The sequence below is a fragment of the Oncorhynchus clarkii genome, chromosome 4 (genome assembly GCF_045791955.1).
Source record: "Oncorhynchus clarkii lewisi isolate Uvic-CL-2024 chromosome 4, UVic_Ocla_1.0, whole genome shotgun sequence".
In the NCBI taxonomy this organism is placed as follows: Eukaryota; Metazoa; Chordata; class Actinopteri; order Salmoniformes; family Salmonidae; genus Oncorhynchus; species Oncorhynchus clarkii.
This window is the reverse complement of record NC_092150.1, coordinates 46,089,320-46,161,408: the sequence shown is the minus strand read 5'-3', so window position 1 is coordinate 46,161,408 and position 72,089 is coordinate 46,089,320. Positions and strand designations below refer to the sequence as shown.

At 42.8% G+C, this 72,089-nt stretch overlaps 1 protein-coding gene across 4 annotated transcripts; it reads right to left on the bottom strand.

Moving 5' to 3' along the window:
• Positions 1 to 35,482: 35,482 nt before the first annotated feature.
• On the bottom strand, positions 35,483 to 41,545 carry LOC139406887 (transmembrane protein 11, mitochondrial-like). Of its 4 annotated transcripts, none has more exons than XM_071150015.1 (4): positions 41,378 to 41,545; positions 40,634 to 40,738; positions 39,812 to 39,863; positions 35,483 to 36,449 (listed from the first exon to the last, which is right to left on the bottom strand). In XM_071150015.1, exons 1-4 carry the CDS (start codon positions 41,412 to 41,414, stop codon positions 35,933 to 35,935), a joined length of 711 nt encoding a protein of 236 aa, XP_071006116.1. In that variant the 5' UTR covers positions 41,415 to 41,545; the 3' UTR covers positions 35,483 to 35,932. The 4 variants fall into 4 exon arrangements, with proteins under 4 accessions (XP_071006116.1, XP_071006117.1, XP_071006118.1 ...); XM_071150016.1 differs by having other exon boundaries at positions 37,862 to 39,863; positions 41,378 to 41,536; XM_071150017.1 differs by lacking the exon at positions 41,378 to 41,545 and having other exon boundaries at positions 37,862 to 40,399; positions 40,634 to 40,737.
• Between the last annotated feature and the right edge of the window lie 30,544 nt (positions 41,546 to 72,089).

Below are 72,089 nucleotides of genomic sequence, written 5' to 3'. Positions count from 1 at the left end.
TTCCAGTGTTTTACTTGCTATATTGTATTTACTTTGCCGCCATGGCCTTTTTTTTGCCATTACCTCATCTCACCTCACTTACTCACATTGTGTATATAGACTTATTTTTCTACTGTATTATTGGCTGTATATTTATTTTACTCCATGTGTAACTGTTGTTGTATGTGTCGAACTGCTTTGCTTTATCTTGGCCAGGTCACAATTGTAAATGAGAACTTGTTCTCAACTTGCCTAACTGGTTAAATAAAGGTGAAATAAAAATAAAATGGATGAGACATTCTGCATGTACAGTATATAAGGAAAGTATTGAACCTTTTTTCCACTTTTTGTTACGTTAGTCTTATTCTGAAATTGATTCATTTTTTATTTATTTTTTATCTTTATCAATCTACACACAATACCCCGTAATGACAAAGCAAAATCATGTTTTTTTTTAAACATTTTTGCTTATGTATTACAAATAAATAATTCTGTTTCAATTGATCATCCTTGATGGTTCTACAACTTGATTTGGAGTCCAGCTGTGATAAATTAAATTGATTAGACATGATTTGGAAAGGCACACACCTGTCTATATAAGGTACCATAGCTGACAGTGAATGTCAGAGCAAAATCCAAGACTCGAGGCTGCCAAAAGGGAATGAACAAAGTACTGAGTGAAAGGTCTGAACTTATGTAAATGTGATATTTCATGTTTTTATTTGTAATAAATGCAAATATTTATAAAAAACTGTTTTTACCTTGTCATTATGGGGTATTGTGTGTAGATTGAGAGAGAAAAAACAATTCAATCCATTTTAGTTTAAGGCCGTCACCTAACAAAATGTGGGGAAAAATCAAGGGGTCTGAATACTTTCCGAATGCACTGTAGCACCTTTAACTTAATATAAGATGGTGGTATCTAAAAAACACATCCTGCTGTATTGAGATTTTTCAGTTTGTAAGATGCATTTTTACTCATCTGTATAAACATACATAGTTTTAAAAAATATATATACTGGCATATGTGTGTGAACATGAAAGGGGGAATCCCAAATTCCACATACCGTAAGTCAAATTTTAACTTCGTCATGCATTGATGTCAATTGAAGACAGTCAATTCCCCATCTTTAGGACGTTCCAAGTTATGAAATGTCCAGTAAGAGGTCACCTTGGCTGATGACGCCAGCGGATCAGCAATCAAGTACTAACTGTCAGTTACTGTTACAAACTAGGCAACCAGTGACTCCCAGGAAAGACTGAGCGACAACCAAGAGGAGAATGGTGACACTGGAGAAACCGATGACTACTTGGAAAGTCTAGTGCTGGGGCTAGCACCCCCAACTCACCGTCCTCTGCAAGGGGGCGACCCGAAGCAACTACAGAGAACCGGAAGTAACCATACCCCCAGAGCCTTCCGAGAGGGGGGAAGAATTAAAAGTTTCCATGGATGGATAACACTAACGACAAGGTTGTATGAAGGATTCTGGCTGGAGGAGTAGAAAGTGGAACAAGATGCCACTGCGTAAAACTGTACATATGAAGACTATGAATCCACCAAACAAAGGCAAAGTGCCTAACTGAGCCAACAAAGCAGCAGTGCACAGACTTGCTATCTGGTGAGACTTAGGAGGTTTCTAGCCAGCACCATAGTGTTGAAGACCTCTCCGCATCTGAAAGACTTGAGGCTGCCACGCCTTCAAAGGAGGTGAAAGTCAGAGACTCCAGAGGATGTGGAACCCAGAGCAAGGAATGTCAAGTGGCCACAACAACAACGCAGCCTGCCAACAGCTGGATGACGACCTGGACAACAACCTAGAAACAACACTGGTGGGGAAAAGACACTCACTTCCCTGTCCAAGCTTGTGCCCGTGGTGAACAATGAAAGATTTGACAATGAAGAGAGCAACAATCAACCCAACAGACAGAAAATGTAGGCTTTTAGGCTTCGCAAAGAACTGCAGTCACTCATCAAGCGCTTCAGGGAGGCAGGTGCCACACAACGCAAAGCGCTACAAGAACTGCAGGACACAGAGTAACCTGATGTCACTCCAGAATGCGGAAAGGGTAAGAACAAGGAGACAGACAGCAAAGCAGAGAGCCAACCCCTTCCACTTCATTTCATTTACACTGGAAGCGGAGAGATCTGGCAACCTTCAGGCAACTAAGGTGGAAAGGTACTCCGACCAGGGAAGGAATGAGCCATTTGGGCAGTGCCTGAGAATTTCACCAATCGACCAACCTGAATGCGAACATGGAGGGAAGTCGTAGAGCTGGTGAAAAAGGCCAGAGCAAGATCGGCACCTGGTCCAAATGGATTTCCATACAAGTTCTACAAAATGTGCCCTAAACTCCTATGCAGGCTATGGAAGCTGATCAGAACGGTTTGGAGGAAGGGAGAGATACCAACATACTGGCAGAGGGCAGAAGGAAATAACTCTTCCAACATCAACCAGTTCCACACCATACTCAGCGTGGGAGGATAATCTTCTCCATCCCTGCAAGAAGACTCACCACCTAAATGAGAAACAACTACACTGACTCATCTGTCCAGAAGGGAGACATACCAGAATTCCATGGATGTATTGATCACACTAGCGCCATCAGCCATTTCAAAGGGGAGGCCAAGATCAACGGCAGTGACCCCTCTCCCTCATCTTCGAAGACCTGAAGCTTTACCACATTCACGATAACACCCAAAAGCAGCTACTACAGCAACATCAAGCTCAGGTTCTCAGCCAACAACATCACCACATCATGGCAAGCCCTGGAAAGGGGAATAGTCACAGGATGTACCATCTCAGTGATATTTTTTTTTGATCGGAATTAACCTGATCATCAAATCTACTGACAAAGTCATGAGGCCCGGGAAGAATCCAACAACCACAGAAAATAGTTTATTGATGACCACACCATCACTACCACCACCCACATGCAGGCACGATGGGTCCTGTCAGCTCTGGAGGAAACTGCAGGGATGGGCCAGGATGACATACAAACCTCGCAAAACAAGAAGCCTGGTAATAAGAAAAGGCATGGTGACCGACAGGTTCACCATGACAATTCAGAAAAATGTAATTCCATCATACATCAATAACCCTATCAAGTTCCTGGAAAAGTGGTACGCTGAGACCCCAAAGGACAGCCATAACATCAAGTGCCTACAGAGCCAGCTGAAAGATAGCCTCCACAAGACAGGACTCGCTCCCTGGTAAATTCAAAGCCTGGATGTACCAGCACTCTGTTCTCCCCCGAATAACCTGTCCGTTAACCCTGTACGAGTTCACCTTATCAACAGCACTAGAGAGAGCTGCAAACGACACCCAGGCAGGGCTCCCCAGTGGTGCAGCGCTAAAGCACTACTTCTCAGTGTAAGAGGCTTCACTGCAGTCCCTGGTTCGAATCCTGGCTGCATCACATCCGGCCGTGATTGGGAGTCCCGTAGTGCGGCACACAATTGGCCCAGCGTCATCGGGGTTTGGCTGGGGTAGGCCATCATTGTAAATAAGAATTTGTTCTTCTTATGGATCAAATCCCGTTAGCGGGATCGATTTGACAACATCTGGTGAAATGGCAGAGCGGCAAATTCAAATTAAATTATTAGAAATATTTAACTTTCATAAAATCACAAGTGCAATACACCAAAATACAGTTTAGCTTCTTGTTAATCCAGCCACTGTGTCAGATTTTAAAAAGGCTTTACGGCGAAAACAAAACATGTGATTATCTGAGGACAGCACTCCATCATACAAACACATGACAAAACTCAGAAATAACGATATAATTCATGCCTTAACTTTGAAGATCTTCTTCTGTTGGCACTCCAAAATGTCCCATAAACATCACAAATGGTCCTTTTGTTAGATAAATTCTGTCGTTATTTCCCCAAAATGTCAATTTATTTGGCGCGTTTGATTCAGAAAAACACCGGTTCCAAATCGCCCAAAATGCCTACAAATTATCTAATAAGTTACCTGTAAACTTGGTCCAAACATTGCAAACAACTTTCCTAATCCAACTTTAGGTATTTTAAAACGTAAATAATCGATCAAATTTAAGACTGGATATACTGCGTTCAATAGCGGATAAAATGAATGTGGAGAGAGCTTCAGGTCGCGCTCCCCAAACGAAACAGTACACTAGACTCGACACTCCGAAAGGAAGAGGCTACTTCTTCATTACTCAAAAGAAAAACATAAACCAATTTCTAAAGACTGTTGACATCTAGTGGAAGCCATAGGAACTGCAACCAGATGCCTCAGAAATCTAGATTCCCATAGAACAGTGAACTCAAAATAAATTCCTGGATGGTTTGTCCTCGGGGTTTTGCCTGTCAAATAAGTTCTGTTATACTCACAGACATTATTTTAACGGTTTTTAGAAACTTTAGAGTGTTTTCTATCCAAAACTACCAATTATTTGCATATCCTAGCTTCTGAGCCTGAGTAGCAGGCAGTTGACTTTGGGCAGGCTTTTCATCTGGACGTCAAAATACCGCCCCATATCCCAAAGAAGTTAACTGACTTGGCTAGTTAAATAAAGGTTCAATTAAATAAATTAAATAGCTTGGCATGCTCCCAACTTCTCAAGCAAAGCTACAACTACCAATCTCATCACTGGCATAAAACTTCAAAGTAGCAAAGGCAAAGCTGGTGATGAGCTGGGACAAAAGTAACAAAGCCTACCATCAGTAACACACTACGCCGCCAGGGACTCAAATCCTGCAGTGCCAGACGTGTCCCCCTGCTTAAGCCAGTACATGTCCAGGCCCGTCTGAAGTTTGCTAGAGAGCATTTGGATGATCCAGAAGAAGATTGTGAGAATGTCATATGGTCAGATGAAACCAAAATATAACTTTTTGGTAAAAACTCAACTCGTCGTGTTTGGAGGACAAAGAATGCTGAGTTGCATCCAAAGAACACCATACCTACTGTGAAGCATGGGGGTGGAAACATCATGCTTTGGGGCTGTTTTTCTGCAAAGGGACCAGGACGACTGACCGTGTAAAGGAAAGAATGAATGGGGCCATGTATCGTGAGATTTTGAGTGAAAACCTTCCATCAGCAAGGGTATTGAAGATGAAACGTGGCTGGATCTTTCAGCATGACAATGATCCCAAACACACCGCCCGGGCAACAAAGGAGTGGCTTCGTAAGCATTTCAAGATCCTGGAGTGGCCTAGCCAGTCTCCAGATCTCAACCCCATATAATTTTTTTCGAGGGAGTTGAAAGTCCGTGTTGCCCAGCAACAGCCCCAAAACATCACTGCTCTAGAGGAGATCTGCATGGAGGAATGGGCCAAAATACCAGCAACAGTGTGTGGAAAACCTTATGAAGACTTACAGAAAACGTTTGTCCTCTGTCATTGCCAACAAAGGGTATATAACAAAGTATTGAGAAACTTTTGTTATTGACCAAATACTTATTTTCCACCATAATTTGCAAATAAATTTATTAAAAAATCCTACAATGTGATTTTCTGGAAATGTTTTTCTCATTTTGTCTGTCATAGTTGAAGTGTACCTATGATGACAATTACAGGCCTCTCTCATCTTTTTAAGTGCGAGAACTTGCACAATTGGTGGCTGACTAAATACTTTTTTTGCCCCACTTTTACAAGGTGCAATGATTGAGGTAAGACAGGAAGGAAATGGTCTGCCACCAATGCCGTCAACCAGTCTGAGAGTAGACATAGTGCGGAACATCTGCCAAGACAGGGCCTTGGAACAGCACAAACCACATGCTGGGCCAAAGCCAACATCACCGAAAGGAGGCACCTGGTGCAGTAGGAAGTCAGAAAAATGGTGGAGGAACAGAGAAGGGCTAAAGCAGTAGGGTTGGGTGCACAGGGAGCTTGGACAAGGTAGGAGACAACAGAGAGGAGTCTTTCTTAGGGTGAGCTGTGAAGGATGGAGCCTGCCAGAATCCACTTCCTGTTAAGGTCCGTCTATGACGTGCTCCCATCCTCCACTAACATACATAGGGTTTTCAGTGAGGTCTCTCTGTAACAAACCTGGCACCATAGCACATTAACATCCTACACTGTCACCCTCTCCCAAGGCCGCTACAGATGGAGGCATGACCAAGTTTTGAGGGAACTGGCCAATATTCTCAAAGGAGAGGAGGAAAAGGATGACTCCCATCAACAAAGGCCCCAAAAATACTATTAAACCCTTTTTATATTATCAGTAGTTGTTACCAAGCGCTTATACAGAAAACCAGCCTAAATCCCAAAGAGCAAGCAAGGCAGAAGTAGAAGCATGGTGCCTAGGAAAAACTCCCTAGAAAGGATGAAATCTAGGAAGAAACCTAGAGAGGAACCAGGCTCTGAGGTGTGGCCAGTCATGGCCATTAAGCCCAGATTTTTCTTCAAGATGTTCAGATGTTCATAGATGACCAGCATGGTCAAATAATAATCACAGTGGTTACAGAGGGTGCAACAGGTCAGCACCTCAGGAGTAAATGTCAGTTGGCCTTTCATAACCGAGCAAAAAGAGGTAGAGCGAACAAGCCAGGGCATGGGAGAATGAGAGAGTCGAAACAGCCGGTCCGGGACAAGGTAGCACGTCTGGTGAACAGGTCAGGGTTCAATAGACAGAACAGCAAAAACTGGATCAGCAGCACAACCAGGTGGACTGGGGATGGGGACAGCCAGGAGTCACCAGGCCAGGTAGTCCTGAAGCATGGTCCCAGGGCTCAGATCTTCGGGGGGGGGGGGGAATATTATACCTAAGTCCACACTGGACACCAGATAAGACAGACTGACTCTAGCCCCCTGTCACATAGAATATTGCAGCATAGATACTGGAGACTGAGACAAGAGGTCGGGGAACACTGTGGCCCAGTCTGAAGTTACCCCCGTACAGGGCCAACCAGGCAGGATATAACTGTTGTGATGCACCCCTTCTAAGGATGGCATGGGAAAGCACGAGCAAGCCAGTGACTCAGCCTCCGTAATAGGGTCAGAGGCAGAGAATCCCAGTGGAGAGAGGGGAACTGGCCAGGCAGAGACCGCAAGGGTGGTTCGTCACTCCAGTGCCTTGCTGTTCACTTTCGCACCCCTGGGTCAGACTACACTCAACCATAGGACCTACTGAAGAGATGAGTCTTCAGTAAAGACTTAAAGGTTGAGACCGAGTCTGCGTCTCTCATATGGATTGGCAGACCATTCCATAACAATTGAGCTCTATAGGAGAAAGTCTTGCCTCCAGCTGTTTGCTTAGACATTCTAGGAACAATAAGGAGGCCTGCGTCTTGTGACCTTAGGTGTAGGTATGTATGGCAGGATCAAATCGGAGATATACTGGAGGTAAGGGCCATGTAATGCTTTGTAGGTTAGCAGTAAAACATTGAAATCAGCCCTACTTTTAACAGGAAGCCTAGCACTGCAGTAATATGATCAAATTTGTAGGTTTTAGTCAAGATTCTAGCAGCTGTATTTAGCACTAGTTGAAGTTCTTTTTAAAAATCCTTACTGTCATTTTATGTTTTGTAATTTGAAATAGATTTCTAAGTCTTTTTGTAAATGATTGTAAAGCACAAGTGCCTTATCCGGGTAACCGAAGAGCAGAACATTGCAGTAATGTTCTTTGTTTCTTGGGACCTAGAGCTAGCATCTCTGTTTCGTCTGAGTTTGAAAGAAAAACCTTTGATGCCATCCTTGTCTGAAACAGGCTTCCAGAATAGGACATTTTGAGCCTTCACCAGGTTTCATAGAAATGTATGTTGCCTGGATAGCAGTGAAAGTTGACATTGTGTTTCCGAATGACATAACCAAGAGGAAGCATATACTGTATATTGAAAACAATAGTGGTCGGGAAGAAAGAAAAAAAGGTAATTTACCACCTTGACGAGTGCGGTCTCAGTGCAATGATGGCGTATAAAATCAGAAGAAAAACCTTTGCTTCGGAAACACAATGTCAACTTTCACTGCTATTCAGGCAACATACATTTCGCACATTTGAGCCTTTTGAAGGTTCAAAATGTCCTATTCTGGAAGCCTGTTTCAGACAAAGGCGTTTCGTATACATTATTTGTCTTCAGGAAGGTTGCCAAGCAACAGCTTTTTCAAAAATAATTTGGGAGGAATAGGAGATTCGATATAGGCCGATAGTTTTGGGAATTTTTTGGGCTGTTCAGGAGATGTTTTACTACTGCCACTTTTAGTGAATTTGGTACACATCCGGGGAATAGGGAAAGGTTTATTATGGGCCAAGCACAGGAAGTAGTTTAGTTGAAATAGTGTCCAGTAGACAGCTGGAAGGTTTAGAGGCCAGGACTATTTTTGTGACTGTGTTGAGAGATGCAGGATAAAAAAAACTTGAGTGTCTTCATTGGTCTGAGGTCCTGGCAGTTCTGTGCAGACTCAGGACAACTGAGTATGTGAAATTTCTAAAACGTGTTGTTGGGAAATATCCTTATTCATGGCACTGAAGGAGAGTGGGGAATGTATGATGTTGTTTACATTCTATCAGGATATGTTATTGTCAGCCATCAGCGATCCTATGGGAGGAGGGGAGACAGTCTTGTACGAGTCAACATGACAGCCGTGAGATGGGGAGGAGTGACCACTTTGGGCCAGAGGTCAGGTTAGATGAAGTGAGGAAGAACATATATCACTTATCTTCTGGTTAGCAGCAGAGGTATATTGGCTGTTCAGATGTGTAAGGAGGGGCTCAGCATAGGAGAAAGGGTTAAATACCAGTGCTTGTGTGAATATGTTCTTTGTCTTATGCAGCTGAATGACCCAATGGGTGAATAGACTTGGCTTAAGCTTTACTAATCATCCGTGAGTTTAACTAGGTTCATTTAGAACCTAACAGTATGTTTTAAATGCCATGATGTCATGCTAATGTCAGCTTATCATCTAATATAATTCCTGCACACTATTGAGGAAGATAACTGTCTTGTGTGTTTGACAACAGCTGATAATCAGCTGAGGGGATGCGCTGTACCAAAAATACGAGCTTAGTATGCTGATATTTGTTGCTTACTGCTTTTGTTTTTACTAAACATAATGTTCTAAATAGTGTATATAGTACGACTAGTATTGCAGTTTGAGTAGTAGGCAAATATTTTGGACACCGCCATTAACTTGACACACTGACTTAGGTGTATTATTTAAACTGAACAAAAATATAAACACAACATGTAAAGTGTTGGTCCCATGTTTCATGGGCTGTTATAAAAGATCACAGAAATGATACATATGCACACAAAAAATGATTTCTCTCAAATTTTGTGAGAATTTCTGCTTTGCCAAGATAATCCATCCACCTGACAGGTGTGGCATATCAGGAAGCTGATGTTAAGAGAATTTTTATCAATGATGACTAATTATGTATACATTTCAATCAGGACTGACTAATCAGAATACTATTATGTTACTGTATATGTACTGATCAGAATACTATTATGTTACTGTATATGTATGAATTTTCTTTTTAATCCTAGTACTGAATATAATGTGTGTAAATATAATCAAGAATTAGAACAATGACTGTCTGTACCATGGTAGAAATTAATGAACTTATAGCCAGTCTGGCTAGAAGGCTTATCTACACAAGCATGACCTTGGCTCGGTCATATACTATCTTAAATAGGGAGAGACATGTGAGAACCATGACATGGGCTAGTACTGAAACTAATGACGTCATTTTCAGTTTATAACCTGTGGTAAAATGTGTAATGGGCAGTACTCACGAGAATAAACGCAGCTGGTTGATTTCAAAGGCTGGTCTCTGTCCAGTTTATACCAATAAGGGTCTTACAACCACTTATGAATTGACAGAGTGACTAATTGTAATTGGTTATTAAAACAGAGGAATTTAATTCCTGTAACAGCTGATTAAATAGCACAATCATTACACAGGTGCGCCTTGTGCTGGGTACAATAAAAGGCCTCTCAAAAATCTGCAGTTTTGTCACACTACACAATGCCACAGATGTCTCACGTTTTGAGGGAACTGGCCGACATCCTCGAGAAGGATTGGCGGAAAAGAGGACTTCCACCAACAAAGGCCACCACATCAACTTCGTCAGACCTGGAGAAGCGGGAGCAGCCAGAACGTATAATTGACATGCTGACTGCAGGAATGTCCACCAGAGCTGTTGCCAGAGAATGTGCATTTTTATGTGCATTTTTCTACCATAAACCCGCCTCCAACCTCGTTTTAGAGAATTTGGCAGTACGTCCAACCATCCTCACAACCGCAGACCACGTGTAACCACACCAGCCCAGGACCTCCACATCCAGGTTCTTCACCTGTGGGATAGTCTGAGACCAGCCACCTGGACTTCTGATGAAACTAGGTTTGCACAACCCAAGAATTTCTGCACAAATGGAAACCGCCTTGGGGAAGCTCATCTGTGTGCTCGTCATCCTCACCAGGTTCTTGACCTGACTGCAGTTCGGCATTGTAGCCGACTTCAGTGGTTAAATGTTCACCTTCGATGGCCACTGGCACACTGGAGAAGTGTGCTCTTCTTGGATAAATCCCGGTTTCAACAGTACCGGGCATATAGTATGGCGTTGTGTGGGCGAGTGGTTTGCTGATGTCAACGTTGTGAACAGATGTCCCATTGTGGAAGTGGGGTTATGGCATGGGCAGACATATGCTACGGACAACAAACACAATTGCATTTTATCGATGGCAATTTGAAGGGGGGATTATTTAAGATACTCTTTGAAGAGGTAGGGTTTCAAGATTGGCTTGGACTGGGCTGAGTGGGAGCTGTCCTCCGGTAGGGGTGCGAGGGCCAAGAGACCAGAGGTGGCAGAACGGAGTGCTAGGGTTGGGGGTGTAGCGTTTGAGTATAGCCTGAACTAAACAAAGAAACTAGGGAGGCTATTGTGAGCCTTTGAGCATATGTACATGCAAAAATGTAATATTAGACTAAACATGGTCATGAAATAAGATTTTATTTATTTGCTTGCTACTTTCAGAACCAGAGTGGGGGCAACTCCCTAGCTCTGCTACTGCAAGCATTAGGGCTCAGAATTGACATGGGCACAAATGTTTTGCATACACATTTCAACAACATTCTAGTTATTGTGGTTCCAAATGTTAAATAGGTACACAAATCTCTGGGGTGAAGCATTCATTCAAAAGATTAGAAATAGTAAAAAAAAAAAACTGATCTAGGAAAAAAGAATCAAGGGTACAAGACTATGTACATACCGGAGTTAGAAGGCAAACAAACTACTAATCCCATGCTGCATTGAGGTCTGTGTCGTCCAGTCACAGAGCAGACGTGATTGTGTTCGCGTGCAGATCACGTGACTTGGATCTGCTCTGTGATTGGACCATAAAGACTGCACGGCTCATGGTTAGTGTTGTTTTTGGTGCTCTTTGCACTAGAAACTGACTGTAAAAACACGCTTTCTCAGCACAGAGGTTGAAACGTTTATAACCGATGGGCACTACATCAACACATGGATTGTCTTGCAATCTCGGTAGAAAATAGAATGTCTACGTTGCACAGTAATAGCGCTATTGCTAATATTTATTATCACAATGGGGGATTGCATTGAGAATTCACTTCCTGGAACTGCTCGTCGGTGCCCTATCCACCTCAGAGAAATAGTAATGGCGTCTTTTTGTAGGCACTAACAATGCCATGGTTCGTTGGACAAAGCCTATGTGGAAAGGAAGGGTGTTTTTGTATAAACACCGAAACTAAGGTCTGTGGTAAACACTGGCTTATGAGATCATATGTTTTGTTCTGTGAAATAATCTTCATTAGCTAACGTCACTTTGTGCTTTTTTGAAATTACATAAATGCTTCACAATTCACAAAGGCTTCATAATTCATAAATGTCATGCTTAACTGACTGATATTATCCCATAGAACAAAACTTATAAGATCTCCTGAGCTCGTGTTAACATCAGACTATATTTTTGGCGTTTATCCCACAGGAATGGCTGAAAGAACCAGAAGTAACTTATTTAGAGTGGCAGGGTAGCCTAGTGGTTAGAGCGTTGGACTAATAGCCAGAAGGTTGCAAGTTCAAACCCCCGAGCTGGCAAGGTACAAATCTGTCGTTCTGCCCCTGAACAGGCAGTTAAACCACTGTTCCTAGGCTGTCATTGAAAATAAGAATTTGTTCTTAACTGACTTGCCTAGTTAAATAAAGGTCAAATAAATGTCTGGGTTTTTGACTACATGCTGGCGAACCTGCTTGATTTTTAAACGTGGAAACTAAGGATACAATTTCCTCTGTTCTTGCACATTATCACAATTCATATGTGCGCCACTAGAAATCCCTGAATTATCATGCTTCTGTTAGTCGAGAATAATAATACGATGAACATGGAATGATACAAAACAAGAGTAGCATCTGGACATGAAACACATAATTAATACTGCCTGGGGAATGAACCTAAGGGAGTGACAGATATAGGGGAGGTAATCAGTAAATTGATGGAGTCCAGGCAAGTCTCACAATGAAGCGCAGTTGCGTGTAACAATGGTGCCAGGTGTGCATAATGATGGATGTCAGAGCCAGTGATTAGTAAACCGGCAACGTCGAGGCGCCAGGGAGTGGTAATAGACGTGGCATTCCACCCCCTGACCACAGGACGACGCTAGCCAGGGAGACTGCCCAGAGGGCGAGGAGCGGGCCAGCCCTGAGGGAGAAGGTGGAAATCACGGATGATGTTGGGATCCAGAATGTCCTCCACCGGAACCCAATACCACTTCTCTGGACCATACCCCTCCCAATGCAGCAGGTACTGGAGCCGACCCCCATGATGTTGGGAGTCCAGTAGGGATCTGACGGCATAGGCTGGACCTCCCTCGACATCCATGATGGAACACGGGAGTCTCACTGCGATTCACCTGCTCCTTCTGAAGGTGGACGACGTGCTGGAGTCTCATGTGGGCATCGCTCCACACTTTTTCTGCTCACCTGAACCACTCATCCACCGCAGGAGCTTCGGTCTGGCTCGGGATCCATGGAGCCAGGACCAGCTGATAACTCACAACACACTGGAAGTGAGTTAGCTCGGTGGAGGAGTGACATAACGAATTATGGGCATATTCCTTCCATGGGAAGAGTTGGGCCCACTCTCCCTGCCGGTCCTGGAAGTGGCTCCTCAGGAACCACCCCAGCTCCTGGTTCATCCACTCCACCTGCCTGTTAGACTGAGGCCTATACCCGGAAGTGAAGCTGACCATGACCTTGAACTTCTCCATGAAGGCTCTCCATACCCATGATGTGAATTGTGGGATACGGTCAGAGACTATGTCCTCTGGAAGGTCAAAATTCCAGAAGACCTGCTGGAACAGTGCCTCAGCGACCTGGAGACCAGAGAGAAGGGTAAAACGACAGGATTTGGAGAATCTATCCACGACCACCAAAATGGTGATGAAACCGTCAGAGGGGAGATCAGTGACAAAATCAATGGATAGATGAGCTGAGGCACGGGAAGGCGAAGGAGTTTCCCTGATGGAGCATGTCGGGGGGGATTTAGTCTGAGCCCATACGGAACAGGAGTTGACTTAGCGAATAACGTCCTGCGCAAAGGTGGACCACAAATTCTTCTCTGAGATGGATTGAGTAGTTTGAGTAATACCTGGATGTCCAGCGATGACAGCTGTGTGTGCCCAGATCAGCAGCCAATCCCTTATCCCTGTGGGAACATAAATGCACTCAGGAGGACAGCTAGTGGGTGCGGGTTCCATCTCCAGAGCCTAGTGTAAGTCCAAAGCTACATCCCAGACCCCAGGGGCTACGACTCGAGAGGGAGGAATTATGGGTGCATTACTGACCCTCCCCCAAATCGTATTGACGGGACAGGGCATCGGCTTTGGTGTTTGTTGAACCTAGGCAATAGGTCAGCGTGAAGTCAAATCTAGTACAGAAAAGGGCCCACCTTGCTTGGCGCAGGTTCAGCTGTATGTACTCCAGGTTCCGATGGTTGGTGAGGATGACAAATGGGTTCTTGGCGCCTTCCAGCAAGTGTCTCCACTCCTCTAATGCCAACTTCACCACCAGGAGCTCTTGATCGTCGACGTCATAATTCCTCTCTGCAGGAGGTTTCTTAGAGGAATACGCACAAGGATAAAAATTTTGTGGATTACCTTGTCGTTGAAACAGGACAGCCCCAAGCCCACCTCGTCGATCTCTACCACAAAGGGTAACGTAGTGTTTGAGCAATGGGGCGGAGGTGAAATGTCCCTTCAGTAGGCAGAAGGCCTCGTCAGCTGCTGGACACCACACCAAACTACGGAGACCACCCTTGAGGAGGAAGGTGTGAGGAGAGGCGATGGAGCTAAACCCCAAATATCGTTGTAAGCCCTTTATGGTCATTGGGACTGGCCTTGACCTGACTGCATCTACCTTCTTAATTAAGATCCATCATGACTCCTTGCAGGCTGATCTGGTAGCTTAGAAAGGAGACAGCTTCCTGACATATAGTTGGTTGGCCAGAAGGCGTTCAATGACTACTCGGACGTGAGAGATGTGATCCTCCAAGGTAGCCGAGTAGACCAGGATATCGTCGATATACACGACCACCTGGCGTCCGAGCATGTCCCGGAACATCCCATTGACGAATGACTGGAAAACTGACGGAGCATTGTCTAAGCCAAAATGCATCACCAAGTACTCGTAGTGACCAGACATCGTGCTGAATCCCCCTCCCGGACGCAGATGAGATTGCATATACTCCGCAGGTCCAATTTGGTAAAGAACCGGGCCCCACGGAGCTGCTCGATGGCTGCAGGGAGAGGGTAACGGTACTTGGTGATCTCATTCAGTCCTCTGTAATTAATACTTGGAAATAATCCTTCATCCTGCAGACGCAAGAGAGGTGGACGTAAGGATGAAACCTTGTTGGAGCGCCTCATGGATGCACTTCCCCGTGGCCTTGGTTTAAGCCACCGACAGAGGGTAGATGCAGGCTCTACGCCCCTGCACAGATGCAAGCAGGTCGATGGCACAGTCCCAGAGGCGATGAGGAGGAAGACCAGTGGCACAGGTTTTGGAAAATACTTCCCGCAGGTCCTGGTATACCTCCGGGATGTTGGGCTGAAGGGCAACCACAGGACTCTGAACTGACGTGGAACCACAGGGGAAAGCAGGTCCTCTGGCATTCGGGTGGCTAGACTGTGATTTTCATCCTCAACCATAAGATGGTTGGGTTATGGCGTTGGATCCATGGGAGGCCGAGGATGATCTTGTGAGCTGGTGCACTAATGATGAAGGAGGGAATGTTCTCCTGATGGATGGACTCCACGGTGAGAGTGAGTTGTGTGGTGATGTGTGTGTGTGATGATCCCGGATCCTAGTGGCCAATTTATCAAGGGCTTGAACCGGAAAAGGAGAGGAGAGCGGGTATGAGGTGATGTTAAGAGAGGAGGCAAGGGTCTGTTCAATAAAGTTCCCCGCGGCACCAAAATCCACTAGCGCTGTAAAAACGGTACTTGAGGGACAGAGTGATCAACACTGAAAAGGGTTTGGCAGAAAGTGATGAAGATGGGATACTCCCACAATTTCGATACACCATCACACAGGTTGAACTCTAGGGGTTTCTTTGCCATGATACCATCAATTGGTTCCCGAATACGAACGGAGCTAAAGACAGCACCCACCACATCGCTATAAAATCACCATCCCAAAACGATTTCAATTATGTGAACAGAAAAGGCTTCCACTCTGCCTCTAGAAATGAAACCTTCTCCCAAGTGGGTTGACACCTACTCCCGTTGCCTGCTGCACTGCTACTTGGATTCCACCTGGCGATCTGTTCACAGTCTGCCCTGGCTTGTCTCCCCCTGTCTGGTACAGGTACCCCCACCACACACCCCCTCTCTCCCGAGCTTTCGCTCGCCTCCAGCACACAGTGACTCTGAACTTACAATGGCTAGCCCCAAGTCGTTATATATTTTTTCTTGTGTATTTTGATATTTTACTATTTGCCTCATGACGCCTGCATGCTTTGATGACTATGAACTTTCTTATTTACCCAACCGTGGGACAGACTGTTTGTTCCCACACTCGGGACTCTGACTCTCTATTGGTTACAGACTCTTGGCCTCCCATTCTATTCTAACCACCTCTCGCCGGCTTTATATTCATGTTACCTGATGAAATTGCTGTACAATATGATCTTGTTTCCATCTAATGCACATTAAAATGTCATAAATCAACACTGCAAAGCTCTCCGGTCCTATGCCGTGCCTTGATTGTATTACTGTTGATGATATCTGGAAATGTGCATGTACACCCTGGAACATCTACTGTTGCTAATCCGAATTCTGACTTGTGCTCTATCTGCTTCACTGATTTGTGCTCTCGTAAAAGCCTGGGTTTTCTGCACGTTAACACTAGAAGCTTATTATCTAAAATGGATCAATTGAAAGTGTGGGTTCACAGCTCCAATCCAGATGTGTTGGTCATTACTGAGACGTGTTGAGTCCCACCTGGCAAACATCCAGTGAAAATGCAGAGCTCCAAATTCAAATAAATTACTATTACATGAAATCACACATCACACACCAAATTAAAGCTACACTTGTTGTGAACCCAGCCAACATGTCAGATTTCAAAAAGGCTTTACGGCGAAAGCAAACGATGCTATTATGTGAGTACAGCACCCCAGCAAACAAACACAGACAATCAAAAAGCAGAAATAAAGATAGAATTCATGCCTTACCTTTGACAAGCTTCTTCTGTTGGCACTCCAATATGTTTTTATCGTAAATAATCGATACAAATTTAAGACGGAATAAACAGCGTTCAATACCGGAGGAAAACGAAGTAGAGCGTGCTTTTCAGGTCACGTGCCTCTAACAAAGAGTACACTTCATTCACACCCTCATTCTGAACAGTGCTACTTCTTCATTTCTCAAAGGAAAAACCTCAACCAATTTCTAAAGACTGTTGACATCCAGTGGAAGCGATAGGAACTGCAAACAAGCCCCTTCGAAATCTGGATTCCCAATGAAATCCCATTGAAAAGAGAGTGACCTCAAAAAAATATAATTCTGAATGGTTTATCCTCTGGGTTTCGCCTGCCAAATAAGTTATGTTATACTCACAAACATCATTCAAACAGTTTTAGAAACTTCAGAGTGTTTTCTATCCACATCTACTAATAATATGCATATATTAGCTTCTGGGCCTGAGTAGCAGGCAGTTTACTTTGGACACGCTTTTCATCCGGACGTGAAAATACTGCCCCCTATCCCAATGAAGTTAAAGTTGATGATGTTGTTATTGACAAGAAGCACATGGCTGAGCTCTTTAATCACCACTTCAATAAGTCAGGATTCCTATTTAACTCAGCCATGACTCCTTGCCGTCCAACATTTCCTCATCTCCCACCGCTTCTAATGCAACTAGCCCGAATGCTCCTCCCTGTTTTTCCACTGCCCTGCTACAAAGTTTTTCACTGCAGATGGTCACTGAGTCCGAGGTGCAAAAGGAGCTCCTTAAACTTGACCCCCAAAAACCATCTGGGTCAGATGGTTTAGACCCTTTCTTCTATAAGGCTGCTGCCCGTATCATCTCCAAGCCTATCTCTGACCTTTTTAACAGGTCTCTGCTCTCTGGGGAGGTTCCCATTGCTTGGAAGGCAGCCACGGTTTGTCCTTTATTTAAAGGGGGAGCTCAAGCTGATCCTAACTGTTATAGGCCTATTTCTATTTTGCCTTGTTTATCAAGTGTGTTAGAAAAACTTGTCAATAATCAAATGACTGGCTTTCTTGATGTCTATAGTATTCTCTCTGGTATGCAATCTGGTTTCTGCCCAGGTCAAGGAAGTGTCACTGCAACTCTGAGGGGTCTTTGGCCTCGTTTGCTAACTACCTCTCTCAAAGAGTGCAGTGTATAATGTCAGAACATCTGCAGTCTCAGCCACTGCCTGTCACCAAGGGAGTACCCCAAGGCTCGATTCTAGGCCCCACGCTCTTCTCAATTTACATCAACAACATAGCTCAGAATGTAGGAAGCTCTCTCATCCATTTATATGCAGATGATAGTCTTATACTCAGCTGACCCCTCTCTGGATTTTGTGTTAAACGGTCTACAACAAAGCTTTCTTAGTGTCCATCAAGCTTTCTCTGCCCTTAACCTTGTTCTGAACCCCTCCAAAACAAAGGTCATGTGGTTTGTTAAGAAGAATGCCCCTCTCTCCACAGGTGTGATTATTACCTCTGAGGGTTTAGAGCTTGAGGTAGTCACCTCATACAAGTACTTGGGAGTATGGCTAGACGGTACACTCTCCTTCTCACAGCACATATCAAAGCTGCAGGCTAAAGTTACATCTAGACTTGGTTTCCTCTATTGTAATTGCTCCTCTTTCACCCCAGCTGCCAAACTAACTCTGATTCAGATGACCATCCTATCCATGCTAGATTACGGAGACATAATTTATAGATCGGTAGGTGAGGGTGCTTTCGAGCAACTGGATGTTCTTTACCATTCGGCCATCAGATTTGCCACCAATGCTCTTTATAGGACACATCACTGCACTCTATACAATTCTGTAAACTGGTCATCTCTGTATATCTGACGCAAGACCCACTGTTTGATGCTTATTTATAAAACCCTCTTAGGCCTCACTCCCCCCTATCTGACATATCTACTGCAGCCGTCATCCTTCACATACTACACCCGTTTTGCCAGTCACATTCTGTTAAAAAGTCCCCAAAGCGCACACATACTTGGGTCGCTTGTCTTTTCAGTTCGCTGCAGCTTGCGTCTGGAACGAGCTGCAACAAACAAAGACTCAATCATGGACACTCTTACTGACAATTGTGCCTGCTTTGCGTGATGGATTGTTGTCTCTACCTTTCTTGCCCTTTGTACTGTTGTCTGTGCCCAATAATGTTTGTATCCTGTTTTGTGCTGCTGCCATGTTGTTGTCATGTTGTGTTGCTGCCATGCTATGTTGTGGTCTAGGTCTCTCTTTATGTAGTGTTGTGTTGTCTCTCTTGACGTGTGTTTTGTCCTATATTTTATTTAATTCAATTTCATTTTTAATCCCAATGGAATGTCTTTTTCCTTTTGGTAGGCGGTTATTGTAAATAAGAGAATAAGTTCTTAACTGACTTGCCTAGTTAAATAAAATAAAATAAATGTGCAGGTAGGTTATGTGATGCGCAAAAGACGCTGAATGTGGTTTCAAGGTGGCCAGGTGAAATGCACAACTTGTTCATTCTGAAGAACAGCAATGTTGGCCTATACAGGCCGGAGCTGTTGAGGATGAATGGCTTATTGGTGAGTGTTACCTACTCATTTGTAGTATATTTTACATTGCTAAAGCAACTTGAAGTGTCTTAATTGTTCTCTCTTTGTAGTGATGTTTATTTAAATTTTCACAACTGAGAGAGCCAAATAAAATGTTTTGGTTGTACTCAGTTTCATCTCTGTCATTGTGTTGTACAGCAATAGGCTTCCACTTGGAGACTGTGACTTACAAGAACCTGAAGTTCCAAGTGTGGGATTTTGATGGACAGACATGTAGCAGGTAGTTAGTTATGTGAATACCACAACAAGCCTTTCATGTATATGCATAAACACATAGACATTGTTGAGTGTAAAAGGAAGACAGCAGCTTCCTCGAGGCATCACAACTTGCCATACATTATTTTGCCACATCTCTTTTGTATCACGGGTTAGGCCTACTTTCCTCTGCTCGCCAGTCAAATCAAATTTGATTGGTCACATACACATGTAGCAGATGTTAATGCAATTATAGCGAAATGCTTGTTCTTCTAGTTCCGACTATGCAGTAAAATCTAACAAGTAATCTCACAATTTCACAACAACTACCTTATACACACAAATGTAAAGGGATGAATAAGAATATCTACATGTAAATATATGGATGAGTGATGGCATAGACAGATGCAGTAGATGGTGTAGAATACAGTATATACATGAGATGAGTAATGTAGGATATGTAAACATTTATTAAAAGTGTTGTTATTTAAAGTGACTCTATGTAAACATTTATTTAAAGTGACATCTTTATTAAGTCTGTTTAATTAAGTGGCCAGAGATTTGAGTCTGTTGGCAGCAGCCTCTCTATGTTAGTGATGGCTGTTTAACAGTCTGATGGCCTTGAGATAGAAGCTGTTTTTCAGTCTCTCGGTCCCAGCTTTGATGTACCTGTACTGACCTCGCCTTCTGGATGATAGCGGGGTGAATAGGCAGTGGCTCGGGTGGTTGTTGTCCTTGATGATCTTTATGACCTTCCTGTGACATCGGGTGGTGTAGGTGTCTTGAAAGGCAGGTAATTTACCCCTGGTAATGCGTTGTGCAGACTGCACTACCCTCTGGAGAGCCTTGCGGTTGAGGGTGGTGAAATTGCATCCCGACAGGATGCTCTCGATTGTGCATCTGTAAAAGTTTGAGTGTTTTAGATGATAAGCCAAATTTCTTCAGCCTCCTGAGTTTAAAGAGGGGCTACTGCGCCTTCTTCACCATGCTGTCTGTGTGGGTGGACCATTTCAGTTTGTCCGTGATGTGTACGCCGAGGAACTTTCCACCTTCTCCACTACTGTCCTGTCGATGTGGATTGGGGGGTGCTCCCTCTGCTGTTTCCTGAAGTCCACGATCATGTCCTGTTTTGTTGACGTTGAGTGAAAGGTTATTTTCCTGACACCACACTCCAAGGGCCCTCACCTCCTCCCTGTAGGCGGTCTCGTCGTTGTTGTTAATCAGGACTACCACTATAGTGCCGTCTGCAAACTTGATTGAGTTGGAAGCGTGCATGGCCATGCAGTCATGGATGTACTTGAGAGGCATGAGATCACACCCTTGTGGGGCCCCAGTGTTGAGGATCAGCAGATGTTGTCTCCTACCTTCACCACCTGGGCGTGGCCCGTCAAAGTCCAGGACCCAGTTGCATAGGGCGGAGTCGAGACCCAGGGTCTTTTCCCTAACCCTTGTTTCTCTTTCCCCTATCCCTATTTTTCTACCCTGAGCTACTGAGCTAATTGATCAGTTCATTTATTGCCTTAATTCAACACACCTGGTCTTCCAGGTCGGTTAATCAAAAACATGAAGTGCCTGCAGCACTCCAGGACCAGGGTTGCAAACCTCTGACATACTGTATCGGAGGGAACACACACACACACTGCTTCATTATGAGATGTCTGCAATTACAGTACAACCCAACAAAAGTGGCCACGCTGTTGATGCCTCACTTAAGCCACACATGTATGCAAACATTTCATTTCAGATTACATTACATACAGGTACTGTATTTGAATCCACAAATTAAATTACATTAACAATGATCAAATAATTTCAAAGGTCTTGGATAAAAACATACCGTAAGCCTATGTATGTGGCCGAGACCGTTAAATATCAGTGCCATCAACTTATATCCAAGGCTGTCCGAACATGATACAAGGTTATGGTATCCCCCCCAATAACAATATATGTTGTATTTGGTACAGAGGAAACCCATCATCAATCCAGCTTCCGGTTACACTAGACTGTTTATGGAGGTGTGTTTGCTGTTGGTGAGGCTACATTTCTCACCTCAATGCCAAAATGGTCATTGAGGCGGGCATGTCTAGCTATATACATGTCCTTGTATGAACAACAACCATTTTACTCATTCCATAACACTTACATTTGACAGTGTGTAAGAAACAGAATGGGTCATGGTTTGCAGTACAGCGTAGTGCTACATTGTTGTTGTTTTTTTTACTTGAGGTCTCACATTACCAGAAAGGTGTGAATGTCCTTGACAATAGCAACATTCTGGTAAATGGGATAGGAGACAGTGGTCAGCATAGTCAAGCAGTGAGTTTCCCCTGCAGCCTCAGGCCTGTCCAGTGCTGCCACACACACACTGTTGTTCAATATGGCTTATTTGTCTTCCCACTACTAGCATGCCATTCAGTATTATAAGATGAAGATGAACACTGGTACAGTGTTTAGAATAATCTGCAGGGATATTCAAGTATGAATGTAGAGTATGAAGAATGATTTATCTTACTATTTAACATTACATAATTAACATACATTACTGCTATTGAAAAACAGGAATTATTCTAAACCTTGTGTTTTCTGTGTTGCTTTTTTTACAGAGATGCACGAATACTCACCATGCAGTATGTCCTGACCTGGGGTTTGTCTGCAGTTTGGAAGCAGCCTCACACAAGCCAACACTTTTAGAGTGATAATGTGGTATCCAGTCACGGTCATGTTCTGTATAAATAATCAGCAATATTCTGTCATTATGAATAGATTTGTCTTGAAATCCATTTTCCTTACCTTATCCTGACACTTTTTGTTTGCCTTCCAGATGTTTTGTCTTTTATGCTACTTTGTCCTGCCTGTCTCTGTACATTTGCTATCTGGGAGCACATCCTTTGCTGTCTGGATGCACATCCTGATTCTCCACCCAAAGTGTTCAGTTGTAGCATCAGAGACCGGGGGAGGGCCGGGGTGCATGGGGCCAGGGCTGTATTCAGCAGGGCACAATGTTGTGGAACCTTTAGATAGAAATGTATTGTGTGGAACAAACATGCCTCGCTGACTATAGAATAACAAATCATGACCGCTTTATTCATGACATTTCTACATGCAACTTTCCACAACGTTTGCCTACCGAAAGTGCCCCAGGAAATGGAGGTTTCCAATCAGGGGTGTATTCAGTACACAAATTCTATTGCAAACCGTTTACTGCAAATGCTGTTCAGTTCCGTTTTGTTCTTAACTCCCGTTCTACTTCTCATTTTCCTAGCTTCCTTCATTGCTGCCTTTTCTCCTTTCCCAGTTTCCTTCCATAATTTCCTTTCCTCATATCCTAGCTCCCTTTCTTTCCTTTCCTCCTTTTCTATTCTAGCTCCTCTACCTTTTCTAGCTTCCTTTGCTTAGCCATTAGTGTTCTTGATATTGTTCGAATTGGCTAAACTTTGAACATTGAGATATTAAATGAATGATAGGATATGAAAGAGACTGGGTGTTATGTTAGAAGTTAATGGTTCTCTGAAGAAAGACAGAAGGCTTTGGAATGTGTTTGATAGAGGAGAGCGATGGGTTGATATAGGGAAGACAGATGGACACCTGTGTATTAGATGAGAGGGGTTGAGGTCAGGAGGTGAGGACAGATTCTCTTAAGAGAGTAATAAATGTTTGGAATCCTGTTACCCTCTTTATTAGCTTCATGTAGAGCCATAAAATGTAAGGATTGGAGAGAAAGAGTGTCTTAAGTGGGATGTCTGAAATGTTTTGTTGTCTGATTTCAGCTGTACAGAACCCTTGGGAAGAATAAACTTGGTTAAAGCTTCTCTAGTGTCCGTGGGTTATTTACTCTGAAAAATAAGAACCTAACAATATTAATATCTTGTATATTAATATGTTCAACACTTTGGATTGGGAAATTATAAATTGCAATGATTTTGTTTTGCATTTGAACGATGTAGGCAAGCTGGCTGACTGTATTAAAAAATGTTTTGTCAGTTCTAAATTAAAATACACTTCAAATAGTGATAAAATCAAATAAAAGTGTATTGGTTGTGTACACAGTTTAGCACAGAAAAATAGGTTGGTGGGGGCAAGGCAAATAGTCTGATTATATGTTCAGTAGTTTTATGGCTTGGGGGTAGAAGCTGTTTAGAAGCCTCTTGGACATAGACTTGGCGCTCCGGTATCGCTGCTGTGCGGTGGCAGAGAGAACAGTCTATGACTAGGGAGGCTGGAGTCTTTGACAATTTTTAGGGCCTTCCTCTGACACCTTACTGGCCGGCATGCACTATCCTCTGTAGTGCCTTGCGGTCGGAGGCTGAGCAGTTGCCATACGCTCTCGATGGTGCAGCTGTAGAACTTTTGGAGGATCTGAGGACCCATGGCAAATCTTTTCAGTCTCCTGAGGGGGAATAGGTTTTGTCGTGCAATCTTCACAACTGTCTTGGTGTGCTTGAACCATGTTAGTATGTTGGTGATGTGGATACCAAGGAACTTGAAGCTCTCAACCTGCTCCACTACAGCCCCGTCGATGAGAATGGGGAAGTGCTCGGTCCTTCTTTTCCTGTAGTCCACAATCATCTCCTTAGTCTTGATCACATTGAGGGAGAGGTTGTTGTCCTGGCACCACACAGCCAGGTCTCTGACCTCCTCCATATGCTGTCTCGTGGTTGGTGATCAGGCAATGTTGTGTCATCGGCAAACTTAATGATGATGTTGGAGTCAAGCCTGGCTGTACAGTCATGAGGGTACAGGAGGGGACAGCACGCACCCCCGAGGTGTTCCCATGTTGAGGATCAGTGTGGCGGATGTGTTGTTACCTACCCTTACCACCTGGGGGGGCCCGTCAGGAAGTTCAGGATTCAGTTGCAGAGGGAGGTTCCTTAGCTTAGTGATGAACTTTGAGGGCACTATGGTATTGAATGCTGAGCTGCAGTCTATGAATAGCATTCTCACATAGGTGTTCCTTTTGTCTAGGTGTGAAAGGGCAGTGTGGAGTGCAATAGAGATTGCATCATCTGTGGATCTGTTGGGGCGGTACGCAAATTGGAGTGGGCCTAGGGTTTCTGAGATAATGGTGTTGATGTGAGCCATGACCAGCCTTCATGGCAACAGCCCTTAGAAGGGAGACCAGATGCTGCTGGAAGTGGTGTTGGAGGGCCAGTAGGAGGTACCCTTTCCTCTGGTCTAAAAAAAATATCCCAATGCCCCAGGGCAGTGTTTGGGGAGATTGCCCTGTGTAGGGTACCATCTTTCTCATGGGATGTTAAACGGGTTTCCTGACTCTCTGTGGTCACTAAAGATCCCATGGCACTTATCGACAGAGTAGTGGTGTTAACCTGGTGTCCTGGCTAAATTCCAAATCTGGCACTCATAGGTTCACCTAATCATCCCCAGCATACAATTGGCTCATTCATCCCCCCCTCTCCCCTGTAACTATTCCCCAGATCTTTGCTGTAAATGAGAATGTGTTCTCAGTCAACTTAACTCATAAAATAAAAGTCAATATTTAAGAACAAGGAGAACCTTTGGAAAAGTTTCATAGAGTCATCATAGATTTAATGTAAAAATCAGTCACAACAGCCTATTTTAAATTGTCCGCCATTCATTTCAATGTGGAGGAACAGAATAGATTTTTCAGGGCATCAATAAATAATTGGTGTAATAAGACTAATAAAATGGCTTAGGAGTTCTTATATGTTTTCTTATATGAGATAATCAGTCTTAACATGACCTTGATCAATTATGAAGCCTTTATGTGCAAAAATGCTATTAAAAAAACACAATGTGACAAACGGATGAAGATTATCTCATAGAACAAAACATAACATTTCTTAAACCTGTATTTACCAAATAAGTAATTTTGAGATATTTTTTTTTTTTACAAAAATGCCATTAATTACCCCATGGCGGAGTTAGTGCCTACAAAAATATGCCATTACTATCTCTCTATAGCTGGAACAGGGAGCTGGCTGGATTAAGTGGCACCCACTGGGTTGCCCCAGCCTGTGCAGGGAGCTGGCTGAATGTAGTGGCACCGCCTGGTGGCTCTCACTGGGCCCTCTCCCTCCTCCAACTTGGGGCAGGGAGCTGGCTGGATGTAGCTACGGTTGGGGGTCGGCCCCAGCCCTCTCTGGGTGAATTTAGTATCCTTGGGAAGGGAACTGGGTGGATGTATTTGCGCCCTCAGGTTGCCGTGGGCAGGAGTCGGTCTCCTTCTCTGGGGGACACCACCCCATCACTTGGTCGACCTCAGAGAGCTGGCTGGATGTACTGGTGGCCATGAGCGGAGGTAGGCACCCCTCTCCGGGGGTCGGGCCCCCCTCCCTAGGTCAGCCACAGCCCTCTCCGGCCCCACCCCCATATCCCTGGGTAAGGGAGCTGGCTGGAATGGCCCACCCAGTCTCTGGAGCGAGACGCTAGACAGTCTCTGAGTTAGAGCATTAACATCACTTGTAAATGCACACTGGACAGGTGAAATGAACGCGTGTAAAAATGACCATAACAAGCGTTTTAAATCACCTGTAAATGCTCACTGAACAGGTGTAATGAACGAGGGTAAAAATGTCCGTAATCCACAGAAATTGAATCCATGTGCATACTACTATCTTGGAAATTCTTACACAGGGACCCTCGAAGTCAATCTTGTATGAACCATTGTTTGTCAGTGCGCTAAAGAGGTTCCAACCAGTCGACCAGGAGCTCTAACGGGGCAGTCCCATTAGTTCCCTAAAATACTGACAAGTTATATTTGCATGATTTAGCTTATTCATCACTCATAATTAATGTTTGCTTCATTCATGTGATGACCAATACTGAGTCATGCATTTGACAGACCAATACCTCACTAGGCTTCTTCTCTCTAAACTGAGACCTTGAAACTGAGATATCCCTTTCTCTAAACAAGGTTCTGGGTGTACTGCCAAATTAATCCTCACTATCAGTATCTGCAATCAGTCACAGAAATGTACAGTGCCTTGCGAAAGTATTCAGCCCCCTTGAACTTTGCGACCTTTTGCCACATTTCAGGCTTCAAACATAGATATAAAACTGTATTTTTTTGTGAAGAATCAACAACAAGTGGGACACAATCATGAAGTGGAACGACATTTATTGGATATTTCAAACTTTTTTAACAAATCAAAAACTGAAAAATTGGGCGTGCAAAATTATTCAGCCCCCTTAAGTTAATACTTTGTAGCGCCACCTTTTGCTGCGATTACAGCTGTAAGTCGTTTGGGGTATGTCTATCAGTTTTGCACATCGAGAGTGACATTTTTTCCCATTCCTCCTTGCAAAACAGCTCGAGCTCAGTGAGGTTGGATGGAGAGCATTTGTGAACAGCAGTTTTCAGTTCTTTCCACAGATTCTCAATTGGATTCAGGTCTGGACTTTGACTTGGCCATTCTAACACCTGGATATGTTTATTTTTGAACCATTCCATTGTAGACTTTGCTTTATGTTTTGGATCATTGTCTTGTTGGAAGACAAATCTCCGTCCCAGTCTCAGGTCTTTTGCAGACTCCATCAGGTTTTCTTCCAGAATGGTCCTGTATTTGGCTCCATCCATCTTCCCATCAATTTTAACCATCTTCCCTGTCCCTGCTGAAGAAAAGCAGGCCCAAACCATGATGCTGCCACCACCATGTTTGACAGTGGGGATGGTGTGTTCAGTGTGATGAGCTGTGTTGCTTTTACGCCAAACATAACGTTTTGCATTGTTGCCAAAAAGTTCAATTTTGGTTTCATCTGACCAGAGCACCTTCTTCCACATGTTTGGTGTGTCTTCCAGGTGGCTTGTGGCAAACTTTAAACGACACTTTTTATGGATATCTTTAAGAAATGGCTTTCTTCTTGCCACTCTTCCATAAAGGCCAGATTTGTGCAATATACGACTGATTGTTGTCCTATGGACAGAGTCTCCCACCTCAGCTGTAGATCTCTGCAGTTCATCCAGAGTGATCATGGGCCTCTTGGCTGCATCTCTGATCAGTCTTCTCCTTGTATGAGCTGAAAGTTTAGAGGGACGGCCAGGTCTTGGTAGAATTGCAGTGGTCCGATACTCCTTCCATTTCAATATTATCGCTTGCACAGTGCTCCTTGGGATGTTTAAAGCTTGGGAAATATTTTTGTATCCAAATTCGGCTTTAAACTTCTTCACAACAGTATCTTGGACCTGCCTGGTGTGTTCCTTGTTCTTCATGATGCTCTCTGCGCTTTTAACGGACCTCTGAGACTATCACAGTGCAGGTGCATTTGTACGGAGACTTGATTACACACAGGTGGATTGTATTTATCATCATTAGTCATTTAGGTCAACATTGGATCATTCAGAGATCCTCACTGAACTTCTGGAGAGAGTTTGCTGCACTGAAAGTAAAGGGGCTGAATAATTTTGTAGGAGTGGAGACTGGCTGACGGCGCAAAGGACTAATTTCTCATCCTCACCGACCATCGGAACCTGGAGTACAGCGAGGCGGCTGAACCCGTGCCAAGCAAGGTGAGCCCTTTTCTTCACTAGATTTGAATTCACCTTGTAATATAACCCAGGTTCAAAGAACATCAAAGCCGATGCCCTGTCCCGTCTCTACGATTTGGAAGCGGTTCCTGTCCTGAGTGCACTCATCATTCCGCCTTCCCGAGTCGTTGCCACCATGCTTTGGGACGTAGATGTGTACATACGCCAGGCTCTGGAGAGGGAACCCACGCCTGCTTCCTGTCCTCCAGAGCACACCTACGTTCCCACTGGGATAAGGGATAGGCTGTTGACCTGGGCACGCACATCTCTCGTCTCTGGACACCCAGGTATCACCTGCACCATTCAATCGATCTCCAGAAAGTACTGGTGACCCATCTTGGCGCAGGACGTCACTCACTATGCCAACTCCTGCTCCATGTGCCCAAAATAAAAAGCCCAAATTAAATCTTCCTGGCATGCTCCAGCAGGGAAACTCCTTTCCGTGCCTCGGTGGCCTTGGTCTCATTTGTCCATTCTTTGTCACTGATCTCCACTCTTCTGATGGTTTCACTACTATTATGGTTGTTTTGGACATTCTCTAAATCCTGCCGTTTTATCTCTCTCTCTGGTCTTTCTAACACTCTCCAGGTCGCTGAGGCACTGTTCCAGCAGGTCTTCTGGCACTATGGCCTTCCGGAGAACATTGTCTCCGACCGTGGCCCCCAATTCACGTCAGGGGTATGACAATCCCGGGGGTCACAGTCAGCCTTACTACCGGGTACCGGCATCAGTCCAATGGGCAGGTGGAGAGGATGAACCAGGAGCCGGGGAGGTTCCTTAGCAGTCCCTTCCTGGACCTAAAGGGGGAGTGGGCCTGGTTCCTTCCCTGGGCGTAGTACGACCAGAATTCACTGCGTCACTCCTCCACTGGGCTGACCCTCTTCCAGTGTGTCCTAGGATATCAGCCAACCCTGGCTCTGTGGACCCCGAGCCAGACTCAAGCTCCTGCGGTGGACGAGTGGTTCAGGAGCGCAGAGGAGGTTTGGCCACTCTGCCCGCCCTGTAGGAAGCTGAGCCCCTGGTTTGTGCAGGAGGAAACACCATAGAACGGGCGACCATGTCAGCATGCATGCATGCACCCAGGTCTGTAGTGACGCCACTAGCACTGCGATGCAGTGCCTTAGACCACTGTGCCACTCGGGAGGCCCCAGTATCCCTTTTATTTAGCCCTCAGTAGCCTCAGTCTTCAGGCAGTATTCGTTTTGTTTTTTGAGTTTTGGTACAGGGAGTCAGAGTTGAAAATCAGTCTGTGCACGTGACGAAGAGGACGTGCACTTGCTAATTTAGGTTTTCTATTGAACATACTTCTTTCCGTATGAAATATTATTATTTAATTACATTTAAGGGTACCTGAGGATTAAACAGAAACGTATTTTGACTTGTTTTAACAAAGTTTAGCGGATTCTTTTCTCTGCATGTTGAACAAGTGGATTACTCAAATCGATGGCGCCAACTAAACAGACTTTTTGGGATATAAAGAAGGATTTTATCTAACAAAACAACCATGCGTGTTGTAGCTAGGACCCTTGAGATTGCAAATCAGAGGAAGATTTTGAAAAAGTGAATATTTAATTGCTATTTGGGATTTTACGAAGCCTGTGCTGGTTGAAAAATATTTTGATGTGGGGCGCCGTCCTCAAACAACCGCATGGCATGCTTTCGCTGTAAAGTTAGATTAACAAGAATTGAAGCTTTTAACCGATATAAGACACTTGTATGTACCTAGATGTTTAATATCCATAATTTTTATGATTATTTATTTGAATTGCGCGCCCTCCAATTTCACCGGAAGCTGTCGACAGGTGTCCTGCTGACGGGACGCCTAGCCCTAAGAAGATTTATCCTATATGCAACTTTAGTTGTAATACAAACGTTTGACTATATGTTTTGATTTTTAATACATTTTAAGGCTGCATGATGCAACTCTAATGATGATTTGAAAAAAAGATGCATGAAAGGCATGAGCTCTGCCTTGTTTCTTGTGCAGGCTGCACACACTTCATCAGTCTCTCATTCACAATTTGATCACATCTACATGCTCTCATAACACCTTTTCCCTTCGATTGTGGACTTCAGTGCACAACATATCAGCTGTCTGTGACCAGGCGGGAAAAAAAAACTTTACAAGCCAAACCATTTCATTAGCGCTACACACAGCCTACAGCGTTGTCAACATAGTTACTAGAACTAATGCTACAAATCATGCAGTACAGTGTACTGTCAGCAAGCAGTTACACAGGTGGGCCCCGGTGGCAATAAATTAATAAAACCAAAAGATTACCTTGACGAGTTCCAGTGTTGGATAGCCATAGCAGCTAGCTAACATAGCATCCCTCTCTGAGTAAGCTAAACTAGATGAAAGTGCAAAAAAATACAACAATAGCTAGCTCTCTCTCACTTCTTTATTGAAGAAATTAATTTGTTCAAAACTGTTCAACTATTGTCTTTCGCTCTCTTTGAGTCAACTACTCACCACATTGTATGCACTGTAGTTCTAGCTAGCTGTAGCTTATGCTTTCAGTAGTAGATTAATTATCTCATCCTTTGATTGGGTGGACAACATTTCAGTGCTCTGATAGGTTGGAGAACGTCCTCCAGAAGTTGTCATGATGACTGTGTACGTCCATGGAAGGGGGTGAGAACCATTAGCCTCCTAGCTTTTGTATTTAAGTCAATGTACCTACAGGAGGACAGAAACTAGCTACCCTCTGGCTACATACACCATGGTGCTACCCTACAAAGTGCTGCTGAGGCTATTGTAAAACTTAATTGCAAAACAGTGCGTTTTAATCAATTATTTGGTCTGGCACCCGCTACTCACTCAGGTCCAGGATGCACAAATGCTTTATAGTGCGAATCGACACTAGTGCAGCTGTAAGCAAGCGGATCTGCTGGCTAAATAGAAACAAGCACACACTAACAAGTGACAGCTGCTGTTATGCCCCCGACCGTATACAATGACACACAGTTTGGTCTTCTAGCTAGTTTACTTTGCAACAAGGCAGAACCCTCACATTAAATACAGAAGAATCAGTCACTAGCTACATTAGTTGTTCAATTATTTTAAATATTTCACAACCAAGCCACCATACTAAAATATGAGCCTAGCTAGTACTGCAGCTAATGACAGATGGCTAATAATAAGCTCAACATGACTAACTAAAGTGCCGCAAATATATGTTGCTATGCCGAATGACTTGACACACCTGAACCTGTCCGTCTGAATCGTCGACAACAAAGGTTTATTATGATAATATTTGATAGTAATCTTTGAGATCCAAACACCGACTGTAGAAAGTAACTCAGAAGCAGCTAAGAAAGTTTAATTCCAGCCAATCAGTTGTGACGTTAAAAGGGTTTCTGCCAATCACGTATAGGCTGTCAAACAGTGGGTAAGCATTATTTATAACCTGTGTTATCCCGTTTTTTAACAGGTGGAAACAGGTTGTATTCCTTTAGTTTACAATAGTTTCAACTCTACACATATTATATCTGTTAGTCACACCAAAGATGATGGATATACTGACAAGATACAGGTCTCTCCGCCTTAATGGTAGTCGTTATCCACGAAGCGGAACAGCAGGCTGTCCTTTCTCATTATTGTAATCCTGTTTTGAATATTCAATGAGGGTTATTGACGTCAACTGCCAGTATGCTACTACTAGCCTCATGTCATGAATATGCGTAGCCATCTCAGACAACTCGAGGGGAAAAAAAACAACTTTATATCTATGTTGCCGGGAAGTCACGTTTACTACTTATATCAGTTCACTCGTAACAACTTAAGCATTACGAAACTTATATTTGATCAAATAAGCCATTCATTTTTCTGTTGACCAAATTCGACACTCATTGACAAAAACTCCTTGCTTGGTCTGCGAAACAACAAAAATACACCACCTACCAGAGGGAGACAGATTTTCCACCGGCTCTCTTCTCTGGTATCACACGATTCTCAACTGATGTCGACTCTCAAATTCATATCAAGATGATCCAAAGCTGGATGTATTAATCTAGCACAATTACTAGAAAAAAAACATTGTACATTTTGTAAGTATTTTAACTGCAGGCCCAACAAAGACTTTGAAGGTTGTTCATGGATGGACATGGTTAAGTTTGTATAATATTTTGCAAAGCCGAAACGTGAAAGAAAACAGGCAAGCGGGGTATGTTGCCCTGTACCGATACTTGGTCGGCTGGTTACATTTCCAATGCAGTCATAATCAACACTTGCAAACCATTTCAAGTGTTGCAAAGAATGACAATCAGGCCCTCATCAAGCTGCAAAACCTGACAATTTCAAATAATATTCCAAAAAGTAAATCAACACAAATTAATATTGCTCTCACTGCAATTTCCAAAGGCCTACAACAGCTTATTAATTTACTAGTGAGACATTACATTTTTTTTCTTGTAACCCGGCCAAGTCACGTTGCTGTTTATGTAAAATACAACATGTAAGTTTTCTATTTCACTTTTTTTTTTTTCACCTTTATTTAACCAGGTAGGCTAGTTGAGAACAAGTTCTCATTTGCAACTGCGACCTGGCCAAGATAAAGCATAGCAGTGTGAACAGACAACAGAGTTACACATGGAGTAAACAATTAACAAGTCAATAACACAGTAGAAAAAAAGAGTCTATATACATTGAGTGCAAAAGGCAGGAGGAGGTAGGCGAATAGTTACAATTTTGCAGATTAACACTGGAGTGATAAATGATCAGATGGTCATGTACAGGTAGAGATATTGATGTGCAAAAGAGCAGAAAAGTAAATAAATAAAAACAGTATGGGGATGAGGTAGGTAAAATTGGTTGGGCTATTTACCGATAGACTATGTACAGCTGCTCAGATTAGCTGCTCAGATAGCAGATGTTTGAAGTTGGTGAGGGAGATAAAAGTCTCCAACTTCAGCGATTTTTGCAATTCGTTCCAGTCACAGGCAGCAGAGAACTGGAACGAAAGGCGGCCAAATGAGGTGTTGGCTTTAGGGATGATCAGTGAGATACACCTGCTGGAGCGCGTGCTACGGGTGGGTGTTGCCATCGTGACCAGTGAACTGAGATAAGGCGGAGCTTTACCTAGCATGGACTTGTAGATGACCTGGAGCCAGTGGGTCTGGCGACGAATATGTAGCGAGGGCCAGCTGACTCGAGCATACAGGTCGCAGTGGTGGGTGGTATAAGGTGCTTTAGTAACAAAACGGATGGCACTGTGATAAACTGCATCCAGTTTGCTGAGTAGAGTGTTGGAAGCTATTTTGTAGATGACATCGCCGAAGTCGAGGATCGGTAGGATAGTCAGTTTTACTAGGGTAAGTTTAGCGGCGTGAGTGAAGGAGGCTTTGTTGCGGAATAGAAAGCCGACTCTAGATTTGATTTTAGATTGGAGATGTTTGATATGAGTCTGGAAGGAGAGTTTACAGTCTAGCCAGACACCTAGGTACTTATAGATGTCCACATATTCTAGGTCGGAACCATCCAGGGTGGTGATGCTAGTCGGGCGTGCGGGTGCAGGCAGCGAACGGTTGAAAAGCATGCATTTGGTTTTACTAGTGTTTAAGAGCAGTTGGAGGCCACGGCAGGAGTGTTGTATGGCATTGAAGCTCGTTTGGAGGTTAGATAGCACAGTGTCCAAGGACGGAAGTATACAGAATGGTGTCGTCTGCGTAGAGGTGGATCAGGGAATCGCCCGCAGCAAGAGCAACATCATTGATATATACAGAGAAAAGAGTCGGCCCGAGAATTGAACCCTGTGGCACCCCCATAGAGACTGCCAGAGGACCGGACAACATAGCAAACAACCTGATTTTAAGATTAAAAAACACAAGACTACTGGCACTATTTGGGAATCAGATCCATATACATCGAGCATCCTCAAATGGCAGCTTCATTAAATAGTACCTGTAAACACCAGTCTCAATGTCAACAGTGAAGCGGGCCTAGGCAGAGTTTTTTTTATTTTATTTAAAGGCCATATCTCAGACTGGCCAATAAAAGGAAAAGATTAAGATGGGCAAAAGAACAGACACTGTACAGAGGAACTCTGCCTAGAAGGCCAGCATCCCGGAGTCACCTGTTGACGTTGAGACTGGTGTTTTGCGGGTACTATTTAATGAAGCTGCCAGTTGAGGACTTGTGAGGCATCCGTTTCTCAAACTAGACACTAATGTACTTGTCCTCTTGCTCAGTTGTGCACTGGGGCCTCCTCTTTCTATTCTGGTTAGAGAAAGTTTGCACTGTTCTGTGAAAGTTCACAGCGTTGTACGAGATCTTCAGTTTCTTGGCAATTTCTCACACGGAATAGCCTTCATTTCTGGCCATTTTGAGCCTTTAATCAAACCCACAAATGCTGATGCTCCAGATACTTCAAAGGACAGTTTTATTGCTTCTTTAATCAGAACAGTTTTCAGCTGTGCTAACATAATGACAAAAGGATTTTGTAATGATCAATTAGCCTTTTAAAATGATAGCTAATTCAAGATTAACATAACATGCCATCGGAACACAGGAGTGATGGTTGCTGATAATGGGCCTCTGTACACCTATGTAGATATTCCAGAAAAAAAATCTGCCGTTTACAGCTACAATAGTAATTTACAACATTAAAAATTATCTATACTGTATTTCTGATCAATTTGGTGTTATTTTAAAGGACAAAATTGTTTTGGTTCTTTCAAAACTAGGACCTTTCCCCCCCCCCCCCAATTTCGTGGTATCCAATTGTTTTAGTAGCTACTATCTTGTCTCATCACTACAACTCCCGTACGGGCTCGGGAGAGACGAAGGTTTAAAGTCATGTGTCCTCCGATACACAACCCAACCAAGCCGCACTGCTTCTTAACACAGCGCGCATCCAACCCGGAAGCCAGCCGCACCAATGTGTCGGAGGAAACACTGTGCACCTGGCAACCTTGGTTAGCGCGCACTGCGCCCGGCCCACCACAGGAGTCGTTGGTGCGCGATGAGACAAGGACATCCCTACCGACCAAGCCCCACGAAGCTAGGCTAATTGTGCTTCGCCCCACGGACCTCCCGGTCGCGGCCGGTTACGACAGAGCCTGGGCGCGAACCCAGAGTCTCTGATGGCACAGCTGGCGCTGCAGTACAGCGCCACCCGGGAGGCAAAACTAGGACATTTCAAACTTTTGAATGGTAGTGTATATGTCCCTTACATACACAACCCACTCATACACTCACAGCAAGTCCCCACAAAGAGCTCCATTTGGACAGGATTTTTACCCATGACTGCATGTGTGTAAAGGACAAGACAGAACAACACAATGGTGGCGAATCAACATGTAGAATAGTTAAGAAATGAATAAAGGCAATAGGACCTGCTGCGCTCGTGTTGGTCTGTCTTGTCCTTAACAACTTTGACTGGTGAGGGATGACCAAACAAGTATGTTTAAAGGTCTTGACTTTGTCTTTGTTCCAAAGAGTGAGTACACCTAGAAAGACAAAAATCTGAAAACAAAGGTAGTGTTATTGCCTTTGTGATTCAAGACATGGTGTAGAATTTGTTTAATGAAAAAGAAAATACAGAAAGGAGAGTTTGAAATATCCTAATGTTTAATGAAAGGGTGACGTACTGATCAGCAAGAAAGGGATACAGTAAAACTACAAGGAATAGACAAATGTTGGTAATACTTAAGTCTGTCCATTTCAACTGCAACACGATTCAGTCTATTTATTTTTACTTAGCTACCCTTGTGCACTAACTTAGTGTATTGAGGGGTACAGGGACGGGGAAGAGGCACAAGGGTTCCATATGGATAAGTGCACTGGTGATGTCACTTACAAGTAAAGAAAATTAGAAGGTAAAAATAATTCCTTCTAGATTTAACTATATCCATCAAACAGCTCAAAATGAAGCAGCCACTCAAGTGGGGTGGGGGGGTTAGAGGCAAACCCTCGACTGTGCGCATGGCTTCCACTTGGCGGATTCTCTTTTCCCGTTTATTATATATATATTTTTAAAAACCTCTTCAGAGTGTGCTCATACCGCGTAGAGTTCGTAGATCTTCTTGGCGCAGTAGGCCAGGGCGGCCAGCGCTATCGTGTTGTGGAGTCTCTTTCTGTGGATGTCGTCCCTGCGCACCAGCACCACTGGCGTGGAGGAGGTGAGTGTGTGCAGGGGCAGCCGCGAGAGTTTTTGGCTGTTGTACTCCACCTGGTACTTGCAGCAGGGATCGAACTGCCAGGAGATTCCATAGAGGGTGGAGCATGCCACGCTGAGGGCACCAGTGGGCAGTGCTACGTAGCGCGAGTACTCGGGTGGTAGCGAGAGCGGCGTCAGGAGGCAGGCGGTACCTGACAGCACGGCCATCTTGTGCAGGCAGTTACCCACGGCGATCCAGCGGGCCGTCTCGTCGCCAATGCGCGTGGGCTCGATCACAATGTACTTGTACTGTGCCTCCAGTGCCTGCTCCAGCTCGTACTCAAACTGGTCCTGCGCATTCTCCCCGTTGTAGATCTCGTGAACGATGTAGCAGTCCGTTGCCGCCATCACTCCCCTGTGCACAGAAAGAGGAGATTATAAATAGTAAGTAGATGGAAAATATCATTATTTTCCAAGCTTCATAGCAATAGTGCAGCTAAGGCAAGTGGTTGCACCATTTTTTTTGAATGATGATGTAGAGATCTATTTATTGCCTTTTACCTCCCTTATCCTACCTCATTTGCACATGCTGTATATAGACTTTTTCTACTGTATCATTGATTGTATGTTTGTTTATTCCATGTGTAACTCTGTTGTTGTATGTGTCGAACTGCTTGCTTTATCTTGGCCAGGTCGCAGTTGCAAATGAGAACTTGTTCTCAACTAGCCTACCTGGTTAAATAAAGGTGAAATAAAGATAAAAGATGAATACCACTTGTGAAGAAATAAGGGGAACAACTACTTTTTTAATTGACTTAGTCCATGACCTTGATATCAGATTACTGCACAACTTTTTTCAGCACAATGTATGGTAAAAACAAGACACTTGTGTTACTTTGACATGTGTTGCCTGTGCATGTTTGACATAAATAAGAGCTGTTGAATCAAAGGGAAAGTAGGGTATGTTCTCGCGTTTAAAATTCTTAGAGTTCACTAAGTAGGCATCAGTCACTGTCAAGTTGCCTATTAGTAATAAGCTATGGTATTAATGCTAACGTAGCTATGGGCAATAAACAATATGCGGGAGAAAACAAATGCAGTTATATCAAATAGAAATAACTCACGTGTAAAACTCGAATCCTCCACTTTGCAAACATTATGCCCCGCGCAAGAGTGCTAACTAGCTTCTAACAAGGTTCACACGGTTAGCTAAATAAGCCTGCGTTCGTAAATTCACCCTGGCTGAGCACACTAAATCAGACACGCCAGAGCGAATTACGAACGCACCCATCAAGTAGCTAACTACTGTTAGCTAGCTAACGTAGACAAAACTCGGGGTTAGCGAACATGTTGATCATTCACAACTGTTTCAACAATTCCAGTAACACCTATATTAGTTGTTGTGCTGTATACGGACGCAGCTTTGCATAACGTTACATTGATTAGCTTCACCGCTGTTTGGAAGCTTGCTGCTCTGAAAACTAGCTAATACGTAAATTGCAAGCGGTGAGTAAACGTTGTGTTATACTAGCGCATATCAAATATATCTGTTGTATATCTACTTTGTAACGTTACGGCATGTTTTCACACTATTTTAGTTGGGTGGCTAACCTATCCAGCACTTGATTTTGAAGCTTTGATGAACAGGCTAGGAAACATGATAATCAAAACATCACATGAGCAGTTATGGAGGAAGGAATTCGGGAAAGTGACAGATGCATTTTGCTTTTAAAAGCCACATGTTGGAATAGTGAATGTGTGGGGTATCATAAAATAGACATTGGACACAAATAGTCGTGATTATGGCAATGGTTGAGTATAACTGACCTCTCCCTGTTGACTTGGACACCGCGCCTCCTTCCCAACGACGCCATCTTGGAGAACCAACAAACGACTGCTGTCGACGCAGTGCAAGCTAGGATATGTAGTGTATGCAATACTTCCAATACACTGCGAGGACGACTTCATGTACTTTGTCGTACTACATTTTCCATAATTGAATGCATGTAGGATGTACCACTCATTATTTACACCATGTAAATGTAGAGGTCAGTTTAATTTACTACACTAGTACCTTTTGACGTAAACTGTAATGCAAAATGTGTTCAACACAAATGCGGTAAATGCGGCATACACAAATCATGTTCATGTCTTGTGTAACAGTTGGGAGATGACCAATCGCAAGCAATGACAACACTATGGGACTCGACTAGGACAAACCATTCTATAGCCAGGTAGCGCAGCAGGTAAATTATTCCACTGGGTATTTCCCTTACGGGCTACACTCAGGTAGCCTAGTGGTTAGAGCGTTGGCCAAGTAACCGAAAGTTGCTGGATCGAATCCCCGAGCTGACAAGGTAAAAATCTGTCGTTCTGCCCCCTGAACAAGGCAGTTAACCCACTGTTCCCCGGTAGACCGTCATTGTAAATAAGAGTTTGTTCATAACGGACTTACCTATTTAAAATAAAATAACACTAAGCTTCAATGCAACTGACTGTCACACTGCCTCAGGTTGGAATACTCACCCATACTGTGTCCTGTCCTATCCAAGCTTCTCTAGTGAGTTGATCTCTGGTTTAAATCGCACACATGGTGTAGAACTCTACACTGGGAAGTGTAAACCAAGGTGACAATTCTTTAGCCTACTCCCTGCCTCCCTCTCCAATATATTACATTTTAAAGGTGCACCTTATTAAATCAATCACCTTGGTATTCTGCAGCTATTCTGCAGAGGTGAAGTATACTAGGAAACATTTCAATTATTAGCCAGTTTAAAATAAGAGACATAGATAGACATCAACAATAATATCAGTCTGCAGACTTTATACCCATCTCTATCAGACAGACCTACAGAGCCAACCTCTGAAGACTGTCATCAGTTTGACTGCCTACCTGACCAGTATGCATTCAGTCACCAAGCAAATAGTATATCTCACCTAGGTCAAAGCCAGAGAGAATCCCTACTGCAGTTTAAGATACTCAGCAAATAAAAAATACAAAGGGTAAAACCTGTCACTTGATATTGGAATTTTGTTTTCTGCTTTTTTAAGCCATGCTTGTAAACTGTATAGACAAAATGTCAAGTTTTGAACTGTAGTAGAACAGCCCTGAATTAGTGCTTTTACAGACAGAAGATCACCCCAACTGTCAATGAAGGTTCTACTCAGCTAATCAAGGTCCTGATGAACAGCTGTTATGTCTTTCCGGTTTTGACGAGAGGACAAACATTGAAACTAAAGACCTGACTGATCAGGGTTGCATTTCACTCCAGAACGCTGTTCCCTTCCTCCTGCCATTGTTCACTCCTCTTCAAGGACCAGCCAAGACAGGATAGGTGAAAGCAATACTGCCGAAGTGTGATGGAGACATTGCTTCTTACAGTACAAAAAACAGGAATCCTGCACACAGTCTTGCTAATGTATAGATAAGACAGCCTTGGGGGCAGAAAGACTCCTCCAACATTCCTTTGTTTTTACACACACACAAACGTCCATGCCCGTGGACAGGCCGCGAGTAATGACAATGGCACTCGGACAGTTCCTCTACCACTGCGCTCCAACAGGAAGTCTTTATGTCCGTAGGGATAGGTCTAGTATAGTTGCCCTTTCCCTTACCACCCCCCCAAAAAAACAGAGCACAAAGCCCTCCAAACCAAAAGCATGAGCCCATGCTTTCTACCTCAGTCTCTCTCCGCTCCTCTCTGTCATGGGGTCACATTGGGTGGATGTGCTCCAGGTATTGAGGTTGGGGATTCTCTGACTTATTTCTAGATTTACCAGCAGGTCAGGTGAGCCTTCAGATCCTCTTCCACCGCAAAATCCATGGCACCTGCAAACAACAGAACATTGCCATTTAATGTAGGAATTGTTTTGTAGCTTGAGTTTACAAAGTAATTGTCTTTGTCACTTGTTTTATTTTAATACATGCAGTAAACAGGGACTGCAGATGAAGTGAGACACTTGCTTTATTACATTTTATTTGATATAAAGATTTGAAAACGGTAACATTCCGGTCTACACTGATCTTAAAACAAAACATGTTTTAATTTCCTTCTTCCTCTTATCTCTACCATAACTGCTCCCTTGATATTACCCACCAGCGCTCTGAGCTGAGCTCATCTGGCAAAGCACTGAATAAACAGGCCAATGCTTGGATTTCTAGAATTACAAGCAATGTTCATATTGCCAGGCAGCTGTTTATAAAGAGAACTAGATGGGAAAGAGTCCAAACTGTCCAATAAAATCAGTTTATCGGCTGCCAGCTTAGGAAACTATTTACTATCTCTTACTGGGTTAAAGATGTCCAAAAGACTTATCTCCAGACACAGCATGAGCTGAGCAGCTCCAGATTGCAAGAAGGTCCTCCTGCAGAATTGTTGTGATATTGCAAATGATGGGTAACATTAGGGGTTGTTTCTGGACAAGGCCATGGGCTCAAATGCCTAACTACTAATACTGGGACCTTTGGACTAGCATCACTTATCTGAAAGGCCCAGATAAATATAAAGATAAAGATGTAGGGATATAATAGGAGTGAGGGTGTAGTGTCTATTTTGGCATTGGGCCATGGTTCCATTCCATATTGTCAGACAGTCGAACCTTGGTAATGCCTCTCCCTCTGTAGGCGTCTGGAACCTCCGTATGCTGCAGGTCCAGTCTTCTTCCCAACATACTCATACAAGAGGACCACACAGTCATGAGAGCCTGGGACCAAAGAGAGAAGGATTTATTTAGAAGGGTGCAATCTTTCAGAATAGAAACTTAAGACAATGTAACACATTGATATGCTAAATAAGTTGTCATGACTCATGCATAATATGGAGTTGTCTGCTCTAGGCCTACACCATTCACGACTATTAAAAGGTCTGTACATATCAGTCTGATTCTCCATCAGACCTCAATTAAAGATCAGGAGTGCGGGTAGATAAGAGGAATTTCGTTTTTAGAGAAAGTTAAGCAGATTCACTCATCAGTATTTTTTGAGCGATGCACATAAACTAGAAAACTGAGAAGAACAACATTTTAGATGCGTGACAGCAAGAGCATTCAATTCACCCGTTCAACGCCAGAAAGCTAACAATTAGCCTCGTTGGCGAACGCAAAAAAAAAATATTTGGCTATACTACTTGAGTTCTAGTTAGTAGCTTTTTGTCCGTTTGTTTACTAACAACGACCATTAGGAAAAAAGTAAGCTCATTTTCTATCTAAATTACAGTTCGACTGCAGAGGTAAACTAGCGCAAAAGATTATGAAAACGTTGGTTAGCTAACTAGCTTAAAAACACTCTTTGGTAAACACCCGTTAAAAGGGAAAACACGTACGATTTAGCTAAAATTACATTACCATTTAGTCGTATGGTAAACTGTCGCTTTTCATTCATGTGTAGCCATGGTCTTTTGTCGTCCTTTAGCTAAAACTTATTTGATTGAGGTGAAATGGATCTAAAAGCGATTAAATCACAGCCCCCTCAAACTCAGAAGAATCAATATCCAATAAAACACTCAATCATCCGCCTAGGAAGTCTACTGTAGATCACATGGTCTGAGAGGACCAATGATTCTTGATTTGAGAATGGCCGCGTTCCAGGCCGCCTATATTGTTGTTTGGGTTGCGCATAATCTGTTTATCTTGTCATCAATTATCAGTTCATGTATCACATATTCATGGGGTTCATTCAATCAAGGTAAACACTTGGCTTACTACTACATTTGCAGAGATCTGACACACAATACACGAGAAGAGCTTACCAAGAAAAACTTCAGTAAGGACAATTTCGAGGCCAAAAGGAATTGGAGCCCTCAACAACAAAAAAGCAGAGGATCAAGGCACTCTTCATATAATTAATTTAAATGCATTTATTTGTATGGCATGTTCAATGGAAACAAAGTTTAAAAGCTCTGATGTGTTTCGGGCTGCATGGCCGTTGTCAGGGAGTACAAAGAAATTATAATACAATGTCCTCTTTTGAACAGCTTTTTCCAATCAGCCCTGATTTGAAAGAAGGGGTGGTTACAGCATTCATTGGACAACACCTAGTAAGCAATACTATACACATTAAAAAGTGAAATACTGTAGATATGTTATCAAAAATGCAACTCCAAGCTAGAAGCATCAGAACCTCTTGAAATATTGTTCCAGTCTGGAATATGACTGGGCAAAGTGCCAAGAATAGAAGAGGCGATTCTCCATTCCATAGTACCCTAAAACACAGAAAACATGGACAACAACAGCCTAAACATAGCTGAGGGTAATAGAGAAAAAATGTCCACTAGATTACATCAAATAGACCTATCACAACCATACAGGAAAGGTGAGAAATCCATATCTTCCTTTAAACCAGGGTACTTAGTGGCCTGTAGTTTGTAAATCCCAAAACGTTCCCTTTGGTTTAGCTGTTTAAGACGGTCCCATTTTCTAATTGAGGCCAGAACATGATCAATACCCATAGCTTGTAGGGGGGCAGGGTTGCCATGGTGTAAGGACTTGTAGTGCCTTGCCTTGGGGTAGTCTTCATTGCCTACCCGTATGGCGTACTTGTGTTCCTGTTCCGCTTAGCCGTCTTAAAGTCATATTTTTGTCTGTCCAATGTTAAACACCTTGCACAGTGGATATTCCTATCTGTAGATGACATGAGTGGTTTTGCAGTTAAAGAAATGCTTGACTTGATACTCCCTTTTAGAAGCTGTGTCAACAAAAAACCTTTTCTGTGCAATATTTCTGCAATGGTTGCACTTAAAAGAGCCATTGGGTGTGTGGTCTAGCCACCAGGAAGATAGCTGTGAACTAATTTGTAATTTAGGGTAGGACATCTCTTAAAGCTTATGACTGGTGGCTCTGGGAAGACTTGGCGTTGTAGCGTATCACTTTGGATGATTCCCCAATTATTTATAATGATTATTTTAATGTTCTCTGCTTCAGTGCTGTATTTTGTAACAAAGTACACTCTCTCTGATGCATCACGAGGCACTCCCCTTTGCGACAAGTTCTCTCTGTCAAGTCATCCGGTCCTTATACCTGCATCTTTCAGGACCTGAGCACTGTAGCCCCGATTCAAGAACGATTCTCCAATTCAGCAGATTTGACACTGTAGTCTGTTTCCTGATCGCAAATTCTGTAGACTCTTTGGAATTGGCCATATTCTCTTTTAGCCTTTTGGGGTGAAAACTGTCTGCCCTCAGAATGGTAATCAATCAATCAATCAAATGTATTTAAATAACCCTTCTTAAATCAGTTGATGTCACCAAGTGCTGTACAGAAACCCAGCCTAAAACCCCAAACAGCAAGCAATGCAGGTGTAGAAGCACGGTGGCTAGGAAAAACTCTCTAGAAAGGCCAGAACCTAGGAAGAAACCTAGAGAGGAGCCATCTGTAGGCTTCCTAAACATTTTTACTGCCTGTGTAACAGTATAGCTTCCGTCCCTCTCCTCGCCCCAACCTGGGCTCCAACCAGGGACCCTCTGCACACATCAACTGTCACCCTCGAAGCATCGTTACCCATCGCTCCACAAAAGCAGCGGCCCTTGCAGAGCAAGGGGAACCACCACTTCAAGGTCTCAGAGCTAGTGACGTCACCGATCGGAACGCTATTAGCGCGCACCACCGCTAACTAGCTAGCCATTTCACATCGGTCACCTGGGGGGTTTTCAAGATTATTGTGGACTTTTGGCAGAAGATAAAAAAAATAAAAATAAAAGAAGCCATATGCAGACTGTCATTGAAAATAAATTTGAACTCATTGTCTGAAATGTAGCCATTCTCCTTAGCTTCTGTGAGGATCCCTTTCAATTCAGTGTTTAGGTCCTCTGTAGGGTTGAAGGTAAAAAATTGGTAGAATTCATCATTGTCTAATTGACGGTAGGCTTCTGTCACATATTTGTCTTTACTCCACACTACTGTTGCGCCACATTTGTCTGCTTTTTTTTAACCATAATCCGTCCATTTTTGGACAATGATTCAACTGCATCTCTGTCTTAGAAAGGTTACATTGTGTTTGGTTAGAGTCAATTTTACCCTTAAACAGATTCTCCACATCAAATTTCAACTTCTTGGCAAATGTATTTAGTGTGGCATTCTGGACAATGGGACAAAAGGTGGACTTGGGCTTAAAAGGTGTTTTTGAGGGCACAGAAACGGCCTAACCTGAAACACTGGTGTCTGTAAGTATCTTCATTTTCTTCTTCAGATAGCATTACAGTTAATCTTCTCAACGGCACATATGTAACTCATGCCTGTCACCATTGATGGCCCTTGATAATGTCCCAATTTCAATATCTGGGGGATAATCACATTTTCCCAAGCACACAAATCTCTCACCTGAGCTGTCAATCTGTACAGTCAATTCTGTCTGGTCCTTTTTCCCACCAGCACACCAGCAGCATGAGCGAAGTTTGGATGTGATCTCTCTCCATGCTCACTCCACATGCACGGTCTCAGGACTCATGCCGGCTTGGACTCAGATCACAGGTAGGAGTGGTGAAAGACGAGGTTGTAGTGAACGCTTTTTTCTTTTTCAAAAACAACAACAACAATGTGTGTGTTAAAACATAGAGTTAAAAAAACAAAGAAATGGCAAGACCATACTTCTGGGGAAGACCATCTGGGCTCTCCTTTTACGGCCGGATCCAGATACCTTTATACTTATATAACTGCAGAATTCCACTAACTGCTCTCCCAAGACACAGTCTCTGGAAACATTTCAAAGCGAGAGATAATGACACCCCCTCCTCTCCTGGAAGAGAAAGTATACATTTTGTTAGTATTCACTATGCTACATCTCAGCAACCCAAAAGTCTTAATTACAAACAAAACAGGATAATGATAAGTCCACTGTCCTCCCTCCAATCATTAATCATTTGTTTTAATCCACCATAACGTTTATGTGTCCTTTATTTAGCATTTAGCACTTAGACACGACAACATTTATCTTGCACCGAGTCTAACGATTTACTCCCACAGTCTGGTACAAGTCAAAAGGACAGTCGTGAGTTGAGGAAGAGTGAGGAATTTGGGCTGAGGTCAGGTCAGATGAAGTGAGAAAGAACAGGCATCACTCAAGTCCTGTCTAGTAACAGAGATGTATTGGATGTTCAGATGTGTAAGGAGGAGACTCCTTACATTGTGTAAATGTCTTTGTCTTATCCCTTTCTTATAATTCAAATGAGAGTTATTATTTATTTATTATTTATTCTATGTAATTTTAGATTTCATACCCACATGGTAGTTATGCAAATTTCCCAAGTATTTTTAAATCTATAGCTGGTTTCCCAATCATAATGAACTGTTTTACCAGTACACTGATTAATACATTTTTATATTTTTCTAACCTGCAGGAATATTTTTGACTTGTACCTCAGGATCCTGTCCTGGAATCCCATAGCTCATGCATTTACATCTTACTGTCAACGGTGGGTGTAGCTGGTGCATAGAAGTCAGGTGCAGGAGAGCAGAGATGAGTGAACACAAAGTACTTTACTGAGGCAAGTAGTAAGACCAGAATGCAACAGCGTCACCAATACCAAATGCCCAAAACAAGTAAGGCAGCACAAAGTACCACAAACAAAGTATAAAGTTCCGGCTCCCACAAAACACAGGTAAACCTGGCGCTAACCAGCCGGGAGCGTGCCAACCTCGACAATAAACAATACCCCACACAGACATGGAGGGAACAGAGGGCTAAATACACATAGTAATTATGAGGAGACGTAAACCAGGTGTGCAGGAAAACAAGACAAAACAAATGGAAAATGAAAGGTGGAGCGGCGATGGCTAGAAGACCAGTGACGCCCGAACAAGGAGAGGGACCAACTTTGGCGGAAGTCGTGACACTTACGATCGCAACCCGTGGCATATTTCTTCAGGACTTTGCCCTGGTATCTCTACACTACCTCAGGATCTTATTCTGGAATCTCTTTCATCAGGACTCTGTCCTGGTATCGCCAAACCGTGACCTATTCCTATAACAGGATTTTAAAAGTTCCTAGAACTTTTCCCAATTGGAGATTGCGTTTAAGAAAATCAGTCTCACCCTTAACTCTGTATGTTCGGAATGGCGTATCCACTCAATGACGCTCCCTGCCGGTCCGAGGCGGGTCCCATCCTGTTCCACTTAGTCGGAGTGTGGGGCTCCCTGCCACATCTAACCCCGCCCCTGCGCACAGTTAACCTCTGTCTCCCCGGGATCAATCAGCAAGCGGAGTAAGCCATCTCATCCTCGTCTCCGATTTTTGTGGAATCTCTAACCAAAAGGAGAAAGAATATTCTTCAAAACAACTTTATTATAAGATTTGCAACAATGAAGCAATCAACAATCACTATGAATAGTCAGAGTTGAAAAGTACAATGAACAGAGCTGTCTTTCTCCTTTTATAGAAAGTACATCCTTTTATCTTTGTGACAGTTAGCATATGTGCAGAAACAGGCCCTGGGAAGAGAGTTGTAAAAAGTAATTTCCTTGTCTGTGTAGATCAAGATAGCTGATATCGTCACCCCTCTCTGTGCCTCCCTGTACTTCCCACATAGATAAATTCCTGCCGATCGTAAACACAGGAGGTCACATACTGTGGTCGCACCCAAGCAGCTCGTAAATCTGTAAGCTCAGATTTATGACTAAGTCACACAAGACAAGTCTGTACCATTAAAAATACTAAGATAACATATGTAATTCATACTAACATATGTAATTTCCAAACATGATGTGATTTTATGAGAACATGAAAATGACCATATATAAGTGCTCACTTGTCAAATAGTTAACAAAAATAAGGGTGTCATATTCTTCCTTGGGGGTGTATAATGTCGTGGAAATTTCCTCTATTTACCAAATCATGAGCGCAAACCACACACACGTCAGAGTTAGTTATCACAAAGTCCATCTTTAATTATATGAGCTCTATCACAACCCTGTGACTCTCAGATCAATTCAGTACCTATCAATGAATTCTCTGAGAGCCCCCTCTACATTGCAACTGAGATCCTTTAATAGCAAAGATCCACCCCCCCCTAGACGACATGACAAACCACAGGTCTTAGGAACTTACACAATGAAAATACTTTACTTCAGAGAGGAGTATCCCCTAGCCAGACAGAGTTGGCTATAAATTATCGTTCAGTTTGGTCTCCTAAACAAAGCTCTTATTTCGTCCTTGGTACAAAATGGTACATTACTCCCACCCTATGATATATATCAAATTGTCATTTAGATACAACCAATTCTAAATACAACCAATCCTGGACAAGCTCGCGGAGAGGAGAGTGACTGGCACACAGACACAGTGGAGCAAAAGATATGTTTACACATGATGACACCTTGACCTCTCCCCTCTCTGCGGACCAAACAACTTAGTCTTGACATAGAACAGATACTGCAACCCTGCCACAGTATTATACAAAAATAACATTCTGATGAGAAGTAACTTACAAACATATGATGAATATAAAACATCTTACCTATGTTACCACCTAATTCTGATTATTCCCCAACAATAAGAACACATTTTAATAAGATTTCATGTTGCTAAAATGCTGTCAGTTCCACTTTTAATCCATTGTACAGGATGCAAGCAGGTCACTGACGTTTCGACATCAAGCTGACCAATGTGCTTAGCTCCTGTTTATAGCCTAGTGGCCAATTGAGACACAATTGAGACATAATAACATTATAATGATAATGTTTCAAGGTAAATGGCCAATTCTAACACAAAATAATACTAATAATAATATAAATAATGTGTTTCGTTAATCAATAGGCCATACAATGCATTTGCAAACTATCGAGGATAACAAAAAAAACGTTTTGAAACTTATTTCCATTGTGGTCTTCTTGTTAACAAAATACATACTTCATCAATGAACAACAAATTAAAGATGGAAAACTAATTTAGTTAAGGCAGTTTGGAAAAGTCAGTATGGGTTGAGTGGATGGCATATCGATGGTACAGTACAGCCAGGGAGAAAGTCTTCATCAAGGCCCATCTCTTTGTCCGACGTTCCTAGTTCCTCCATAGTAGCCTCTCCTCCGTAGGTAGCTGATCCTCCATTGCCGACAGTGAAGCCCCCACTCCGGTGATGCTTCGGCTGCAGTAATAGAATAGTAATAGTTGTAGAAATTAAGACAGTGAAAAATCATTTTTTTTAGCCCCTTAGGATCCATAGAGGAGTGAAAATTCATTTTATACCGTCTTGTCCTGTCAATTATTTTCCTGTACTGTCCTGATCCCGCAACACTTCTATAACCCCTGAACTTTCCTGTCCCTTCCCTTAAAAATCACTACCATCCTGTACACATTTTTTGCAGAAATATGTAGGCTATTGTTTTTTTTTAGAAATGATTTAAGTAATGAAATATGCGACTGTAATATGTGGTTGTCTTTACCTATCTTAGTTTCAAAATGTTTTGGTACCCTTCCTCTAAGTAGTTACATACTTTCAAAATAACTACGGCAGTAAGGTTTTTGCTATAAATCACAACTTGCACTTGCTCATACTTTACTTTTTCAGTTCACACATCTATTTTTAGGCCCATATGCAAGTAAAATGGTCACACTGTAAAGCCCTGCATCACAAAGATCTGTTACCTCAATCAATGCATGGTAGATAAGGATGCGGTATGTTATTTAAGAATTTTTAAAAGTTGCAGATAACTGTAAAGATCTCTTCTCATATCTATGTGCAGTATACCATCTCAATGTGGCCTCCCGAGTGGCTCAGCGGTCTAAGTGTGACCATTTTACTCACTAGAGGCGTCACTGCAGACCCAGGTTCGATCTCTGGCTGTTTCACAACTGGCCATGATCGGGAGTCCCATAGGGTGGTGCACAATTGGCCCAGCGTCGTCTGGGTTAGGGGAGAGTTTGGCCGGGGAGGCTTTACAAGTAGGCCGTCATTGTAAATAAGAATTTGTTCTTTAACTGACTTGCCTAGTTAAATAAAGGTTAAATAAAAAATAAATAAAATGTGGCTTCCAGTGACTTCCTTATGCTGTTGTAGGTTGTATCTATCATGTAGTATGACTATATGAAACAGTGACTGATTACTTTTTTATATTCTTCTTTAAGGCACTGCATTATATACCAGCAGAACCTGTTGGACCAACACCAGACTGTTGTGGCATTATTTGTAAGTTCTCTTATTAGCTGCAGATCATATGTAAGACTCAAATGGAACTGTTTTGAACCCAGACAACACTGGAGGACAAAGCCATTGCGGCCAGCCTCAATGGAGGGCTATGCGTCACATTTACATTTCTGTCATTTAGGAGAAACTCTTATCTAAAGTGACTTAAATAAGCAATTAGAGTTAAGTGCCTTACTCAAGGGCACATCTAGTCGGCTCGGGTATTCAAACAGCGACCTCTATGAAAAAAATTCCAGAAAACAAAATACTTTGAAAAGAACTATGGCAAAGTAAATACTGGCCCAAGGCTCTAACACTATCAAAATATATTTTAGATTCTTCAAAGTAGCCACCATTTGTCTTGACTACTTTGCACACTCTTGGCATTCCCTAAACCAGCTTCACCTGGAATGCTTTTCCAACAGTCTTGAAGGAGTTCTCACATCTGCTGAGCACTTAATGGCTGCTTTTTCTTCACTCTGCGGTCCAACTCATCCCAAACCATCTCAATTGGATAGAGGTTGGGTGATTGTGGAGGCCAGGTCATCTGACACAGCACTCCATCACTTTACTTGGTCAAATAGCCCTTACACGGCCTGGAGGTGTGTTTTGGGTCATTGTCCTGTTCAAAAACAAATTACAGTCTTGCCATAATATGGACTTGGTCTTTTACCAAATAGGGCAATCAACTGTATACCACCCCTACCTTGTCACAACCTCACTGATTGTCTCAAACACATTAAAGAGGAAAGTAGCTTTTAACAAGGCACAACTGTTAATTGAAATGCATTCCAGTTAACTTCTTGGCGCACCCATCCCGTTAGCGGGATAATTTTTGTCAGCAACCGCTGAATAGCATATTCATGACATCACAAGTGCATTATTGCCAAACACAGTTTAGCCTTTTTTTAATCCACCTGTCGTCTCAGATTTTTAAATTATGCTTTACAGGGAAAGCAATCCAAGCGTTTGTGTAAGTTTGTGTAAGTTTGTGTAAGTTTATCGATAGCATTGCAAAACATTATGTACACTAAGCATTAAGTAGCTAGGTCACGAAAATCTGAAAAGCATCAAAATAATCGTTTACCTTTGATGATCTTCGGATGTTTTCATTCACGAGACTCCCAGTTACACGACAAATGTTTTATACCCAAAATACCTCCGTTTGTTTGTCGCGTTATGTTCAGAAATCCACAGGAAAGAGCGGTCACGACAATGCAGACGTAAATTCCAAATAATATCCGTAATGTCCACAGAAACATGTCAAACATTTTTTATAATCAATCCTCAGTTTGTTTTTAAAATATATATTTGATACTATATCAACCGGGTGTGTAGGTTTTTCAATAGGACAGGGAGAAACAATGGCCGCTTTACTCTGTAGCGCAAAACTCACTCGGAGAGCCCCCACCTATCCACTTACACAATGTGATCTTTCTCGCTCATTTTTCAAAATAAAAGCCTGAAACTATGTCTAAAGACTGTTGACACTTTAGGGAAGCCATAGAAAAAGGAATCTGGTTTATATCCCTTAAATGGAGGATAGGCATACATAGGAACAGAGATGTTTCAAAATAAGAGGCACTTCCTGATTGGATTTTCCTCAGGTTTTCGCCTGCAATATCAGTTCTGTTATACTCACAGACAATATTTTTACAGTTTTGGAAACTTTAGTGTTTTCTATAGTTTTTTGTTGTTGCCAAAAACAAAAATACTGCCCCCTACATGCAAAAGGTTAACTCCCTCATTAAGTTAGTTGAGAGAATGCCAAAAGCGTGCAAAGCTGTCAAGGCAAAAGGTGGCTGCTTTGAAGAATCAATCTGTTTAACACTTTTTTGGTTACTACATGATTCCATATGTGTTTCATAGTTTTGATGTCTTCACTATTATTCTACAATATGTAAAATAGTAAAATAAAGAAAAACCCTGTAATGAGAAGGTGTGTCCAAACTTTTTACTGGTACTGTAAATGGTTGAGAGAGCTTCTTACTGCCTGAGCTTTGTTGATGATGTAAATTGAGAAAAGCGTGGGGCCTAGGATCGAGCCTTGGGGGTACCCCTTGGTGGCAGATAGTGGCTGAGACAGCAGATGTTTTGACTTTATACACTGCACTCTTTGAGAGAGGTAGTTAGCAAACCAGGCCAAAGACCCTCAGAGACACCAATACTCCTGAGCCGCCCCATAAGAATGTCTTGCCGAAAAAGGTTAGAACTAGAAAGGTTAATATCAGTGTTCAAAACACACTTTCTTAACCACGTCTCAGTAATGACCAACACATCTTGATTGGAGCTGTGATCCCACATTTTCAATTGATCAATTTTAGGTAATTAGCTTCGAGTTTAATGTGAAGAAAATCCATGCGTTTACGAGAGCAGAAATCAGTGAAGCAGATATCAGAATTTGGGCTAGCAACAGCAGTTGGGTCAATGTGTACATGCACATTTCCAGATATCATCAGCAGTAGTACAATCAGGGCACAGCAGAGAACAGGGAGAGCTCTGCAGTTGTTGATTTATGACATTTGAATGTGCATTAGATAGCAACAATATCATATTGTACAGCAATTTCATAAGGTAACATGAATACAAAGCTGGCGAGAGGTGGTTAGAATAGGATGGGAGGCCAACAGTCTGTAACCAATAGAGATTCAGAGTCCCGAGTGTGGGAACAAACAGTCTGTCCCACAGTTGGGTACCAGACAGGGGGAGACAGGCCAGGGCAGACGGTGAACAGATCGGCAAATGGTCCTTTACGACGTCCAAACAAAGTTGTCCTGTGGCTGTTGTATTTTAGAGATTGCGAGGATATCTTATTATGTGGTCTATAATGATATTAGGCCACATCAGCTGCAACCTTGTTGATATACACAACTAACTATATTTAGGGAAATATGGATTTCCCAAGTGAAATGTAGTTGACATTAAATACCTTTTGCCCATAACAGTCAAGTGTCCAGAGGCAAAGAGGATATGTGAAAACGGGTCCAAGACCATGGAGGAAGTCTCTAATTATAGTTGCTGGACACTCCAGGTGTGGTGGGTCATAGTAAGCACCCCAGCAACAGAATTAAAGTCGAATCCGTTTCCATACACTAAAGTATACGCATCAGAGTTTGGGACAATTCCGTTTAGACTCTAGTCAATTCAGAAAGTAAACCAAATTATAAAGTGACCTCATTGAAAAGCATTGAAGAGAATTGGAATTTCGGTGTCCTTCCTGAATGGTCTGTAATTGGAATCAGAGAGGTGCAGGGGGCTGCCATAATCGACATCCACATCTTCGGCGCCCATGGAGCAGTGGGTTAACTGCCTTGCTCAGGGGCAGAACGACAGGTGTTTACCTTGTCAGCTCGAGGATTCAATCCACCAACCTTTTGGTTACTGGCCCAATGCGCTAACCAGTAGATTACCTGCTGGCAGAATTCAATGTATGATTTAATTATAACTTATATTCTTGTGCCAGTTTCATTGATGTACAAAATGATATGCATTACAGCTTAGATTTTGCCATTGAAAGTGCTATCTTTCAATCTACCCTTCTTATCTAAATGATAAACAAATTCATAGATTTGTTTGTGTCTACCTGTTCTCCGGATTGTTCCAGATTTTGATTCACTTAAGTTTATATGTTCATCAAAGCTGACCAAAAACAGTTTTCACCGGAAAGATACCACGTCTGGGCTGCAAGGATATTCATGCTGAGAATCTGCTGTCAGAGCTGGAGGCAGACATGATTAGGATTAGTGCAGGAACATATTGAAATAAATACAAGTACCTCAAATATTCATAAACTTTTATCAATTTTGACTGTCCACCAAACCTTATGAAGTTCTCCCTCAGATAAAAAAAAACAAAAGTGACATGGCCCGATGGTGCTGCCAATGCTGCTCCCACCACCAATGTACCAATGTACCAATGTACAGAGTTGGGAAGAATAATGTCTGCTCAGCTATCCTCAAGGACAGAAAGTAATTCATTGACTTGCAGCCGGTAAGTATAGATGTGAAATATTAAGTATGTCTTAAACTGTAAACCACAGACAAAGTGGCAGAGACTCAACACCATGCAAATTAACATCCTGCACACAGCGATAGACTTATGAGTATAGCATATTCTGAGCAATAGGAAAGGTCCCATTTTGTGTGCGCGCGCTTGCACACATGGGTGAGCTTGCCATGTGTCTTATGGTTATTGGTTCAACATTTTCATAAGCATATTCTCTAATAAAAAGGTCGGAACCAACATGGCTGAATACCTGTGCCGGGCAGCAAAAAGACCCGACCACTCTGGAGGTGCAGTTGTAAAGGGACCTCGGACTGGTGCTGAAGTATGCACCAGACAGATGCGGGTGTGGAGGACAGTCATGAAAATGAGTTGTTGTTCTTGTTTGGTTGTTAATCTTGTAATGATATAATCTCCCCCCCCCCCCCCCCCAGTTAATACAGTGCATTCGGAAAGTATTCAGACCACTTCCCCTTTTCCACATTTTATTACGTTAGAACCTTATTCTAAAATTGATTATATAAATTTTTTCCCTCATCAATCTACACACAATACCCCATAATGACAAAGCAAAAACAGGTTTGAGGCAATTAAATGGATTCAAAATAAAAAACAATAGATATTGTTTACATAAGTATTCAGACCCTTTGCTATGAGACTCGAAATTGAGCTCAGGTGCATCCTTGAGATGTTTCTACAACTTAATCGTAGTCCACCTGTGATAAATTAAATTTATTGGACATGATTTGGAAATGCACACACCTGTCTATATAAGGTCCCACAGTAGACAGTGCATGTCAGAGCAAAAACCAAGCCATGAGGTCGAAGGAACTGTCCATAGAGCTCTGAGACAGGATTGTGACGAGGCACAGATCTGGGGAATGGTACCAAAAAATGTCTGCAGCATTGAAGGTCCCCTAAAACACAATGGCCTCCATAATTCTTAAATGGAAGAAGTTTGGAACCATCAAGACTCTTTATAGAGTTGGCCGGCTCGGCCAAACTGAGCAATCGGGGGAGAAGGGCCTTGGTCAGGGAGGTGACCAAGAACCTGATGGTCACTCTGACAGAGCCCCAGAGTTCCTCTGTGGAGATGGAAGAACCTTCCAGCAGGATAACCATCTCTGCAGCACTCCACCAATCAGGCATTTATGGTAGAGTGGCCTGACGGAAGCCACTCCTCAGTAAAAGGCACGACAGCCCGCTTGGAGTTTGCCAAAAGGCACATAAAGGACTCTCACGCTATGAGAAACAAGATTCTCTGGTCTGATGAAACCAAGATTGAACTCTTTGGACAGAATGCCAAGCGTCATGTCTGGAGGAAACCTGGCACCATCCCTACAGTGAATCATGGTGGCGACAGCATCATTCTGTGGGGATGTCTTTCAGCGGCATGGACTGGGAGGCTAGTTAGGATCGACGGAAAGATTAACGAAGAAAAGTACAGAGAGATCCTTGATGAAAACCTGCTCCAGAGCACTCAGGACCTCAGACTGGGGCGAAGGTTCACTTTCCAACAGGACAACGACCTTAAGCACACAGCCAAGAATGCAGGAGTGGCTTCGGGACAAGTCTCTGAATGTCCTTGAGTGGCCCAGCCAGAGCCCAGACTTGAACCCGATCGAACATCTTTGGAGAAACCTGAAAATAGCCGTGCAGCGACGCTCCCCAACCTGACAGAGCTTGAGAGGATCTGCAGAGAAGAATGGGAGAAACTCCCCAAATAAAGGTGTTCCAAGCTTGTAGTGTTATACCCAAGAAGACGCAAGGCTGTAATCGCTGCCAAAGGTGCTTCAACAATGTGCTAAGTAAAGGGTCTGAATACTTATGTGTTCATACATTTGCAAACATTTCTAAAAACCTGTTTTTGCTTTATCGTTACGGAGAATTGTGTGTAGATTGATGAGGAAAAATAACAATTTAATCCATTTTAGAATAAGGCTTTAATGTAACAAAATGTGGAAAAAGTCAAGGGGTCTGAAAATGTTCCGAATTCACCTAGAAATTGTATATCCTTACTGATCTTTTTTTTTATGGTGGTACAAAATAAATGTTCAACAGTTATTGTGAATGGGACCCTAGGATAATTGAGCTATTTTAAATAGGCAATTTCATCTTTGTAGATCATCTGGACATTGTCATATAGTGTTGTAATGTAAGATATATATATATATATATATATATATATATATATATATATATATATATATAGATGGATTTTCAGTGAACATTGCTGCTGTGAGATGCATGAGCACAGCATTACAATAATAATATTGGGAGGTCAGAAACTAATTCGGTTGGATATGAGTTATGAGGACGTTAGAAATAAGACTTATAAGTCTTATTCAGGTCAGATTCTGACTTCGTAGGTCATATTGACGTCTAAAAAAGACATCTGAAAACCTTTCAAAAATCAGCCAGAATCAGAGTCATAATGACATATTTACAACCAACCTATTTTTGTGGATTGTAAGATCCAAGAAACTATTGTTTTTAAACTTTTTTCTGCAGTGAATTTGAGATTGGGGTCAGATAATTTAATAGAGCTCCCGATTGGCACAGCGGTCTAATGCTTCGAACACACCGGCTGCGTCATTGCATCAATGCTGCATAACATTTTGGATCCATTTAATGTGCCTTGGGCAACGAGTGGCAATTTTACAGCTAGACCCTTTACGTCATCCACAAGTGTGGGCGCCACCGGTGCATCAAGACCCTCAACGTCATTTACAAGTGACACCACCGCCTCCACTGGTGCAGCGAGACCCTCTAAACCTTGTGAAGACTTAAAGAAAATGTTTGACCTCTGTCATTGCCAACAAAGGGTATATAACAAAGTATTGAGATAAACTTTTGTTATTGACCAAATACTTATTTTCCACCATAATTTGCAAATAAATTCATAAAAAATCCTACAACGTGATTTTCTGGATTTTTTTTCTCATTTTGCCTGTCATAGTTAAAGTGTACCTATGATGAAAATTACAGGCCTCTCATCTTTTTAAGTGGGAGAACTTGCACAATTGGTGGCTGACTAAATACTTTTTTTGCCCCACTGTATATCATTACATTTCTTCCCCAAATGAGCGACGTTGTGGCACTAACTGGTAACTGTATGGGGAACTTGTTTGTGGCTACCTAAGTGTCAAATAAAATGAAACAAAAATGAATAAAAACACAAACAAAATATATACAAAATATAGTAACCACACCGCAATCATCTAATTGTACTGTATTCTATATACGTCCACAGTCTTGGCTAAATGATCCTACCATGGCATTGTGTCTAATGTCATATCTAGGGCATTCCTACTTAGTGGTGTGTAGCTTAGGGCACTATCCTAAGTTGATGACTACATGATACATCAACAGCTGCAAGGCACTAGCTTCGGACAGTCTACAGGGATGACCTATGGACCTCTGGGGAGAAACTGGTGAGTACTGTAGCTGTAGAGTCAAAGGCTTCAGGGTAAATGTTCAACTTTACCAAGGCTGTTATTTTGCTCTGACCCTTAAGTGATCCTAGCGTAAATCCTCATTAAATGTTTTGTTGTACATGTACATTTATGCTTACACAAGCACACACACCAAGGGAAAGAAAACCAAGTATCCTGGCAGGCTGCAACCTGTTCAGAATGAGTCTGACGTCATCAGATAATTTCCAGGTCAATGACTGGAGTTCAGTAAAAATCGGTGTTGACCTCAAGCCATATGCCAAGGGGACCTGTAGTGGTTTTACTACAAGTCAATGTGTCTTACCCCATTTTAGTCGCTATAGGTATGAAGGAGTCTATTTCATACCTATGTCATCCATGGAGGAGCTAACCTCACGAAAGAAGTGCTCTATAAGCACTGAACCAGTCGTACGCGGTGTGATCATGGTTCATGACTTCTAATAACTTTCCTCCTGAATGGAGGGTTCTATGTATTAGTGCCATGTGTGTTAACCATCAGAGGAGTGTTTTGGAGATTCCCTTCCACATGTTGCAATCTTAGTGACTACTATCGCCTCTGTCGCTGTCATCAATGGCAATTCAAATTGTTAGGTCTCTAACCTTCTTACTGATTGTGGCTGGACTGACTGTTGCTGGCATTGGTAGTGGTACCCAAGGGGACCAGCTATCCTACCAATTCATTCTGAAATGTTATCTTACCGAAACACATGATTAGAGCATTTTACTAGTTACATTGTAGTTGAGACTACACATGGCAAGGAATGATCACTGTTACTATTTGTTTTTGGAGGTGGAAATTCCACTGGACTTATTTTACGACCAGTGTGGTACACCTCAGTGATATCTCAGATGTATTTTAAGGTTATCCACATCGAGGGGCTTGTCCACTCCTCTCTATTCTTCTTGTGGGGAAGTTTACAACTAGATTTGTTTCCTGCTCGGGCGGCCTCATAGTGTTGCACGTAGTCTCGACCCCCTCCCCCCACACCAGCCTCGAAGGGCACCTCATGGGTCTGGGCTAGTATTCCCCCCTTTGTGTCTCGGGAACACCCCACCAGCAGTTGGTGTAGGTGTCGGAGGCAAACAAAAATGTCGCTTGACCCTTTGTACGAGTTGTCAGCAGCCACGTTGTTATTAGATGTTATTAGGCTGTAACCTTTCAACCAAATATCCCGGTGATTGTGCTCCAAAACACTCCGTGGCTGTCGTGGCCTGCCAGTCATTACAGCGTCCGTGTGGCAACCGTTCCAGTACCTGCGAACCGACACAAGGATATCTTTGTGATATCGCACAGTGTTTCACCAATGGGAGTCATCGGGTCAGTTGCGGGACTGACACCGGTACTGTCATTGTAAGGGGTTTCAGTCCCCCTCAAGCGGAAAACGTATCATCGGAAGCAACAGTCCACTCTGCTTATCGATGATTTTCTTTTTACCTTTTTCTACTCAACATTTGTATCAGTGTCTGTAGACAAAGCCTGTGGGCTTGTTTCTTGATCGAGCAGGCCCTGGATAGGGTCTCGAGTGAGAGTGGGAGTAATTTGATTGTTTACATCCTTGCTAAGTGTGTTAATTCTGGTGGACCTGTCCAGCAATTCGGCGCCTGGTCATAGTGACTTGTCTTTTTCCCCTTTCTCAATTTTTTCTCGCATTAGTACTTCACGTAGTAGAACTTCTAGAGAACATCTGTCTACGTTTTGATTGTCATTGAACCTTTTGTTAGCCTTGTGACTTGACACTGTGTGGGTTGGGTGCAGGAACGTAGCGATCAGGTCGATTGTAGCGGTAGTCGCTTCGCTGGCTATGCACTTTACAGGCATTTCGACAGCGGTGGGGATTGGTATCGTCGTTTCGTGGTAGAAACCGTTGTTGTGTGTCATCTCTCAATGCTCCAATACCTGATAATGCACCCTCTAACTGGAGTGAGTGCTCCTGTTCAATCTTCAAACCCAAGATCTCAGGGTTCTTAGCGTTGCGCACTTTTGATGCCTTAAAAGCTGTGCTCGCAATCTCTCTAAGTTCTGAGATTGGCAAACCAATGTGGACTGTAGGGCCCAAGTAGGTAATGAAGTTGGGATAGATGTTCAACAGAAACATGGTAATAGCTCTTCCATTCCTGTTTCAGTGAGTAGGCCAAAGTAAACTGAACGAAGCCTATGATAGTAAACTTGTGGGTGTTCATTCCGAGCTTGTTTGACAGTGTTAGCCAGCGAGCTGTCGTGTTTGCGAGTTGCTATTGTAGACGAATGGACCTTGTCAAGTCTATTCGACGTTCGCTTCAACAGGTAAAGCCTATCAGGGCACATAGAGTTTGGGTAGCCATCCAAGGCATCCTCTATGTCAGCTAAGAACGTCTCAGTGTCGTTTGGCTTACCTGGAACGGGGTAAAAGGTGCAGAAGTTTTTGATGAGTTTGTGAAGGCGTTCCGTGCCAAGTAAGAGGGTTGGCTCTTCATCCTGTGGGGAATTGTGGGCCAAAAAGGCCAAGAGGAGAAGTCAAGAGTATTATTCTATGCCGAATGGCTAAGAGGAGAAGACTAAGGGACACTTGAGAGGGGCAAATTCTGAAACCTTTTGTCGTCTTCACTCCTTTGTGTACCAGGCTCTGGTTGTGAGCTAGGTTGCTTGGTTGGGTAGTCACGCTGTAGCACGTGTCTGTTCTGGAATTCCTCCAGATGGTACCTAAGTATTCTGCTGCATAGCAGAGACGACTTGGGTGCGTAGAGCACTTATTTTAGACACGTGAGTGTCGCACTTGCTATGATCAGCCTCATAGTTGGCATTTTTTAAATTTCATTTTACCTTTATTTAACTAGGCAAGTCAGTTAAGAACAAATTCTTATTTTCAACGATGGCCTAGGAACAGTGGGCTAACTGCCTTGTTCAGGGGCAGAACAACATATTTTTACCTTGTCAGCTCAGGGATTTGATCTTGCAACCTTTTGGTTACTAGTCCAACACTCTAACCACTAGGCTACCTGCCACCAGGTCATGTTTTGCAGGTAGAGGTCTTGAGTGCCGCATGAGAGATTCAGAGATTTCCTCCCCTTGCTTTGAAATCAATATTTCCATCTTCATCACCTGAGTTCTCATCATTCCATTGGTCAGCGACTTCAATGAGTTCCGTGGATTTTGTCATCCAACTTGGTCATTGTGTTAATTGACAGATCGTCTTTGGTCTGCAGCATTTGGACTAGAACATTATTGCTTTAAGTAACATTCTTCAAAACTGCATGAATGTTATCAAGTTGCGCCATCCTGTTCGTAGATAACTCGTCAGACTTATCTAGTTTGGCATGGACTTCATCGTATTGAGTTTTGGCTAAATCGAGTTGTTCCTGTAGAAAACTATTTTGTTGAAGAGTTTGTGATTGTTCATCATCATTTAATGGTTCAGTTTTCAAAACGCAGTTCCTCGATTAGCAGAATGTTTTCCTCTTCTGCTTTTGTCATTCGTTTCCTGGTTCTCTCCACATGTCCCTTTATATCAACCGTTTCTTGCTCATGCTTCTACTGTGCACTGCGGTACTGGACCGAGGCTAAACTGGAGAGAACCTTAAGGCCTGCGCCCGTTGCTTGATTTTGGAGCGCGTTTGTCGCAATTTCTGTTTTTTTCCGGGTTTGTATCATTGCTGGGGTCAACGATCAATTATTCTATGGGTGAGGGTTCACTAATTAGCGGGGGACTGGGGACCACTCCCTTTGATAGCTTGGGTTTTGAGTCATTGGAAGCTGAAAAAACGATTTTAATGAACCATCAATACTGGATCAGTAATGTGGGAGTTGGACGTGAAGGAATTTGCAAAAGCAAACTGTAATTAACCTGAAAGTGTTGCTGTATCTAGGTTAATGTGGAAAAGTTTAACATGTCTCATGAATTGGAACAAATCAGTTTGGACCTTATCCAAATGATCAACCTGAAAAGGTTTGTTTGGCCATTTAACTTCCTTGTTAAATTGAATGAGACAATCATATCCAATCAGTTGAGAGTGGCTGGATATTATCAAGTGTAACCCGATGTAACAGATGTAAGAACACGTTCTTCCCACTATTTTGTGTATTTTTATACTGGCATTCTTCACAACCAAGGGTCATTGATCCCAGAAAGCTAAAATCAAAACAGGATTCCACTTTAAACAATGGGGGGAAAAAATGGCTGCTCTCCCTTTGTTAGCTTAGCATCTAATGCACAGCTAGCCTTACTTGTACAGGAATCTCACTTCCAAGCACAACATGGTCCGCTATAATACGGGAACGGTTTTACTAATGACATCTCACATTCAAACCCCATCAGCTTTTCCTTCGCTAGCAATGTTTTACCGGAAAACGCGGTAACAAATAAATACACAGTGACCTACTCAAGCTACTGAAACGCGAGAGATGGAGAGATAACAGCACTTCGATCAAGCGAATATTTCTACTCAAATTTCTGTAAAATCGGCCGGCCCATATGTCCTCGCTCTATAAATGAATAATGACCCGAGTCTACTCATGAAACGCGAGAGACAGAAATAGTCCTACGTTATGGCCAACGAGTCAATTTCCCAGAATACCTAAATCGGCCACCCCTATGTCATGGCTCGTAGACATTCAGTAATTCATCTTACACGCTGACTTCGTCAGATAAACAACACCGGAGGCAACCTATAGTATTTTGCTCAAATGAATACACACACACCCCCAACAACAAATTGTGCTATGGCTCTAATGGTGTATAACGTAATCTGCTACACAAATTATAGAGACTGAATACAACAGTAAGGCCTAATTCTGTCTTACATTCCTCGCACAGGGGCTCCAATATGTTGTGACATGACCTTCATCAATGTTATGACTTATTTATCAAATCACTAACTGTTTAATTGTTACCAGATTAAATTAATCATGTAACAATTAACTCATTAGGAATTTGGGGCATCATGGAAGAAGTTGTTTATAGAGTTACCATCACCCAAATTTAACTCATCGATATATACATCGATAAGTCATCTATTAAATCATTACCTCATATCAGTCTCATTCTGAACGTCGCAGACTTCTTGAATCCGCAAGAACCCCAGCCTTTTCTGTTAATTCAGTACACAAATTGATTTAATTATAAACACATAATACACATACATGAGACAAAAGTCCCTAGTGGACTGACAAGATATTATGGCTTGTTACACAAGCTTGGGCCAGTAACCCGGATCGAATCGCTGATCTGACAAGGTCAATAAATCTGTCGTTCTGCCCCTGAACAAGGCAGTTAAACCACTGTTCCCCAGTAGGCCATCATTGTAAATAAGAATTAGTTCTTAACTGACTTGCTTAGTTCAATAAAGGTTCAATTAAATTTAAAAATAAACATGTAACCCGATTCTGGAAACTAGGCCTATGTCGCAAGTCACGACTTCACAGGAGAGCCGTTTCAACGTAAACAATACAAAAAATAAAAAAGCCTTCTTGAACATGTGAACTTTCATGTACCTTTGCACATTATTAAGAGTTCTAACTGTTTGTGTGTGTGTGTGTAGAATGACACCATGATGTCTGGGCACTCAGCCAAGAACCTGATAATCAACTGACTGGTTCCTCTTAAGATAACTGGAGACAGAGTAAAGGTTAAATCCTGCACACCAATGATGAAACTATTGTTCTGTTTGGAGCCTGTTTCTGGGCGAAATATTCATGTTGTGTGTGTGTGGTTCCAAGTACGACCATCTGGACCAACAGTCAAAGGCATGCCCAACTTGGGGGAACCCTTGAGCTATTATTAGAGGAAGTATGTCTGGAGTGACTTCCTGTCATTCTGGCGTCTACTGTCCTCACTCAGTTGTGACAGACTGAGGCAACCTTTTCACCCAGTTGTCTCCCCCCACACACATACATAGGGTCACTTGACTATATAAATGCTTGACTATATAAATTATCCCATACTCTGTGTACAGGAAGCTCTCACTTCATCTCACCGGCGTGGTTGGGACCAGCCTCATTATAATACGTTTAATAAAAGTAAATACCTTGGCTGATTTTGCCTCATTATTGGTTAAAGGTAGAATTTCCACCACAGTGGGTGGACCATTTCAGTTTGTCCGTGATGTGTATGCAGAGGAACTTAAAACTTTCCACCTCCACTGCAGTCCCTTCGATGTGGATAGGGGGGTGCACACTGCTGTTTCCTGAAGTCCACGATCATCTCCTTTGTTTTGTTGACTTGAGTGAGCGGTTGTTTTCCAGGCACCACACTCCTAGAGCCCTCACCTCCTCCCTGTAGGCCGTCTCGTTGTTGTTGGTAATTAAGCCTATTACTGTTGTGTGATCTGAAACTTGATTATTGAGTTGGAGGCGTGCATGGCCACGCAGTCATGTGTGAACAGGAAGTACAGGAGGGGGCTGAGCATGCACCGTTGTGGGGCCCCAATGTTGAGGATCAGCAAAGTGGAAATGCTGTTTCACCACCTGGTGGCGGCCCGTCAGAAAGTCCAGGACCCAATTTAGACCCAGGGCCTCGAGCTTAATGATGAGCTTAGAGGGTTATATGGTGTTGAATGCTGAGATATAGTCAATGAACAGCATTCTTACATAGGTATTCCTCTTGTCCAAGTGGGATAGGGCAGTGTGATGGCGATTGCGTCGTCTGTGGACCTATTGGGACGGTAAGCAAATTGAAGTGGATCTAGGGTGTCAGGTAAGGTAGAGGTGATGTGATCCTTGACTAGTCTCTCAAAGCACTTCATGATGACAGAAGTGAGTGCTACGGGGCGATAGTCTTTTCGTTCAGTTACCTTTGCATTCTTGGGTATAGGAACAATGGTGGCCATCTTGAAGCATGTGGGGACGACAAACTAGGATAGGGAGAGATTTAATATATCTGTAAAACACACCAGCCAGCTGGTCTGTGCATGCTGAGGATGTGGCTAGGGATGCCGTCTGGGCCGGCAGCCTTGCGAGGGTTAACACGCTTAAATGTCTTACTCAAGTCGGCCACGGAGAAGGAGAGCCCACAGTCCTCTGGCTTGTCCGGAAGCAAGACGGTGTCCACGACATGGCTGGTTTTCCTTTTGTAGTCTGTGATTGTCTGTAGAACCTGCCACGTACATCTCGTGTCTGAGCCGTTGAATTGCGACTCCACTTTGTCTCTATACTGACATTTTACCTGTTTGATTGCCTTGCGGAGGGAATGACTACTCCGTTTGTTTTCTGCCATATTCCCAGTAACCTTGACCTAGTTAAATGTGGTGGCTCGCACTTTCAGTTTTGCACGAATGCTGCCATCTATCCACGGTTTCTGGTTAGGGAAGGTTAATAGTCACAGTGGGTACAACATCTCCGATACACTTCTTGATGAAATCAGTAACCGTCTCAGTGTATATGTCAATATTATTCTCGGAAACTACCCGTAACATATCCCAGTCCGAGTGATCAAAACCATCTTGAAGAGTGGATTCCGATTGGTCAGACCAGCGTTGAATAGTCCTTAGCACAGGTACTTTGTGTTGGAGTTTCTGCCTATAGGAAGGGAGGATCAAAATGGAATCGTGGTCAGATTTGCCGAAAGGAGGGCGGGGGAGGGCCTTGTAAGCATCCCGGAAGTTGGAGTAGCAATAGTAGTGTTTTTTCTGCACGAGTACTATAGTCAATATGCTGATAGTATTTTGGTAGCCTTTTCCTCAATTTTGCTTTGTTAAAATCCCCAGCTACAATAAATGCAGCCTCAGGATATATGGTTTCCAGTTTGCACAAAGTCCAGTGAAGTTCCTTGAGGGCCGTCGTGGTATAGGCTTGAGGGGGGATATACACGGCTGTGACTATAACCGAAGATATTATCTCCAAGAGAATTACGGTCGGCATTTGATTGTGAGGTATTCTAGGTTGGGTGAACAAAATGACTTGAGTTCCTGTATGTTATTACAATTACATCAAATGTCATTAAATCTTGAAAACATACACCCCTGCCCTTCTTCCTGGAAAGATCTTTATTCCTGTTGGTGCGATAAACTGAGAATCCAGATGACTGAACATTAGCGAGTAATATCCTCGGAAGCGGTGGGTGGTGTGCCCACTTCCTAAGCCATTATATGGACTTGGTCTTTTACCAAATAGGGCTGTCTTCTGTATACCACCGCTACCTTGTCACAACACAACATTATCTGAAACGCATTAAGGAAGGAAGGAAATTCCATAAATAAACTTAAGGCACACCTGTTAATTGAAATGCCCATGAATGAGTAGGTGTGTCCAAACTTTTGACTGGGACTAAGTAATCAGACCTTTTGCTATGAGACAAAAAATTGAGCTCAGGTGCATCCAGTTACTTCCATTGATTCATCCTTGAGATGTTTCTACAACTCGGAGTCCACTTGTGGTAAATTCAATTTATTGGACATGATTTGGAAAAGCACACTCTCAGGCCTATATAAAAAGGTCCCACAGTTGACAGTGTAGGTCAGAGCAAAAACCAAGCCATGAGGTTGAAGGAACTGTCCGTAAAAGCTCCGAGACAGGATTGTGTCGAGGCACAAAACAATTCTGCAGCATTGACGTTTCAAGATCACAGTGGCCTCCATCATTCTAAAATGGAAGAAGTTTGAAACCCCCAAGACTCTTCCGAGAGCTGGCCGCCCAACCAAACCGAGCAATCGGGGGAGAAGGGCCTTGGTCAGGGAGGTTACCAACATATGATAGTCACTCTGACAGAGCTCCTCTGTGGAGATGGGAGAACCTTCCAGAAGTACAACCATATTTGCAGCACTCCACCAATCAGGCCTTTATGGTAGACTGGCCAGACGGAAGCCACTCCTCAGTAAGACACATGACAGACCGCTTGGAGCTTGGAGACTCGCAGACCATAAGAAACAAGATTCTCTGGTCTGATGAAGCCAAGATTGAACTCTTTGGCCTGAACGCCAAGCATCACGTCTGGAGGAAACCTGGAACCAAACATGGTGGTGGCAGCATCATGCTGTGGGGATGTCTTTCAGCGGCAGGGACTGGGAGACTAGTCAGGATGAACGGAGCAAAGTAGAGAGAGAGATCCTTGATGAAAACCTGCTCCAGAGCTCTCAGGACCTCCGACTAAGCACACCTCCAAGACAACGCAGGAGTGGATTCGGGATAAGTTTCTGAATGTCCTTGAGTAGCCCAGCCAGAGCCCAGACTTGAACCAGATCAAACATCTCTGGAGAGACAGTAAAATAGCTGTGCAGCGACGCTCCCTATCTAACATGACAGAGCTTGATGATCTGCAGAGAAGAATGGGAGAAACTCCCCAAATACAACTGGGCCAAGCTTGAAGCGTATCCCCAAGAAGATTCGAGGCTGTAAATTGCTGCCATAAATCAAATCAAATGTATTCATATAGCCCTTCTTACATCAGCTGATATCTCAAAGTGCTGTACAGAAACCCAGCCTAAAACCCCAAACAGCAAGCAATGCAGGTGTAGAAGCACGGTGGCTAGGAAAAACTCCCTAGAAAGGGAGGTGCTTCAACAAAGTAAAGGGTCTGAATACTTATGTAAATGTTATACTTCAGGTCATTATGGGGTATTGTGTGTAGATTGATGAGAAAAACAATTCAATCAATTTTAGAATAAGGCTGTAATGTAACAAAATGTGGAAAAAGTCAAGGGGTCTGAATAATTTCTGAATGCACTGTGTATAAATTGACTGGATTTAAATGTCAAAACCTCTTTTGCATGGAAGCATTGGCTTCATCCGTACAGAAAGTGTGTCGACTTTCCAACCTGTATCACATAGTTTGCGGTTGCTAGCTGTTGGGTGGGGGAACATGTCATTGAAGAGGAGTGGGACAACATTCCACAATCAACTCTATGCAAAGGAGATATGTCGCGCTGCATGAGGCAGATGGTGGTCACAGCCGATACGGACTGGTTTTCTGATCCATCCCCATACTTTAAGGTATCTGTGACAGATGCATATCTGTATTCCCAGTCATGTGAAATCTGTAGATGATTCGGACCTAATTTATTTATTTCAATTGACTGATTTCCTTATATGAACTGTAAATCTTTGAAATTATTGCGTTTATATTTTTGTTCAGTATACATGCAAACCCACTTCTAAATTCATAACATACCCATTGAAACGGCAATAACATTTAGTTGGCTGTAAACTGAAGCCGTAGTGCTAATACGGAGGCAGATAATTAAACTAAACTAAACCATGGCAAATCAAAAAATGTCTATATTGGTGTATCAAATCCAGTTTTTCCTGCATAGACTATGGAGTAGACAATCACTGAACGAAATGAAGTTCTATATTTCATAGGACTTCATCGTTATTAGAACTTATGGGTTGAAGTTTTTTTTGTGCAGATGATCAGATATTCAGGTAGGGCTTGGTGACCATTGAAAATGACACATGTGTCTACGCCCCCTTCCACGCTGTCATACAGGGTTAGGGGGTCTCCACCGGGGGTCTCCGGTGGCACAATAAGACCTGGTGTGCCAATAGTAGACTTCCCTGTCAGCACCTGTGCTGCAAAAAAGTACAGGTACTCTTCATCAGCCAAGCCCCTCCACAGCTTCTCTGTCCCATGCACGCTGCTACTGAAGTAGATCCCCTCTCCATGATTTTGCTCTGTGGATGAGAGTAACACATTACAAAATGTAAGAGAAAAAACACACAATTGAAACAAAAACATTGTGTGATAAGGTTGAATTATGTTTTAGCTGCAAAGTAGCTACAGGCATTTGCCTCAAAAAGCCTTGTGATTAGAAAATGTAATTCAATTTCTAGACTATAGGTGGCTTCTCTTACCGTCAGGTGGTGCAAACTCCCTCTGGAAGCCCACTCGGCTGACCAGGTCACAGTATTGCGCTGGCAGGCGCTGGTACATTCGTTGTGAAGAGGCAGACTGCAACTGTCTCTTCTTTAGCTCAAAGAGATGCTTCAGAGTGCTATTCTCCACCTTCTCAACCTGTAACATAAGATTCAGCCATATTTGATCAGTGCGGTAAATATCACAGATTGCACCTTTAATGTTAAATTAATGTTAAATCTGTAGTTTATTTTGTTAACACAGACCCTGACAATTTCAAGGCCAGAAAAATCGTCTGAGCTGTTGTTCTCTACAGGCGTCCTTGAGAAATTGTTGGACGATTTCAGGCCCATGTCACTCTCCTCTTTTTTTGCAAAATCCTCTTGGACTTTGCAGAAAATGGCTTCCAACTCTAACACAGAAGCTCTGACACCTCTAGAAGACCCCTGGATGATCACACCAGCACGACCATCTTTAAAGAACTCCTTAATGGAAACATTCCACTTGGTTTGAAGGGAAAGCAAATTCCCTCTGACCAAAGTGCTGTATGAAACTGTTGAGAATGGTGAAGTTCTCAGAGGGCATCATGAAAGCATAAGTGAGCCAACATTTGGCCTCCCTCAATATGTAATTGTGGGCACTGCTGAGCTCGATATACGGTGATGCACCTCCTCTTGGATATCGGCGTTCATTTGTAGCTCTGGACTCATAATGATCAGTTGTGTGCCCAAATCCTTGCAGATTCAAAGACATGAAAGCATACGTTAGCTCAAAAGTTGAAAGAAATACAGTGGCGTGAAAAAGTATGTAAACCCTTTGGAATTACCTGGATTTCTGCATAAAAATTAAGTAGGTCATCAAATGTGATCTGATCTTCAACACAAGTCACAACAATAGACAAACAGTGTGCTTAAAACGAATAACACACACACACACACATTGTATTTTTCTTGTCTAAATTGAAAACATAATTTAAGATTCACAGTGTAGGTTGGGAAAAGTATGTGACCCCTAGGCTTCTCCAAAAGCTAATTGGAGTCAGGAGTCAGCTAACCTGGAGTCCAATCAATGAGACTAGATTGGAGATGTTGGTTAGAGCTTCCTTGCCCTATATAAACATAATTTAAAAAAATATATTTTTTGGAGTTTGCTATTCACAAGAAGCATTGCCTGATGTGAACCATGCCTCAAACAAAAATACCTAAGATTAAGAGTTGTTGACTTGCATAAAGCTGGAAAGGGTTCATCAGTCCACGGTAAGACATTGTCTATAAATGGAGAAAGTTCAGCACTGCTGCTACTCTCCCTAGGAGTGGCCGTCCTGCAAAGGTGACTGCAAGAGCACAGTGCAGAATGCTCAATGAGGTTAAGAAGAATCCTAGAGTGTCAGCTAAAGACCTATATACATTTCTGTAACATGCCAACATCGCTGTTGATGAGTCTACGATATGTAAAACACTAAACAAGAATGGGAGGACACCACGGAAGAAGTCACTGCTTTCCCCAACAACAACAAAAAAAAACATTTCTGCACGTCTGAAGTTTGCAAAAGTTCACCTGGATGTTCCAGCGCTACTGGCAAAATATTCTGTGGACAGATGAAACTACAGTTGAGTTGTTTGGAAGGAACACACAACACTATGTGTGGCGAAAAAAAAGGCACAACATACCAACATCAAAACCTCATCCCAACTATAAAGTATGGTGGAGGGAGCATCAAGGTTTGGGGCTGCTTTGCTGCCCCAGGGCCTGGACAGCTCGCTATCATTGCCGGAAAAATAAATTCCCAAGTTTATCAAGAGATTTTGCAGGAGAATGAATTGAAGCGCAACAAAAGTAGGGTGATGCAACAGGACAACGACCCAAAACACAGAAGTAAATCAACAGAATGGCTTCAACAGAAAAAAATATGCCTTCTGGAGTAGCCCAGTCAATCCTGACCTCAACCTGCTTGACATTCTGTGGCATGACCTTGAGAAATGTTCACACCAGACATTCAAAGAATATTGCTGAACTGAAACAGTTTTGTAAAGAGGAATGGTCCAAAATTCCACCTGACTGTTGTGCAGGTCTGATCCGCAACTACAGAAAACATTTGATTGAGGTTATTGCTGCCAAAGGAGGGTCAACCAGTTATTAAATCCAAGGGCTCACATACTTTTTCAACCCTGCACTGTGAAGGATTACACAGTGTGTTCAATAAAGACATGAAAAGGTATAATTGTTTGTTATTAGTTTAAGCACATTGTGTGTCTATTGTTGTGAACCTAGATGAAGAGCAGATCACATTTTATGACCAGTTTATGCAGAAATCCAGGTATTTCCAAAGGGTTCACATACAACAAGAAAAGTATGTGTTCTGTTGATAAACACATTATATTAACATACCCCTTAGTCTACTTTTGATCGGGATCTCGCCTTGAGAGGAGGCACTGTTGGAGGGGCTAGAATATTGTGTTGCGCCTTGAAGAGATTTCAGTTGATTTTCAAAAGCCTGTGGAAAAGAGCAGAAATATGTGAGAAACTGGCAAGTTATCGGTTGAGTCTGCTGCAACGGCTGGATAAGAACAAGCCGTTCTCCCTCTGCTCTCATTTCCCCAGACACAAACATTCACAGGTGTTTCACTCAGTCACTGTCTCAGGGCACAAGTAACCCCTTCTCCAAACGACATGTATGAATCCGTAACTAGTCATTGTTGTTCCATCTAGTTATTCCCTGTCAACTTTGCTGAGGCCATATGGTTGTTTGTCTGTCTACATGGCGTTGTTTAGTAGGCTTACTTTGTCTGTCTGTATAATTATTCCATTGCTGACGACAGCTGTCGTTATGTCGTGATCCAAGCCCATGCTTGGAAAATAAAATGAGAACTGTAGATTCATTTGATTGTACAAATGTGGCATAAGTGTCGGGAGAGAAAAGCTTTGCTCCTCTCGAAAGGGCAACAATCTGGGGCAAGCGAATTAGCCTACCATCATCTAAATCTGTGTCTGTAATAAATGCAGTCGTAGCCAGCCATGCATTAGGCTATTTAATTGCCTATTCCGTTGATGATTTACTTACTTAGTCCAATTAAATGATGTGCATTTTCACCTGTCAGGGTTGTTTAACAATGTGGGTGAATGAGTGAAGGAACATAACGATACGCTTTGAGATGCACTCAGTAATAGCGCAGTAATGCACACTTGAGGTATAGGCTTTAAAGCACACCTCCAGGTGTTCCGATCACAAGTAAATGTGATTACGAGTATCAGGTGTGATATATAACAGATACAATTACGAGTATGACGATATTGGCACACCCCTACTGGTAACTCTGCTACAGTTGAAGCCAGAAATTGACATCCACTTCAGTTGGAGTCATTAAAACTCATTTTTCAACCACTCCACACATTTTTTGTTAACAAACTATAGTTTTGGCAAGTCGGTTAGGACATCTACTTTGTGCATGACACAAGTAATTTTTCCAACAACTGTTTACAGACAGATTTCACTTATAATTTTCCAGAGGGTCAGAAGTTTACATACACTAAGTTGACTGTGCCTTTAAACAGCTTGGAAAATTCCCAAAAATTATGTCATGGCTTTAGAAGCTTTTGATAGCCTAATTTACATCATTTGAGTCAATTGGAGGTGTACTTGTGGATGTATTTCAAGGCCTACCTTCAAACTCAGTGCCTCTTTGCTTGACATCATGGGAAAATCAAAAGAAATCAGCCAAGACTTTGTAGACCTCCACAAGTCTGGTTCATCCTTGGGAGAAATATCCAAACGCCTGAAGGAGCCACATCCATCTGTACAAACAATAGTACGCAAGTATAAACACCATGGGACCACGCAGACGTCATATCGCTCAGGAAGGAGAAGCGTTCCGTCTCCTAGACATGAACGTACTTTGGTGCGAAAGTGCAAATCAATCCCAGAACAGCAAAGGACCTTGTAAAGATGCTGGAGGAAACAGCTACAAAAGTATCTATATCCATAGTAAAACGAGTCCTATATCGACATAACTTGAAAGGCCGCTTGTCAAGGAAGAAGACACTGCTCCAAAACAGCCATAAAAAAAGCCAGACTATGGTTTGCAACTGCACATGGGGTCAAAGACTGTACTTTTTGGAGAAATGTTCTCTGGTCTGATGAAACAAAAATATAACTGTTTGGCCATAAAGACTATTGTTATGTTGGGAGGAAAAAGGGGGAGGCTTGCAAGCTGAAGAACACCATCCCAACCGTGAAGCACGAGGGTGGCAGCATCATGTTGTGGAGGTGCTTTGCTGCAGGAGGGACTGGTGCACATCACATAATAGATGGCAGAAAATTATGTGGATATATTGAAGCAACATCTCAAGAAATCAGTCAGGAAGTTAAAGCTTGGTCGCAAATGGATCTTCCAAATGGACAGTGACCCCAAGCATACCTCCAAAGTTGTGGCAAAATGGCTTAAGGACAACAAAGTCAAGGTATTGGTGTGGCCATCACAAAGCCATGCCCACAATCCTATAGAAATGTTGTGGGAAGAACTGAAAAAGCGTGTGCGAGCAAGGAGGCCTACAAACCTGGCTCAGTTACACCAGCTCTGTCAGGAGGAATGGGTCAAAATTCACCCAAGTTATTGTGGAAAGCTTGTGGAAGGCTACACAAAACGTTTAACCTAAGTTAAACGATATAAAGCCAATGATACCAAATACTAATTGAGTGTATGTAAACTTCTGGCCCACTGGGAATGTGAT

What these genes read in the sequence shown, in the direction of transcription:
- LOC139406887 (XM_071150015.1), bottom strand. Translation starts at nt 41,414, where the DNA reads ATGAATGAAAAGCGACAGTTTACCATACGACTAAATG. An exon ending in GTTTACCATACGACTAAATG is followed by an intron (nt 40,739 to 41,377) that starts GTAATGTAATTT and finishes CTTTGGTCCCAG; the next exon opens with GCTCTCATGACTGTGTGGTC. An exon ending in GAGGGAGAGGCATTACCAAG is followed by an intron (nt 39,864 to 40,633) that starts GTTCGACTGTCT and finishes TGTTGTTTGCAG; the next exon opens with GTGCCATGGATTTTGCGGTG.